At 39.8% G+C, this 72,089-nt stretch overlaps 1 protein-coding gene, 3 long non-coding RNA genes, 1 other non-coding gene and 1 pseudogene across 5 annotated transcripts; 4 read left to right on the top strand and 2 right to left on the bottom strand.

Annotated features, from left to right (window-relative positions):
- The first annotated feature begins 6,078 nt into the window (after window positions 1–6,078).
- On the top strand, window positions 6,079–7,282 carry LOC121637468. The gene is made up of 3 exons (XR_006009846.1): window positions 6,079–6,229; window positions 6,306–6,378; window positions 6,838–7,282. It is a non-coding gene; the product is annotated as an uncharacterized LOC121637468 (long non-coding RNA).
- Window positions 7,283–30,601: 23,319 nt separating this feature from the next.
- On the top strand, window positions 30,602–34,517 carry LOC121636375. The gene is made up of 5 exons (XM_041979844.1): window positions 30,602–30,688; window positions 31,680–31,770; window positions 33,506–33,700; window positions 33,794–34,003; window positions 34,381–34,517. The coding sequence occupies exons 1-5, from the start codon at window positions 30,668–30,670 to the stop codon at window positions 34,515–34,517; spliced, it is 654 nt and encodes a 217-aa protein (XP_041835778.1). The 5' UTR covers window positions 30,602–30,667.
- A 453-nt stretch (window positions 34,518–34,970) lies between these two features.
- On the top strand, window positions 34,971–36,822 carry LOC121637473. Its single transcript, XR_006009851.1, has 3 exons — window positions 34,971–35,006; window positions 35,106–35,274; window positions 36,766–36,822. It is a non-coding gene; the product is annotated as an uncharacterized LOC121637473 (long non-coding RNA).
- A 3,834-nt stretch (window positions 36,823–40,656) lies between these two features.
- On the bottom strand, window positions 40,657–40,775 carry LOC121637580. The gene has a single exon (XR_006009891.1). It is a non-coding gene; the product is annotated as a 5S ribosomal RNA (ribosomal RNA).
- Window positions 40,776–54,558: 13,783 nt separating this feature from the next.
- On the top strand, window positions 54,559–62,093 carry LOC121637470. The gene is made up of 3 exons (XR_006009848.1): window positions 54,559–54,633; window positions 61,295–61,421; window positions 61,916–62,093. It is a non-coding gene; the product is annotated as an uncharacterized LOC121637470 (long non-coding RNA).
- Window positions 62,094–66,447: 4,354 nt separating this feature from the next.
- On the bottom strand, window positions 66,448–66,556 carry LOC121637588 (annotated as a pseudogene).
- Window positions 66,557–72,089: the final 5,533 nt, after the last annotated feature.

Raw genomic sequence — 72,089 nt, 5'->3', positions numbered from 1 at the left:
ATTGTAATGCATATTAAAGATTTATGCTCAGTTTAAAAAAGTAAAGAAAATCAGACAAAACAAGTAAAGTAACCTTAACCACCAGTCATAACTTCACTTAACAGCAGGTTAGCTTACCTTTGCAGTAACAGTTGTGTTGCGCAGTCCTGCGATGGAAATGTGAACAGATCCTGCACCCAGCCATTCCCGTGAGCTTCCAGAGATTTGTAGTTTCTCAACTGTTCATACGTGTAAGCACTGATACCATGAACGAGGTAGCTTATGTCCAGCAATGAAGTTGGTGCTAGTAATGTAGCATCGGAGCTCCATTCCTTAGCTGTGGGGTCATAAGGATCCACGCTATTTATTGTTGACAATTTTGCCAAATACCGATCCTGGGCCTCCTTGAAAAGTTTGTCTCTGTACGGTATCCTCTCCTCATTCTTCTTTTTATCCATATTGGTGACCGTGTAAATGGTTTTAAAACACACTACTAACTAAAATACTGCTCTTTGGGTGTGTCCCAATCCCCACACTTCTATACTTCAAAAATTTCAGTAAAAACTCCATTAACTCAAAAAATCTAATGTGAAACGATGGACACTACACTCACTAATCTTGCTGACGTAGCGGCAGGGGAGGGACTTTTAACCAGTTTGTCAGAGCTGAATAATGGCAGCCACCGACTCAGCGGTACCGATGCAGGTGGAGGCTGTTTTCTACTGTTGTAAGTATGAAGTTATTTGATCATAATTCTAATATAAACTGCAGCATGCTTCTTATCTCTTCTATCCCTGATGACAGTTATGGATCTATCATTTGTTGGAGGCTGCAGTAGAGTTAGCAACGTGAATGTTAGCAGTTTTATAGCCGATTTCGTGGATGTAGATCGGCTATAAGTGTTAAAATGATTAATGCTATAGGTTTCGTATGTTTATTCATGACTGTTGAACCTCCAAATTAAGCACTGCGGGGTCTCTGACGTAAAATAAATGGTCCTTGATCTGAAAACTGATTAGGAAACGCCGCTGGTTTAGAGAACCGGCCCGTTTCCATGGTAACGCTGACTAAGCCGTAGTTGATTGAACATCACTTTAGATAAGCGTCTGCAAAGTACCTATAAAGTACATAATAATGTTTGCTTTTATATCAACTGCCATTGTGTGTTCACCGTAGGTCACTGTGGCATCAAACCACCGAGCCAGCAGTGGCACTGAGGCATTTACCACCTGCGGGCTAGGACGCTGCTGTGGAGAAGAGGAGGCGGCAAGAGAGAAATTTTAATAAAAAGTTTAAATAAAATGTTTTCTGCATCCCTGCTTTAGCGTCTTCATTACTGCATTTCATATTTTAAATGATGGTTTCTAGTATAATCGGTTTCCTGTTGCAGACGTGAAGGTATCAGTGTAAACACCAATGAAAACACATGTATAATGTAACGTACTTTAATTCAGTGAAGATATGTAGATGTCACTACAGAAGGCAGAGCTTAGTGCGCACTGCACACTACCTTCCAGTGCACTCATGTAAGTGTGCGGTTTGAGACACACTCTTTGTATTGCTTGTTTATATCCAAGATGCAATCAATATGACGCAGGGGGGCGTGTCAGTTAGTTAGGTCACATAAGTGATAGCGCGGCTTTGTTCGATGACTCGCTTGACCCCTCTGGTGCCCTCCCCAAATCTAACTCTAACATGGAGTTCCAGATGGCAAATATGTGGAAATGGATTACCAGGGACCCATTTTCCAGCAGGCAGAGAAGACCTGCAAGGTGTATAGACCTGCATTTCTGTCGGGAAGACCTCAAATGCCTGAAAATGAGATTAAGTAAACACAGGCAATCGCACACCTCAGAGTGCATGTGGAGCATGTAATTCGAAGATTGAAAGAACACAAGTTATTTGATTCAGTCATCCCTTTGAATATGTTTGGTAATATCAATCAGCTGTACATCGAAGCATGTCTCCTCATGAATTATGAAAATCGCTCCCTGGTTAAAGCTTGGGCAAAGCAGAACCATTAAATCTGATACAAGGAATACAAGTAATTATTGTAGTATAATTACAGTCATTGATGTGATATTTTTGTTGTTGTTGATGCAGTAAAATAAAGGTGATCTCACAGCCTTCATTTGGGACACAAAAACAAAATTTTAATTGTTTTGTGTTTTTTCACAAGCAGTAAAAGCGTGATAGAATTTTCATGCCAAAAGCATGGGCAGATGAATGTAAAAATAGAAATAATCAGCCTTTTGTTTCATTGCTCGTAGAACTCCATCAGTTCTCTGAATGAACAGGTCATTGTCAGTGTAGACTACAAAGTCACACCATTCAAATCCACTTAATAAAAGTTGCCCCTGCACCCCCCAGTAGTAGGCATGTGATTTTTTTAACTGGAGCATGTCATCGGAGACCCTGAGAGAGGTACGTGCAGTCAACATAGCTTCTGACATTAGGGCACTTCACCTCCACCAGTCCTCTATTGCCTTAGGTTCCAGCTCAAGACCGGACCCCCAAGCTTTCTGCAGATGACTGTCCTCTCACATGGCAAACTTCTCTGAAGCACATCACACATGGATAAACAATATATGATTATGTACACTCTCACTTAAAGTTTGGAATCGGATTTCTTGTTGTCAATAGAAATAAAAACTATTAGCCTCATGCTTCCTCCACTGTGCTTGACAGCATTGATTTGGCCTCTGAGATAGAATAGAAGATTTGTCAAGCATTGTGGAGGCAGTGTGACAGTCTGGCTAACAATCCAATTAGAACTAGAATAAAATTACAGCCAAAATGCCCAAGGTCTGTAAGGCTGTAGTTGCTGCAAAATATGTTGTCTATAAGAGCAAAGTTTAAGTACAAAGTCACAATATTATTTCTTACTCCGGTAACACTTTACAATACTGGACGCAAAATTTGCTTCGTTACTAGGCAACGCCTTACAGGTGAATCAGGAAGTAATGGGTAGTTAACCAGTACTTACTGGACCCACAAAGACCAGGCTTATTAGGGAATTACTGGTTAATTATTTGCTTCGTTACTAGCGAACGCCTTACTGGCGAATCAGGAAGTAATGGGTAGTTAACCAGTACTTACTGGTACCCACAAAGACCAGGCTTATTAAGGAACAAAAGAGAAATTCTTCATGTGAATACTGGATTACTCTGACTCGTTGAGTGAACAGCTAGTCAAAAACCTGTTTCCTGGTGGTTTTGGAAGCCTTTGTAAGGATGAAAAGCAGTTTTATTTATTTATTCTTGTACTGCTGTGTCATCTTACCTTTACTTGTTTATCACTTACTAAGTAATAAGTCATTACTTAGTCATTGACTGGTCATTATCTGTTATATTGTTTACTTCATATAAAAGTCAAACATCATACCAAGTACTTACCAGGGAACGCATCATTAACTAAGCAGTACCTGACCAGTACCTACTACTTTTGTGGACATTATTGTAAAGTCAAACATCATACCAAGTACTTACTGAGGAACGAAGCATTAACTAAGCAGTACCTGATCAGTAGCTACTAATTTTGTGGACATTATTGTAAAGTCAAACATCATACCAAGTACTTACTGAGGAACGAAGCATTAACTAAGCAGTACCTGATCAGTAGCTACTAATTTTGTGGACATTATTGTAAAGTCAAACATCATACCAAGTACTTACTGAGGAACGAAGCATTAACTAAGCAGTACCTGACCAGTAACTACTAATTTTGTGGACATTATTGTAAAGTCAAACCTCATACCAAGTACTTACCGAGGAACGAAGCATTAACTAAGCAGTACCTGATCAGTAACTACTAATTTTGTGGACATTATTGTAAAGTCAAACATCATACCAAGTACTTACTAAGGAACAAAGCATTAACTAAGCAGTACCTGACCAGTACCTACTACTTTTGTGGACATTATTGTAAAGTCAAACCTCATACCAAGTACTTCCTGAGGAACGAAGCATTAACTAATCAGTACCTGATCAGTACCTACTACTTTTGTGGACATTATTGTAAAGTCAAACCTCATACCAAGTACTTCCTGAGGAACGAAGCATTAACTAATCATTACTTGAACAGTACCTACTAGTTTTGTGGCATTTTTTCTATACTGAAAATAACAGTTTGATCTCTTTAGGCTTTATGCATATAGCTATCTAACATGTGCAAACCATTCAAAATTGATAACAACTGCAGAAGAGACAGTATTTATTACACAAAATGTACCTTAAAGTTAGACACACACACACATGCAAGCATTTCCCCCAATAAATGGAAACTATCGTTTCCATATATTTTAAACTTTGTACTGTTTGCATATCTCGTGAAGCATATGTCCAAGTGCACCATTCTTGTGAGATTTGGCCACCCAATGTGTCCACTCTATTGAGGCAAGCTGTTTCTTCAAGGTGTTCTCTGTTCGATTGCCAGGCAGTCTCCAGACCTGGGATTTGTAGGTAGACCACTCACAGTCAATGTTCTTTGTATGGGCACCTGTTTCTGCGTTCTGTGGTTTACTGAATAGTGAACATATCCACTATTAGCCAGTGCCGTCATATAAACCCTCCATTGATCTGAGATGATAGTGGTCCCTTGGCAATCATAACACCTTATGACTGGGATCAAGTGCCACCAGGACTGTTTTCTGACTAGCCTCAGAATGGGCCGCCTTCTCATGCCTTTAATGCCTAGCATTCCAAAGACCCATGTTCACCTCCTCCAGATTTGTCCAAATCTTCCCCGACCATACTGTTCAAAATAAGAAAACATGGTAGTAAAAGTAAGTTTAATATTGTCCACAAATTCACAAAGTTCTTTGTATTTACTTGTAAAAACACACAGAAATATCACATAATTGGATATACTATTAGATCATTTAATTGGCTGTGTAAATATCAAGTTAAAAAGTACAAAAACAATGTATAAAAAAATCACTTATAAACATCTTTACAAGATATTATCATTCCACTTTTAGATCACAAAACCAAAGTGTGGTCACATTTTTTCTTTTAAATGAAGAAAAAGTTGTCAAATTACACTGATTTGCAACGACATTAAAACATGACATCCGAAATAACATTATCTGGTTACAATAGTGTTGAGGAATCTGACCTCTGATGCTGATTTTTTGCCTAATTGACCACTGCAGGGCTTCGGTCTGAAAGCACTTAAGCTATCGGTAAAGTGTGTGTGTAAGTCTTGTAAATTAAATACAGTGTCCTAAAGAAACACTTCACGGTAAATAAAATACTGCTGCTATAACACTTAAACATATAGCATGCACATGTTAGCTTAAAGTAATCTGAAGTTAACAGTCATACGGTACCTTCCCTAATAAGCCTGGTCTTTGTGGTCACCAGTAAGTACTGGTTAACTACCCATTACTTACTGATTAGCCCCCAAGGTGTTCCCTAGTAACGAAGCAAATTTTGCGTCCAGTATTGTAACAAGATCATCATCTGTTTATAACTATATTAACTATTCAAGCCAATCTCCATTAAAAACAAGAACACTGAAAGTGATCCCAATCTTTTGAGTGGTAGTGTACATGACATAACATCAGGCCAGTGTATAAAGCATAACATCATGAAAACTGCACATACCTAAATCTGGAGGATATCACACGCGGCTTGCTTAAGAGATGCCATTCCTGCAGTGAACTCTGCTGCCTTGTGCTCTCCTCAATTCGGTGGGCCATGTCATGGGATGTTTCAAGAGACATCATGTAGAGTTGCTGATGGTGGCTCAGCACAAAGCAGCACTTGGTGGGGCCCAAAAAATGGCCGATGGTCGTGGTGGTGCATTGGAATGCAAACATGTTTTAGGTGGGCTCCATATTGGGAGGAGATAGGAGAGGACACTTCCTTCTTGAACTTTGCCAAAGCACAGTCCACCAGTGGTATAGTCCCTGTGATTCCCATGGTGGTTATAAGTGGAGCAGTTTCCCTTGGCCTCCCCTCACACATATCTGGAAGCTCGCATGTCAGGTTGGAGGCTGCTTTGTATAAATTACTCTTGTAATCACAACATTGGTTGACATGTACATGTAACCCAGGGTTATTTTGAGGCTAAAGTTACTTATTTTCTTTGAACGTAGCAGTGTTTCGCCAAAAATTGTTTTGTCCTATGGTCCGTGAATGCACCGCAGCGCCACACACGGCACTTCACTGAAGCAGAGCGAGAGAAGTTTTTTACACATGCTCCCGGAGCCGAGCAGGCTAAGCGGCTCTGATTAACGCGATTTTGAGTAAGATAATGACTTTGTTTTAGCATAAAATGTAACTTTGAATGTTAGTTATTAAGCTATGGTTTATCTTTCTAAGGGAGATGTGAAATGAGTTGGTAGACAACTGCGGGCTTCGAGTGAACTTTTTGTTTTTTTCTTCGAATATCCTGGTGAGTCAGCAGTTTCATTTATGCATTTAGCATTTATGGTTGTACAATAAGAGGATTACACTAAAATAGATGTAATGTAAGTTGCCAAATGTTCATAAAACCAGTCAGGATATGGTGTTGTGGAAAATGTGGTTGCTATATGTTGCTAATGAGCTAGTTGCCACATTAGCTTTACCATGAGCTTCTAAGCTAGCGTACCTACACGTGGGTGTCGCTGTGACTTGGTATGAGATCGTATGTGCATGTAGCTTTCCACGTTTCACCTAATTATATTTTGGTTATTTTTTTGTGATTTATTTGCATTGTTTATTGCCAATAACTGTGTAAAGATGACAGTTAAGCTGAAATTGTTTTGAAAAACGTTTATTAGTGGTATTGAGATACATAAGTAATGCATTTTGGTAGAATGTGCATTTTTATTTTTCATATTTAGTAATTGCTCGGCACACTTGTGTGCAGGCTGGTTTTTTTGTTGGACTCTCTTCTAAGGACAGAGCTGTGCTGTGCCTGGATCTGGTAGCAGCCTGAGATGTCTTCACTGGACGTGTTAAACTTCCATGGCCACCTCGTCCCAGGAGGGTGGTAGAACCTAGGAGGATTTCCCTTGGTTTCGTGAGGATCTACCCCTTTTTTTTTTTGTATTTTTTTTTATCTGAGATCTCAGAATATTTTTCTTTGGGGTCAGGCCTGACAAATATAAAATAAACTTGATGCATCAAACTAAAACCTAGCTGAACAGTTAACTAGCCTTGAACACTAAATGTGAAATACCGAACACAATGTGCATTTAACTGGAAAGGACAGTAGTAAAAGTGCACGTGTCAACTTAAAGGTACAGTACTGGAACTTAACAATGACGGTTGACTGAAGTTATAACTGAACTAATTGAACTATTTGAACCATTGTATTTTGTTTTCCATGTGAGTTGTTCATGTCCGTGCTTTTGGACAATTTAAAGGGCACGTCACCTAATGACATTTGTTAAAGGTATAACCTATTAGGGTTTACACTTGTTGTTGTTGGGAGGATTGTTAAAATTGACCCTGCTACCTTAGGTGAACTAACAAGCCCTGTAGATCTGACAGTGAAATGGTCTGCTAGAACCATCAGAGATATTACCCAAGAGGAGTTGGGCAAACAGGTGGCTCGTCGGTACCTGAGAGAACTCCAGTTTATGGGGGGTAGTGGGAAAGCAGGCTTCCTAAGTTTTCTAAGTGACTTGCAGGAAGATCCTTCACCCCATACTGGGACACAGTTACCTGTAGACCACAACATTAACACGACCACTCATGACACTTCCGATACTGATCTAGGTGAACCTGTAGAGCCCACAAGTGCTTTTAGCCCACACTCTGATGCCTCTACAGGCCCAATACCTGTAAATGAGAGTATTTACAACCCTCCCCATGTGAGTTGTTCATGTCCGTGCTTTTGGACAATTTAAAGGGCACGTCACCTAATGACATTTGTTAAAGGTATAACCTATTAGGGTTTACACTTGTTCAAAATACACCTTATTCTTGTTGCCTAAGCCTTTGTTGGTGTCTCTTATTGTGGTTGGAGGTCTTATTTACTCTATCCAGAGTTGTCACTGCCAATCTCCTTACGAATCTTAAGATATTGAACCCTAAAAGTTAGATACAGATATCTTTGGAACTCCTTGATAACAGACTGGTATAGGTTTAGACATTCCTGCTCAGTTCAGGCAATTAGAGGGTTACATACAGTTAAATATTTTATGAGATTTTGTTAGATACAGTTCAGTGTTTTGTATCATAACCATCTAACCTGCCACACTTTACAGTAGACTTTCTAGTTTTATTAATTTTATTTTTATTTTATTTTAATTCTTAATAAGCTGCTCACGTTGTTTGTTAGAGCATTGGAGAGCACTCCTTCCGGGGACTCCCTCGTGGGCAATGACAGCAAGACCTGGAGGGGCGTGATTGGGAGGAACGGCCCCCCTAATTTAAATCCGAGTGGTGCTTTGTTGTTGGACTTCTGTGCTCGTCATGGACTGTCCATAACGGACACCTTGTTCAGACATAAGAGTGTCCAAATCTGCACTTGGCACCAGGACACTCTAGGCTGCAGTTCGATGATCGACTTTGTAGTCGTGTCGTCGGACTTGCGGCTGCATGTCCTGGACACTCGGGTGAAGAGAGGGGCGGAGCTGTCAACTGATCACCATCTGGTGGTGAGTTGACTCAGATGGTGGGGGAGGATGCCGGTCAGGCCTGGCAGACCCAAGCGTGTTGTGAGGGTCTGCTGGGAACGTCTGGCAGAGTCCACTGTCAGAAAGAGCTTCAATTCCCATCTCTGGCAGAGCTTCAACCATGTCCCGGGTGAGGCGGGGGGCATTGAGTCCGAATGGGCTGTGTTCCATGCTTCTATTGTTGAGGCGGCCAGCCGCAGCTGTGGCCATAAGGTCGTCGGTGCCTGTCGTGGCAGTAACCCCCGAACTTGCTGGTGGACACCGGCAGTAAGGGATGCCGTCAAGCTGAAGAAGGAGTCCTATCGGGCCTTTTTGGCCTGTGGGACTCCAGAGGCAGCTGATGGGTATCAGCTAAGCGGAGCGCAGCTTCAGCGGTCGCTAAGGCAAAAACTCGGGCATGGGAGGAGTTTGGAGAGGCCATCGAGAATGACTTCCTGACGGCTTCGAGGAGATTCTAGTCCACCATCCAGCGGCTCAGGAGGGGAAAGCAGTGCTCCGTCAACACTGTGTACAGTTGGGATGGGGGGCTGCTGATCTCGACTCAGAACATTGTGAGGCGGTGGAGGGAATACTTTCTCAATCCCACCAACACGTCTTCCGATGAGGAAGCAGAGTCTGGGGTAGCTGGTGCTGGCTCTCCTATCTCTGGGGCTGAGGTTGCTGAGGTGGTTAAAAAGCTCCTCGGTGGCAAGGCCCCGGGGGTGGATGAGGTCCGCCCTGAGTTCCTTAGAGCTCTGGATGCTGTAGGGCTGTCTTGGTTGAGACGCCTCTGCAGCATCGCGTGTACATCAGGGACAGTTCCCCTGGACTGGCAGACTGGGGTGGTGGTCCCCCTCTTCAAAAAGGGGGACCGGAGGGTGTGCTCCAACTACAGGGGGATCACACTCCTCAGCCTCCCCGTAAGGTCTATTCAGGGGTGCTTGAGAGGAGGGTCCGTCGGATAGTCGAACCTCGGATTGAGGAGGAGCAATGTGGTTTTCGTCCCGGTCGAGGAACAGTGGGCCAGCTCTACACCCTCTTCGGTGTCTTTGAGGGGGCATGGGAGTTTGCCCAACCAATCTACATGTGTTTTGTGGACTTGGAGAAGGCATTCGCCCGTGTTCCCCGGTCCTGTGGGGGGTACTCCGGGAGTATGGAGTGCTGGACTCGCTTGTACGAGCTGTCCAGGCCCTGTACGATCGGTATCAGACCTTGGTCCGCATCGCCGGCAGTAAATCAGAATCGTTTCCAGTGCGTGTTGGACTCCGCCAAGGCTGCCCTCTGTCACCGATTCTGTTCATAACTTTTATGGACAGAATTTCTAGGCGCAGCCGAGGTGTTGAGGGGATCCGGTTCGGTGGCCTCAGGATTTGGTCTCTGCTCTTTGCAGATGATGTAGTTCTGTTGGCTTCATCGGGCCGTGATCTTCAGCTCTCACTGGAGCGATTCGCAGTCAAGTGTGAAGCGTCTGGGATGAGAATCAGCACCTCCAAGACCGTGGTCCTCAGCCGGAAAAGGGTGGAGTGCTCTCTCCGGGTCTGCAATAGGGTCCTGCCCCAAGTGGATGAGTTCACGTATCTCGGGGTCTTGTTCACGAGTGAGGGAAGGATGGAGCGGGAGATCAACAGGCAGATCGGTGCGGCGTCTGCAGTGATGCGGACTCTGCATCAGTCTGTCGTGGTGAAGAGGTAGCTGAGCCAAAAGGCAAAGCTCTCGATTTACCGGTCGATCTACGTTTCAACCCTCACCTATGGTCATGAGCTGTGGGTAGTGACCGAAAGAACGAGATCACGAATACAAGCGGCCGAAATGAGTTTTCTCCGCCGGGTGGCAGGGCTCTCCCTTAGAGATAGGGTGAGAAGCTCGGTGATCCGGGAGGGGCTCAGAGTAAAGCCGCTGCTCCTCCACATCGAGAGGAGCCAGATAAGGTGGCTCGGCATTTGGTTAGGATGCCTCCTGGACGCCTCCCTGGTGAGGTGTTCCGGGCACTTCCCACCGGAAAGAGGCCCAGGGGAAGACCTAGGACACGCTGGATGGACTACATCTGGCCTGGGAACACCTCGGGATCCCTCCGGATGAGCTGGTGAATATGGCCGGGGTGAGGGACGTCTGGATGGATGGATGGATGGATTGATGCCAAAATTATGTTAAAAGATGTAGATTGTTTACCTGAATACTGTGCAGCTTTGTGTCGGGGGTACAGCTGTCAGTCCCTTCTGGCTGTAATCGGCAGGCTGCAATGTGATTGCACAGGGCAAGCCCAGCTACATATGAACACTGATACATCAGCAGCCCAACAGGTTTGGTGTCTTTGAGAACCACCTGTAAAAGAAGTTGATACAAACAGCATTGTGTCATGTGATTTTATATCCATGCAGTGCGTGAGTAATTTATAAACACAACAACTAAAGTTGTCAGTCTTGCTAGTGATGTTTTAGCCAAATATCCTTACAGGTACAAAGTATTGAATTAATTTATCTCCTGACAATGAAAGCAGAGTGCTATGTAGTTCTCATTACATTTAAAATGTCATTCAGAACCTCTGAACGACATCAGAGACATTAACAGGGAAAAATACAGCAGCCTCGTGGTGCAAGTAGTCAGCTGCTGTTTGAGGTCATAATTATTCAGAAAACTATTCCCATTGCTCCCATTTCCCTACACTCAAAGTATGCGGCTTCTTGCTCTTCTTCGTGGATCTGAAGCAGCTTGCCCTCACTGTCACTTCTCCTGCCTCACTGTTTTCGGAAACTGAGAAAGAGAAGTAGTGGCTTATTAGCAAATACAGCTAGTGCTAACCTAAGAAAAACAACATAGTAGCGATGTATTTATCTCAAAGAACAGTACAATTACATTTCTTTGTTAAATGTGAGCTTAATGTTAATCATTCTTAATACATGGTATCCTAATCAAACTAACATATTAACTTATATGTCTCACTGTCTTTTGATGATGCTACCTCTGAGCTACCACTGTCAACTAAACACTTACCTTCATAATTGTGAATAAAGTTGGTTACATACAACTTAACTAGCTTAACTAGCTTGCTCGAAGACGTTGCGGTGTGTTTTTTAAATATCCAATGGACATCGTCCACGGTGATGCGCGGCAGGTCTTGACAACGGGTGTAAAATGCCATTTTGTCCAGACTGTGCTTTGACAGTTTCGAAGCGGAAGTGATGGGTCTGGCTTATTGTAACCAGGAAGTGACTGTGCATAAACCCCATTAGTTTGATTAATCATTGCTAACTAAAGAATCACTTTTGCATTTATTGACACTTATTTACATTAACATTAAATTTTCTTAAAGCCTTTTGCTGATTTTCTCACTGAGATGCCCCTATCAAAGGCTAATTCAGGAGTCATCTTCATCCTGTCTCTTTTCTGAGATGTCTCCAGCCAGTAAAAGTCAGTGTGATGTTGACTCTTGTGCTGCTAGCATGTGAAGCTTAATGCTGCTGTAAAGTGATTCACCGAGATGGAGAGGTATAGGGTGTGTCCCAAACCGCGCACTTCTATACTTCGAACACTACATTTAAGTGCTTAGTGCGCTGACACAGAAATTTCAGTAAAAACTCAGTGCACTGAAAGTACCCGGATGCTGCCCTAAACTCGGCCAAAAATCTAGTGCGAAACGATGGACACTACACGCACTAAACGGACGCCATCTTGCTGACGTAGCGGAAGGGGAGGGACTTTCAACCAGTTTTTCAGAGCTTGCAGCCACCGACTCAGCGGTACCAATGCAGGCGGAGGCTGTTTTCTACTGTTGTAAGTATGAAGTTATTTGATCATAATTCTAATATAAACTGCAGCATGTTTCTTATCTCTTCTATCTCTGATGACAGTTATGGATCTGATCATTTGTTGGAGGCTGCAGTAGAGTTAGCAACGTAAATGTTAGCAGTTTTATAGCCGATTTCGCGGATCTAGATGGGCTATAAGTGTTAAAAATGATTAATGCTTTAGGTTCCGTATGTTTATTCATGATTGCTGAACCTCCAGATGAAGCACTGCGGGGTCTCTGGCGTAAACGAAATGGTCCTTGATCTGAAAACTGATTAGGAAACACCTCTGGTTAGAGAACCGGCCCGTTTCCATGGTACCGCTGACGAAGCCATCGCTGATTGCAGACGCTTATCTAAAGTGATGTACAAAGTACCCATAAAGTACATAATACTGCTTGCTTTTATATAAACTGCCATTCTGTGTTCACCGTAGGTCACTGTGGCATCAAACTACCGAGCCAGCAGTGGCACTGAGGCTTTTACCACCTGCGGGCTAGCACGCTGCTGTGGAGACGAGGAGGCGGCAAGAGAGAAATGTTTTAATAAAAAGTTTAAATAAAATGTTTTCTGCATCCCTGCTTTAGCGTCTTCATTACTGCATTTCATATTTTAAATGATTATTTCTAGTATAATCGGTTTCCTGTTGCAGACGTGAACGTATCAGTGTAAACACCAATGAAAACAAATGTATAATGTAAAGTACTTTAATTCAGTTAAGATATCTTTGCTTATTTAAAAGCCGTTTTAGCATAAAAGTATGACATGCAAACACGTATGTTGACGTGATTTTGGATTTTGGAAGAAAAAAAAAGTATATTAACAGAGCGGCGCTGCTAAGCTGGTACGTCACTACCGGTAAGTGCAAAACGTCAGTGCTCAATTTGGATCAGGACTTACCCACGATAGTGTGCACTACAGAAGGTAGTGCTTAGTGCGCACTACGCACTACCTTCCAGTGCACTCATGTAAGTGCGCGGTTTGAGACCAGTGTTGGTAATAACGGCGTTTAAAATAACGGCGTTACGTAACGCCGTTATTTTTTCACTAACGGAGTAATCTAACTAATTATTTTCCCCATATTTGTAACGCCGTTATAGTTATTGTACAGTAAAGGCAGTGCGTTACAATAAACTGACTAAACTGCAAAATCAGAACACGCTTCGGCTCCACAACAAGGCTGTTGGTTGGGACTGGGAGAGCTCCGGTTGGATGAACTGGAGCGAGATAAGCAAAATGATTGGCTGATGTCATTGTCAGTTAAAGCAGGCATGTTTCACGGCAGCTAATCAGAGCCAGTGCTTTAACAAACAAACCCGGACGGGCTTAATTTTCTTAAACAAACCTCGAGGAAAAGCAGCAGAGATGGCGAGTGTGGAGCAGTCAGGTGAAAAAATATCATTTTCAAGATGGAAATATAAGCACTATTTTAAATTAATTGACGTAAAAGGCAAAAACGTCCATGTGAGGTGTGCATTGTGTTCCGGAGGGAAAACTTTGTCGACATCCGTTGTAAGCAACTCTAACTTAATGAAGCACCTCACAACAGTGCACCCATCTACTAAATTAGTGGCCAAAAGACCCGATATCTGCTCCCCAGATGAGAGCTCAACATCGGCATCCACTAGCGGAGAATTGCACGGAGAAAAGTCGCCCAAATAGCAGAAGCTAGACTTTTCTGCCACACAGGAACAGCAAAAGATGACACTGGCTGAAGTCAACCGACTGTTCTTACTCATTTCAAGTAAATTTTGAAAACTACTCAGAAAAAAAAAACTCTTCGAGATAAAGCAACATACAGTAACCCCAATAGTTACTTTCCCTGGTAACTAGTTACTTTTATTATGAAGTAATTTTTTAACTAACTCAGTTACTTTTTTGAAAAAGTAGTGAGTGACTATAACTAATTACTTTTATAAAGTAACGTTCCCAACACTGTTTGAGACACACTCATAGTGTTTCAGTCTCACGAATGTGGATAATAAATGCCACTGTGCAATGAAAATGAGTCAGAATCCCAGAGTTTTAAACTAAAGGTTATGCACTGCTACTTTAAACCATGACACACAAGTATTTAAACAAGGACACAGATTCAACCACTGTGAGATCTGACTTCATATTTGTTTTAGATGTTGTCTTTTCTGGTAGCTGTTAGCTTAGCTCAACTATAAGAATTTCTCCCTAAGTTTCCAGACTGAAAGCTCTCCGACTGTAGGTAAGATGCTGACGTTTAAGCCCACAAAAAAAAGGGGTTAAATCTTACCAAATCTTGCATTACTTTTATGCAATCTGCAGAAAAATCACATGGCTCGATAACAGACACAATGAAAACAACTCAAAACTGTTTATAAATGAGGGCACTGCATCTGACTTGTGTATCTGCATGTTTTACACCAACATGAAACTTTTTCCAGTTAAGCTTGATAGAAATTTGCCTTAATCACAACAGCTGGACTCTAATTTCAGCAGAGGTGGAGACGACGGAGTCAGAGTCTGTTTGTTTTCCCTGAAGAAAAATACTTTTTTATGCAATCAGGGCTGATTCTTACAAACACAGAGAGGCTCTCTGTGAGTGCAGCAGCCATTAGCAATCAGAGGCACGTCTGCAGCAGCCTCACTTGAAACACTCACCAGCCTTTCAGCATGGGAATGATGATGTTCTGAAGACACGGGAAACACAACAGAGAGGAAGAAAACAATTTAAGACCACAGCGGTCCTTTCATGTCTCCAGGTCAGGGAGAGTGTCTGTGAGTTGCTCCTAACCGGAGGTTTGGAGATGCAGATCAGAGGAAGAAAGCTTTTAAAGCTTGTTCAATTGCTCTAAATGACGTGCATCCAATTTGTAGTCTATAATTTTTGCCCTTCACTTCTGCAGGTTGAAGTAATTCAGTCTGTAATCTTCCCTTTCAGTGAAAGCATCACCACCAAAAGCACATACCATCCTCATGTGTCATCCTTGAACATAAAAACCAGTCAATATACAGACATACATCTCAATCTACTGGGCATTCATTTCCCATGAGAGACCAGCCACACTAACTCAAGTTTACCTGCATCTCCAGCTCCTAAAGTGGGTACACTGTAAAAAAAAAAAAAAAACTGTAAAAAAAAACGGTAAAAGTACTGGCAGCAAAGTTTCCAAACGAAAACCGTAAAATTACAGTAAATAACCGTATCACAGAACTACATACAAAAACTGTAAAAATAGAGGAGTAGATTTTACAGTAAAAAATACTTAAAATACAGTATAACCGTAGTTGATAAATGCCCAGTATACTTAAAAATAACGTATATGTCAAGTAAAAAAACATTAAAAATCAGATTACTTTTAGGTTAATCCCTGTAATTTTACAGTATTCAAAAGACTGTAATAAAACGGTAAAAGTACTGGCAGCTAAGTTTCCAAACGAAAACCGTAAAATTACAGTAAATAACCGTATCACAGAACTACATACAATAACTGTAAAAATACAGGAGTAGATTTTACAGTCAAGATTAATTAAAATACAGTATATTAAAGTTAATAAATGCCAATTACACTGTAAAATAACATATATATTATGTCCAAACACATTAAAATCAGATACCTTCCTGGTTAATCTCTGTAATTTCACAGTACAAATTATATATTTTAGGAAATAGCCATGTTTATCTACAGTAATTTCATGTTAAAATACTATTTTCCCATATACAATAACAAGGTTATAATGTATAAAAACAAACAGTTCATTAAACTAAAGATAAATGTCTGCAAATTTATAGTATTAATCTGTCATTTTAGAGAATAGTAGATTTAAAAAAACAACCATTGAACAGTGGAAAAACAAGATAAATATATTACAATACATCAAAAATGGCTACATTTAAGGCCAAGCCCTGTAAATTAAGCATATTTAGTAGTAATTTCCTGAAACTGTCATTTCCATCTACTGACTTGCTGTGTAATTGTGGTCTCCCCAAGTAAAAAAAAAAACAAAAAAACAATGGCACAATGTATAAAGAAAATATGTACATTTTATTCAAATAGGAATTTCTGCACATTTACAGTATTAGTTATTTTAAAAAATTGGACAATGGAACACACCACAATGCATTAACATATATATTAAAAGATGCATCTGCAAATTTAGGGTACTAAACATTCATTTTAGAAAAACGGAACAAATTTCATTAAAAATTGTCATTTGACAGAACAACAAGGATAGTAAGTCATTACACATCAAGACGGTTAAGACTGACTTGTTTTATAGGAAAAGAAAAAATAAATAGGAATATTTCCATATCTTTAACCATGGGCCCATATAACGTGTATTCAGTCATGATCCCTAATCATAGAAACCACATAGCTCCCTGCTCCACCCATCCAGTAACTCTGGAAAGTTCCCTCCTGTTCTACTGCATGGACATAAGCAACAATCTATTATAAACATCAAAACCTGACACCTGGAGACCAAAGAAAAATTGCAAACCTGGGACTTTTCATTTTTGAATACCATGAATACTTGCATGATAAGGTATAAAAATGCATATTTCTTGCGGGGGATAGATGGACCATAGATACTAACAGAAAAGCATGGCAGATTTTGCTCTTTTCACAGGCCATGCTTACAATCATTAAACACTACAAAAATGTTATCCTACTGATATTCATAACTTTTATGTCCAAACTGCAAGACCAAAATATTGTTCAGCTTCTTCTTCAGTAGTTGCTCCTGTACTCTACAAGTAAGTTACATTGACTATACCTCTACAATTGCAGGGCAAAACTGGAAACAGAAACTCAGAGAATTCTGTTAAAAGTATCCAACTACAAACTATTTTCATCCATAAGTAACATCAGCATGAGAACTACCTATTACGTAAGCGTGGAGCTGTCACCCAAATAAAAAAAAATCCAACCTTATCACATTATAACGTGATACGTTTCACATTTTTACAATAAACTTATCACGTTATAACGTGATAAGTTTATTATAAGAACATAGCCTGTACTGTATGCAGATGTTGTTACGACCTTTATTGGAGCAAAATACATTTTATGGAAAATATGCTCATCAAGCAGAAACATTTCAGTTCTTTTTGACAATGACTAATTGTTCTATTCTGGTTTATTGTTGTACAGAAATGTGGGGCAGTTATGAGAAACACGTAGGTCACCTGCCTGAGCACAGTGAGACGGGGCGTGCCTGTGTGTCTGAATTGCCACAGAGCAGGCATCCCCAACCTGGGACCTCTTGAGCCAGTGTCCTGCAGGTTTTCAGTATGTCCATACTGCAGCACACCTGACTCAAATAATGGGTCGTTAAGAGGCTGGTGCAGACCTGGTTTATTATTGTACACAAGACCGTTATAAGCAACAAGGTGCGTCACCTGCCTGCACGCAGTGAGACGGTGCGTGCATGTGTCTGAGTGGCAATAGAGTGTGCGAGCTGCTTTCAGTTAATAATATGTTGTCTTCTGACAATAAAAATGAAAATTATAAAGGCTTTATGCACCTCTGGGACTGGGAGAAATAAGTTGCCGACACAAAGAGGTGGTCCTGTCTACTTAAAGGGTGCAACGTCAACAAGTGTCCTCCAAGCTTCATCAAATCTCTCCAATGAAGTAAAACTTAATCCGATGTAGTAAATTAGGAATTTCTCTGGAAATAATAAGTCATACTGAAAACCTGCAGGACACTGGCTGAAGAGGTCCCAAGTTGGGGATGCCTGCTCTGTGGCAATTCAGACACACAGGCACGCACCGTCTCACTGTGCAGGCAGGTGACCTACGTGTTTCTCATAACTGTCCCACATTTCTGTACAACAATAAACCAGAGTAGAAAAATTAATCATTGTCAAAAAGAACTGAAACGTTTCTGCTTGATGAGCATATTTTCCATAAAATGTATTTTGCTCCAATAAAGGTCGTAACAACATCTGTATACAGTACAGGCTATGTTCTTATAATAAACTTATCACGTTTTAACGTGATAAGTTTCACGTTTTTACAATAAAGTATCACGTTATAATGTGATAAGGTCGGATTTTTTTTTATTTGGGTGGCAGCTCCACGCGTCCGTAACCTTAGTTAGTTTTTCTTAGTGTTCAACCAGAACACAGCCACCAGGAGGTGATTAAGATGTTTTGGCTTCATTTGAGGAGCTGTCATGGTGTCCATCATACTGTGTTACTGTTTGCTAAACCACATCTAAGCAGAGCTAAATGTCTCTGATGGATTAAGCTGTGTGGTTGGGTCAGGTAAGAAAGTATAAAATTGTTATCAGATAGGATTTAACTGCTTGAAAAATGGACAAACGGCACATTTTTGTCGTTTTGAACCAAAAAATGAAAAAACGAGAGAACAGCACGTTTTTTAAGTTTTCATTTGGGTTGGAGGAAACCAAAAACGAGTAAACAAATTTCAAAATAAAGGCTGAAATTGTTTATGTACGTTTCATTTTGTGGTTTTACTGTAATTGTTTAATAAATGAATACAGACTGTCACATGACCAGGAAGTAAAAGTGTCAGAATAAGATCTCTAGATGGATGGATGGATGGATAGATAGATAGATAGCACTTATCTAAACAAGGTTACCAAGTGCTTACAGAGTACAGACAAAACCAGATAGGCAAATAACATGTGTTCCATTGTACAACATGAAACATTGTTACAACAAGATATAAAAAAACCTGAATGAATAAATACAAATTAAAGTAAGAACAAATACAAGTTATTTTATGTGAGAGAGGAGACATTTAAATGTATGCTTGTGATGATTTTGGATTTTATTTCTTGAGCTGTAGTTACTCATTTCCGCCACCAGATGGAGTATCCCCTGAAGTGAGCACTTGTGGTAATTTTAGTTCCCCATTATTCACTGTAAAGGTTGTCATATGTACGTGGTTGAAGTTTATCAAGAACATCCATGTTAATACTTTTACATATATATACATATAATCCAAAATCATCACAAGCATACATTTAAATGTGTCCTTTCTCACATAAAATAACTGGTAAGTATCTGTTTGTCTATCTTGAGCTTTATCCGTCAGAGCCCGAGTTCTGGAACTTGTTGCCAGAAGACGTCAGGCAGACAAATTCGCTACCAGTTTTTATATCCATGCGTAAAACTTAACTCTATGGGCAGGCCTTTGCAGTTATGTCATGCTGCTGTGATTGACCTAATTTGTTCTTACTTTAATTTGTATTTATTCATTCTGGTTTTTTATACCTTGTTGTACCAATGTTTCATGCTGAGCAATGGAACACTTGTTATTTGCCTATGTTTTCAAATTGGTCTTCGCCCTAGATAACCCAGCGTTTTTAGAATTTTTCACTCGTAACCAGTTTTCGAAAGGCTGCGTTCTTGCCCCACCCCCTGTTCACATGTAAATGACAGTCCAGATCGCCAACAAAAACCTTCATTTTGCTGAAAAACGTTTTGTAAAGTGCCTCTTGAGCTTTTACTTCCTGGTCATGTGACAGTACTTGTTCATTTATTAGCTACTAGACCCCGCTCCACAATTATGAAGCACAGGAGCAACTTATGAAGACAATCAACAATATTTGAACTTAAATTGTGGCCATTAAACTTTGTAATTATTTCTTGCAAATTAAACAAACATAAAAGAACATTGTAGGATACATTCATTGTGGGCAATACATACTGTGCGAGAGGAACTGTTGTCTGATCATTTCAAACTGCCTATTTACTTGCTTGATGCTGGGGCCTCCTGAAATACTTCTGATTGTCCATCTATGGAGAAAAAAGGTATTTGTTTAGATAATCTATGTAAACCTTTTGGCATTTACAGACAAACATTCATGAGAAACTGAAGATTTCATTTGTACTTTGAGTTGCTTTCGTCTTATCAGACATTAGGACTGGGCGATAATTTGATAATATACAGTATATTGATCGATAGGCGTGTGTACGATAGACAAAAGAGGGACTCAATAGAAAATTCAATAGAAAAAAAAAAACAGTCACTTCATTTTTCATTACAGCCTATCATGTAGCTCAATACTACAGGCGTAATGTCCTCCAAACCAATCACAAACGCAGACCCAGGCACACTGTCACCAAGTCCCGCACCTCTCAAACCACAACAAAGAGCATGTGTATTGTAGGAAAAGCGCAGCAAAGAGAGGCGGAAGAAATCGCCTCAGAGAAAGCTGAGTTTACCCTACATTGACTGGCAGCCCACCATGGCTATATTGTAAGTGTCACACCTTCAAAATGCAGAACATAAAATGATTTAACGTGAACGTCAACATTTCTTAACGGACGCACAACCACTGTACTCAGCTGTCAGCTGCCGTGTACGTGAATACAGGGCGTGGAGCAACAGGGCAGAGGCTGAGCAGCAAGAGAGCATTGGTGTGGAGTCTGGAGAGAGGAAAGGCAACGGCTGATAAATTAGCTTAGAGTTTGCAAGTTGAATATATAATCCAATAAATATATTGATCAAGGTTCTGATTACACTGGCGCTTTCAGGGGAGCCTTTCTTTGAGGTCTGTAGCGCTACTATACGAGTCACATGTATACACATATATATTAGTGGATGGTAGCATGATTGAAAAAATGATTACTGCCAAAAACATTCTGCTACTATCAGCTGATACAATCAGAAAAATAACACCTGAACAACTACTCATACCATAAAAATAAAAATCCGAATTCGTCATTATTTCACTGACGGAAGCAGATTTCAAGAATGTACATGCTTGGATGTACATGACTTCATGAATGTACACGCCTGGATGTACATGACTTCATGAATGTACACGCCTGGATGTACATGACTTCATGAATGTACATGACTGGATGTACATGACTTCATGAATGTACACGCCTGGATGTACATGACTTCATGAATGTACATGACTGGATGTACATGACTTCATGAATGTACATGACTGGAGAGTTAGATCCCAATTTATCCTCTTTATTTATAAAGTTTCTGATAATTTTCAAGCCTTAGATTTAAGGTTTTTATCATCCGTAACTGGAGAGGGACTAAGATTCTTATTCTATTTTGTGTGTGTGTATACACTTACTTTGGCTACACAAGGTAAAGCATCGAGGAATGTCTGTATCCTTAGCCAGGTGACTCATTCTACAGCATGTACCGTCAGTGCTAAAGAGGAGAGAACAGGTCATTAATTCCATCAGATGGTTCATCAGGATCTTTTTATTTAAAAGCTTATTTCATATTAATCATCACTCACTTCAGGTTGGCACAATTACAACAGGATATGTCTTCCTTGTGATCCACAAGCCACTTAGCACTGCAGGCAAAGCCAACAATGTGCCACTTTTCTTCTAAACTAAGAGAGACACGGAAGAGCAAACATAAAGAGTGATAAATATTTTCTTTAGATATTACCCTCCGCACATTACTCCACATTTCTTTCCAAAATAGATCAAGGATATATAGAGAGTTTTACAGAGAAATCTATATGGTCTTACTTTGTCCAGGCCAGTCTCCTTCTTTTACAGGAATGACATCAATACAAGCAGCTCTCACACATATATGGGGAAACAGGAGAAACACAGTCAGCCTAGCTCTGTCCATGGCTAATAAAAGCTCAGCTCACAAATAACCATTTACCAAAACTTCTTACACACAAAATGTAATTTATCTATAGTCAGTCATCCTATTCTCTGGTAGGGATGTCCCAATCCAATCATGTGATTAGAAATCAGGACCGATCACGTGCTAAGTATTCTCAGAATTTTTGGTCCAATCTATAATATTTCAAAGCAAATGGGGAAAATGTATTGGTAAACACAATGACTGGAGACCACTGTCAAAGTTTTTGTGCCTCTGATTCATGACTACATGTCACTCCACTTGTCTATCATCTGGCCAATTATTGGTTTGTTCAACCTGCAGGTTGGTAGGAAGCAAACTGGAAATAGGCCCGATTTTTTAAATTTGAATCTGCCTAGTCTGATTGCACTAAGTGAATGAAGTAAATAATACAGTAAATAAAGTGTTTATTTATCTATTTCAATGTATTGTATTTATTTATTTGAATAAATAAATAAACAGGGCAGCATACAGCAGTTTGACCGCATTCAAATCACAAATAAGTTTATGAACATGTATCAGCAAAAGCAAAACAGATAATTGACTAACCACATGTGAGAAAACGCTTTGACCGAAAACGCGCGTAAACAAGTTAAGCTGTAAAACAAAGGTACCCTGCTGCCATCAGTCATAAAACCACACAAGATAATATCTACTAACAATAGCTAATGTGACGGAAGCAATGATCAGAAAGATGCTAACGTTAGCTTCAAGGCTGTTCACTCAGGTATAGCATATGGAAAATATCATTTACATGCATTATCCGAGATACTTACCTCACACGGCGTTTGCATGTCTTCTTCTTCTTCTTCTTTGGGTTTTAAGGCGGTTGGCAGCTAACTTACTGGTGCATTACCGCCACCAACTGGACTGGGGTGTGGAACATGAGTCTTACCTGTCTAACGTTTAAAAAAAAAAAAAAAAAAAAAAAAAAAAAAACTACATTCTGTACATCAGTCCTGTAGTCCTCAGGAAACTAAATACATAATTGAAACAGACTTCACCTGAGCTTCTCTGAAGAATGTCCTGCAAGTTAAATGTTATCTTTTGTCCCTGCAACAGTGAGACCAATATGCGCCTATCATCCTGGTATTTAGGGCAATATATAAACACATGCTCTATACTCTCTGGTCTACCACATAGTTCACAGTTGCCATCTGCATGTTTCTTCATCATAAACAGACTGTTGTTTAGCCTTGTGTGCCCATACCTCATTCTTGACAGAACATCCTCCTCCTTCTTACTTCTGTTTGTATTCCTGCCCTTTCCCACTTTGTTCTGGATGTTGTAGAACCGTCTACCAGTCTGCCCATTATCCCATAATGTTTGCCATCTTCCCTTTATTGTGCATTTAACCATGCTTTTGATTTCCGCTTTACTGTATTTGATTTCTATATCTATGTTGGTATGTCCAGCTGCTTGCTTGGCACATTTATCTGCCAACTCATTTCCTATAACCCCTACATGCGCTGGGACCCACACCAGCATTAGATTAATACCTGCCTGAAGAAGGTTGTTAACAACTTGGATGATTTCACATACAATGTCCTGCCTTGACTCTGACCGGAAGTTCTGGATACTGACCAACGCTGAGCTGGAGTCTGAAGCAATAACTGCCTTGCTTGGCCTATTAGCTTCCATCCACAGCAGAGCTAACCACACAGCTACCAGTTCTCCTGTATATACTGCTAGGTCATCATTAATTCTTTTACCTGTTTTTATGTTTAGCTTTGGGATTACATATGCAACCCCCACTCTCTTGTCAGTCCTTTTAGATGCATCCGTATACAAAGTTAGCCCCTCATTGTATTTTTCCATTAAATAATTCTGTACCACATATTTGTCTAAGTTATTCTCTTGTTTCGCCTCTAGTAACCCCAAATCAATGGGCACTTCTTTAAAAGACCATGGAGGGACAGCTGAGAAAGGCACAGTAGGGCTCACTTTCAGTTCACTAATCCCCATGTCATGAACCTTACTAATGATCACCCAACCAAAGCTTCTGCCACGGGCTTTCCCACGTTCCTGGCATTCTTTCAAAACTGACTGACCCATATGCCTTTCATCATGTCCTCTTAGGTTTGCCCAATACACTGCAGCTAATTGATCCCTTCTGAGGTGGAGAGGTGTATCTCCCATCTCCACCTGTATAGCAACAACTGGAGTGGTTTTGACAGCACCACAGCATAGTCTGAGTGCTTGATTTTGGATGATATCCAACTTATTCAGCAGAGTCTTAGCTGCAGACCCATATATCATGCACCCATAATCAAGCACAGATCTGATCAGCCCTGTGTAAATTGTCCATAACGCAGATCTACTAGCTCCCCATTCCACTCCACATAGACACCTCATTACATTTATGACTTTCTTGCATTTGTCAATTATTTTTTGTATGTGCACTGTCCACGTTAGCCTCTGGTCCAACCATATGCCCAAGTACTTAAAGGAGCCAACCCTCTCCAATTCATTGGCTGAAAGTTTGATCTTCATCTCATTAGGGATTTTCGTTTTTGAGAAGAACATTGTCTTTGTTTTATCCACTGATATCCTAAAGCCCCATCTTATGGACCACTGCTCCACTGCATCAACTGCTCGCTGAACCTTGTTAATCACATATTCAATGTTTCGCCCTCTCTTCCAGAGCGCACCATCATCAGCAAACAGTGCCACTTCTACCTGGCCCTCCACTTCCTTAAAGATGGCATTTATTATTATGGAGAACAATAGAGGGCTGACAATACTCCCTTGTGGGATGCCATTTTCCACCTGGTATCGCTCACTCATCACCCCATTTATTCTAACCATCATTATTCTATCTGATAGGAATTCCTTGACCCATGCATACACTCTTCCTTTAATCCCCATCTGGCTTAATTTAATCAAAAGGCCCTCCTTCCACATCATGTCATAGGCTTTTTCAATATCAAAAAAGACAGCCACTACAGTCTCCCTGTTTACTTGTGCCCTTCTTATAGTATCCTCTAAGTATACTATAGGGTCCATCGTGCCCCTGCCTCTTCTAAAACCACACTGATAATATTTTAACAAACCTTTTGACTCAATAGTGTATGTAAGCCTGTCATTTATCATTCTTTCCATAGTTTTACCCATCTGGGATGTAAGTGCTATTGGTCTATAATTACTAGGGCTCTTTGGATCTTTTCCAGGCTTTTTGATAGGGATAATGATAGACTCTTTCCACCCTTTTGGCATTATACCCTCTGTCCAGACCTTATTATATAAGCACAACAACACTTCCTTTCCTATATCAGTCAGATTCTCCAACATGCCATAGCAAATCTCATCCCCCCCTGGTGAAGATTTACCTAGCTTTCTTAGTGCACCGTTGAGTTCAGTGATTGTAAACAGGTCATTCAGTTCTCCTCCTACCTCTTCTGTACTTTCAAAAGCATGCTTATGGTCTTCAATCGTTTCTGCTCTAGCTTTAACTTCAGTCTGGTTGAGGTTTTCAGTGCTATGCACCCTACCTAGTGTCTCAGCTATCAGTCCTGCTTTACCCACACTGCTGGTAACTGCATTTTGTCCATCCATCATCACCGGGTAGCCATATTCTCTCCCACTCCCTTTCATTTTCTTTATCATACCCCAAACTCTCTCTATTGGTGTAGTGCTGCCTATGGAGTCACAGAACTTTCTCCAGCAGCTCTTCTTTGCCTCTCTTATTGTCTTCCTTAGTAATGCTTGGGCTTTCTTATATTTAATCAGATTTTGGAAGTTGTGTGTTCTTTTCAGGACTCTAAAAGCTTTGTTCCTGACTTTTATCGCATTTTTACACTCACTTGACCACCATGGAACTAATTTGCCCAAGGTCCTTGGCTTAGATTTAGGTATGGCTAAGCTTGCAGCAGCGATTATAGCACCACCAATATTTCTACATAGATTTTCAATATCTTTAGTGGTATCTACCCCTGACAGCATTCCATCACTAAGCTTTCTGAACTTGTCCCAATCTGCTTTCTGTAACAGCCATCTCCCATGTCCAACTTCATGCTCAGTCACAGCTTGTATCCCCACTTGAATTCTAATAGGGTAGTGATCACTACCAATAGTATCGCCCCCTAAAACTTCCCATTCACAGTCGCCTGCTAAATGTATAGTAGACAAAGTGAGGTCTATTGCCGATTCTGTACCCCTAGCAGCATCAAGCCTAGTACTAGAGCCATCATTCAAGCAGACCAAACCTTCCTCATCCATGAACTCTAGGATCAGATCCCCATTAGCATCATTTCTCTCCCCCCACAATGTACTATGAGCGTTAAAATCACCACACCATACCACTCTCCCCTTTGTGTCCCGACACATCTCCGCCAGCTGGCTTAATTCAAGTTGTCTACATGGGTTGTAGAAGTTTATTATTTCAATATTGCCTTTATTAGCCCAAACCTCTATTCGGGTGTATTCTAGATCAGTCCCTCTTTTAATTTCTCTATGTTGAATGCCTTTTTGTATAAACGTTATAATTCCCCCACCTTTCCCAGTGTCCCTGTCCCTCCTGATAGAGGTATATCCTTTAATAACAAAGTCTAATTTGGGAATCAGCCAGGTCTCTTGTATACAGATGACATGTGGTTTAACATTGAGACTATCTATGTATCTCTTAAACTCCTGTCCATTTGCTACCAAGCTTCTCGCATTCCATTGCAAAATTATGAAAACCATTATGCCGGCCCACCACATGCTTGAGATGGTTGAACCTCTTCACTTAGGGTGTCTCTGACTGACTCCCACATTAAACCTTTAACGTCCAGGAATTTCTCAGCAGATCTAACTATGATTTTAATTCTATCCGTTCGACTTGGAGTTTGTGCCGAGCAATTGATGACCTCTGCCATAAACAAGATAAAATTATTTTTAGACATGATCAATGTGTCCTCTTTAATTTGGTCACACTTTGTACACGTAACTGCTTCTTGTCTATTTTCACTACTAGCCAGGGCCGGTGCCACCACTGCCCTTTTAACCTTCTTAGTTGCTTCTGCATATGATAGCCCTTGAGTCACTTTCAGCCGCTGCACTTCCTGCATTCTCTTACTCACTTCACAACCTCTGTATGCTGAACTGTGTTCACCACCACAGTTAATACATTTTAGCTTTGCATCCTTGTCACATTGCCCATATTTATGTTCTCCGCTGCATTTACTGCACCTTTGTTTTCCTTTACACACCGCAGCTACATGGCCAAACTTTTGACAGTTAAAACACCGAAGTGGAGGTGGAATATACATCTTGACCTCATAACTCATGTAGCCTATGAATACTCTGTCAGGTAGCTTAATTTCGTCAAACGTTAAGACAATTGATAAGCTGTCAGTAATAGCACCATCCCACTTCGTTTTCAGTCGTTTCGCTTCCTTTACCTTCGCATTACTTATGCTTTCCTTAATGACATCTACTGATTCCCTCAGAGGGATTCCCGAGATTACTCCCCTTACAAGCTTCTTGTCAAAGACCATTGAACATTTAACTTTATTATTATTTATTTTAGTGACACCGGTTGCTTTTCTTTGTTGTTCTTCATCTTTACATGTAATCATCAGACTCCCATTCCTCAGCTTTTTAGCATTCCTTACCTCCCCAAACTCCTTATGCAGTGCTTTAGTCAGTCGAACTGGGCCCCAGTCATCAAAAGTAGCTCCCTCCTGGACCAATTTCACAAACACTTTGTACTCGGGATCGCTCCTTATCACTACATCACATTCTCCGTCCTCATCTGTGTAAGATGTTCTACCTCTAGATTTTAGTTTACGTTTTTTCCTTGCTGTACTCCATGGTCCATATCTCCCGCTCATTTCCTCCTCCATCCCCTCGCATTCACTTCCAGGACCATCGCTTTCTCTTGCATACTCCTGACCATTCCCAGTCCAGGTGCCACCAACCGCCCTAGCAACACTTCCTCCACTCGTCTCAGCCATCCTCTCCGGCTACCGGCGCTCCGACGGGGTTTCCCTCTCATCACAAGCTCTCTGGCTCGCGTTTGCATGTCCGCTGGGGCTGTAACCAAAGAAAGGTCGGCTGCAGTCTACATCCTTGGAGATCATGGGTCCGCAAGGACAAGTCTTCACCATAGTCACATTTCACGACGAGTCATAACATGCCAACAGCGAACCTGATTGGACAACACTAATCCTAACCTTCTGTCACTCCTCAAACATCTGGCTAATTATTGGTTTATTCGGGCGCGGAGGTTGTTCGTTATGGGCGGGACAAAGCAAAATGAAAAAGGCGCAAACTTTTAAATTTGAATCTGCCTGATAGTATTCATTCACTAAAGTCTTCATTCATTCTTCATGTGAATATATATATCTATCTATCTAGATAGATAGATAGATAGATAGATAGATACAGTCAGTGTCAGTGGCTCAGATAAAGTATTCAGACACCTTAACTTTGTTCACAGTTTGTCACATTTTGTTTCACAAACCAGAGTGATCATCTTGTATGTAGGTGAAAGAGATGTGTAGACTTGATGAACATATCACCTGACAGGATGTTTTAAAATAAGAGTATTTTGAACCATCCAATAGCTCCATGTAGATCAATGTGTGGAGGAATTGCTGTGAATATATGCATTTGTATTAACGTGATATTATTTTGTAAGCTGCCAAGGTGGGTTTGGGGTGAGGTGGTGACTGGTGTGAAAAGAAAATAATGTAAAGTAGAATGTGCATCTCCTGAAGGAGATGATGGATGCTGCTGTGTTCTTGCTGTGTTCTTGCTCTCTGTAGAAGATGTTGCTAGCTGTTAAATGGTGGCTGTTAAAAAGAAAGCCAAATTGTCACATTAAATGAAGCCTAATAGACTTTAAATAAGCTGGGCCCAACTACAGAAGAGGATACAAAGTGGTCAAATATTTTAGTCCGCATGGCTAAATCATCTTTCATAGTTAGGGATAATATTTTGATAGACTAAATCAGTGTTTCCCAAACTTTTTTCTTAGAACACACTTTTTAAAAACGACAATCATCACTACCCGATTCACTTTAATTCAGCTTTATTTATAAAGCGCATTTCAGGCAACATGATAAAAACAATCATGTCATCTTCAGTACATACACACTTACTAACACACCTACTCACTGCACCCACTCACACAACCACATATGGACACATGCACACACACACAGAATGTTGTTGAGAAAAGATGGCTTGATTCTAAAGATGGCTACTAATGTGGCATGTCTGTGTCAGGCAAGGTGTTCCATTTTCATGGGACATATGGTGCAAGGAATTAGTAAGTTGCCACTGCTTGCTGACCAAAGTGTTCCTGCTGGGGTGTAAGTGATGAGCATATTTATCATGTACTGAGGTGCAAGGCCATGTAGTGCTTTGTAAACCATGAATACTATTTTTAAATCGATTTGTGTACTGGTAACAGGTAACCAGTGCAAAGATTTAAGAACAATACTATATATACATAATGAATTGAATGTATTGTTATACATTCATGGATTTATTTTTCTGAGTCTGATTTTGACAGAAAACCCCTCAATTTGGAAATATTTTTTTGATGATAGAAAGATGATCTTTTAATGTGGATGATATGACTTCTGAAATTTAGATTGCTGTCCAACACTTATTCCTTGCTTCAGTTGTGCTGTCTTGAGAGAGAGAGAAAAAGAGAGAGAGAGAGAGAGAGAGAGAGAGATATGAGATATGAGATATGAGGAGATATTAGATATGAGGAGATATGAGATATGATATATGAGATATGAGATACGAGATATGATGAGATAAGATGAGATATGAGATATTATGAGATATGATGAAATATGAGATATGGTGAGATATGATGATATATTATGAGATATGATGAGATATGAGATATGGTGAGATATGATGAGATATTATGAGATATGATGAGATATGATGAGATATGAGATATGGTGAGATATGATGAGATATTATGAGATATGATGAGATATGGGATATGGTGAGATATGATGATATATTATGAGATATGATGAGATATGGGATATGGTGAGATATGATGATATATTATGAGATATGATGAGATATGATGGGATATGATTAGAGATGAGATATGATGAGATATTAGATATGATTAGATATGAGATATTATGAGATGAGCTGCAATTTTCTGTCTCTGAACCTGTGCATCAAAGATGAGTATTTCTGTTATGTATTTGTTTAGTTGTAAAATCATGCAATCATGAAGGTAGGTTCTGAACCAATTTAGAACTGACAAGCCAACCCACCTTTCAAACCTTTCCAGTAAGATGTGGTCAACAATGGGCCTGATGCATAACTGTGAGAAGAATGAATTTGTCTGACCATTGTTTTTACTGCTATTTCTGGATCACCTTAACTTGAATAAATAAACCAGCCATTTCAAAGAAATATTGATGAATCATAACTATAATGCAGATGTTGAAAACAAACATTAAATACTTTATAAATGGATTTAGGCAGATTTAACAGACAATCTCATTATTTTTTCCCCTCTCATCAGTAAAACAATATACACATTCTAAATACTTGATAAAACGTTTGAAATAATACTTGTTTAAAGCTGAAATTTTGATCTGGTGACACTTCGTGAATCTGGTTTAGTTTTGAAAGGACTGAGCGCAACTGCCCCTCCCCCACCCATGCAGCGCAGTCTTCAGGTAAAGTCGCGAGGCAAACTCTTCATGAACTTCAGCTGCTTCAGCAAGAACGGACGGACGTGTCGAGTCGACTTTGTGCATGCTCAGCGTGGCGAAAACGGTGGGTAACGTAAAACCTTGCAGCTTATTATCATGTGGAATTGTATGTTTGGTGACTGAGTAAATATTGAAACACTGGTTTTACCACGCACACTTTGTGCTGGTCAGTAACTTTAAGGTTAGCATCAATTCAAACTAGCTAAAAACAGCGCGGCTACTCGTGGTGTCTGCATGTAAATTATATTTGACGCATACACAGTTGTTGGTGTAATGTAAAATGTCAAAGGTCTTTTCATGCCGCTTCTGTAGCCTTTCCTTAAAATCAGTCAAAGGTTATGTAGATCACCAAATACTACATAGACATGAAGCTAATGGCCAGTTCCCATGTTGTGTTGCTGACTGCAAACGTGTGTTTTTCAAGTACAGTGCTTTTAAAACGCATTGTTATAGACACCATAAGAATCCTTCTGTGCCAGAATTGGAAATTATGCAAGGACCATATACATGTGAGAACACAAGTTGTCAGAAACAGTGCATAGATCTTAAAGACCTTCTTGCACATCTCAGATCCCACCTTTCCAAAAGTGAGTTGGTAATTTGTCCATTTGCTAAATGTGGCAAAATATTCAAAGTAAGGTCTTCATTAACTTCACATATATCCAGGACCCACAAACATGCAGCAGCAGGTGAAGTATCTGCTGCATGTTCTGTAGAAGTGGGTAGTGCAGCATCTGATGTGATGGAGAGTGGCACAGCTGGAACTGTTACTGAATCTGTGGATATGCCAGATGATATTGATTTGACGGACTTGTACACAAAAAATCTCTGTATGTTTTACATGAAACTGCATGCAAAATACCTCATTCCTTCATCCACTATACAGATGATTGTTGAAGAGATAAATGCCTTGCATGATATTTGCAGTCAGCACACAAAAAAGCAATTCAAAGAGGTACTTAAAGCCAGAACAAATCTCTCTGACTCTGACGTTGATGAAGCTCTGAGTAGTTTGACGGATTTGCATTCTTCATGCAGTACACCTCTCTCCACAGAATATTCCAGGAAGCAGTTTTTCCTCAAAAACTTCAGCTACGTGCACCCACAATCTATTCATCTCGGGACAGATGACAACAGAACTGACAGGTATGTACAGTACATCCCTCTCAAAGAAACCCTGAAAGCTATGCTAAAAGACCCCGTTGTATGGCAAGAATGTGTGAAGTGTCAAAATGTCCCTCCTCCTGGGGTGTTGACTGATGTGTGTGATGGATCGGTGTTCAAGACAAATGCTCTGTGTATGCAACCAGGTATAAATTTAAAGCTAATTTTATACCAGGATGCTTTTGAGGTAGTCAACCCTCTTGGTTCAGCAAAGAAAAAGCACAAGATAGTAGGGGTGTACTTTACACTTGCAAACTTTGAGCCATTCTATCGGTCAAGTGTTGATCAGCTGCAGCTCTTACTTTTGTGCACAGAGCAAGATTTCAAATACTTTGGACATGAAAGAGTGTTTTCAAAAATGCTTTCAGACTTGAGAGAGCTGGAGGATAATGGGCTTGTCACTTCTTCAGGTCATACTGTACAAGCAACAGTCTTGTGCATTGTTGGTGACAATTTGGGATCCCACTGCATTGGAGGTTTTACTGAAAATTTCAGTTCCTCCTCTCACTGTTGTAGGTACTGCTTGATACCCAGAGAGGAAATGGACAAGTTGAATGTCAAGTTTCCAGAAAGAACTGTTGAGAGTTACAAAGAGGCAGTGCAGCTACTACAAGACAATGAGACATCAACTGTAAATGGAGTAAAGTTTGACTCTCTTTTCAATGGTCTTAAGTATTTTCATGTGTGTCAGCCAGGCCTTCCGCCATGCATAGGCCATGACATATTTGACGGAGTAGTTGCCTATGACCTATCCATTTACATTCAGTACTTTGTGAAGGTAAAGAAATGGATGACTTACCAGCAGCTCAACCGGCATATCAAACAGTTCAAGTACCTGGGTTCTGATGCTAGCTCCGCTCCTTCGGAAGTCAGTGAACGTGGTATTAAGATTGGTGGGCAGGCAGCTGAGAATTGGTGTTTGCTGAGACTTCTTCCCATCATTATTGGGGACAAAATCAAAGACACCCAGGACCAGGTCTGGCAGCTAGTTATAATGCTAAAAGAAGTGGTTGAGTTGGTCTGTGCACCCAAGATATCTGCTGGCCAAGTCAGTTTCCTTCAGGTCCACATACATGAATATCTTGAAACAAGGAAGCATCTCTTTCCCTCAGAAAAACTTAAACCAAAGCACCACTATCTCCTCCACTACCCATCACTGATCATGAAGCTTGGCCCACTCATTCGCCTGTGGACAATGAGGTTTGAGAGCAAGCATTCATATTTTAAACGATGTGTGAGGAGGACACAAAACTTTAAGCATGTTTGTAAATCTCTTGCGAACAACCACCAGTTACTGTAGTCCTACATGAACTCCAGCTCCTTCTTTCCTCCTGCAATTCAAGTGAAAGATTCTACCCCTTACCATGCTGAGTTGTACAGCAGTAAGGTACGCCATGCTGTTGAAGAGAGCTTGGTCACACCTGAATTTGTATCCACAGAAGTGCTCTTTCGGGGAACTTTCTATAGAAAGGGCTCCTTTCTATGCCTTAAAAATTCTGAATCTGTGGAATTTGGTCAACTTGAGCTCATACTGATGACAGAAAACAAAGATGTGTATTTTCTTGTGACACCACACACATCATTTTACATGCCAGAGTATGGGCTTCATAAAGTTGGGGAACCAGCAAGTGATATGCTTTGCATCAGTGCTGAAGCATAGTGTTTTGGATCTGTAGATCTGTTTTCATTTTAATCATCATTTATTCCCCCCTTTTAGACATGGATGACATAGCCACTCTAGTTAAAGAAGCTCTACCAATGTGTAGCACGCCAGCTACACTGCAACCCATTATCGATGTCCTCCAAGACCTTGGGGTGGAAACTGTTGATGATATGAAGCTTGTCCAGTTAAATGACCTTGCAGGTGTGCTCAGACCCATTCAAGCAAGGAAGCTTATTGCACATGTTAAAAGTAAGTGAGGTTCAATCTGTAATATGAGCATATTGCCACCAGTGCCACTGTGTGTCTACTATTAATTATTATGTATGTTTTTGTGCTTTTTAGACATCTTCTCAGCTAGGAGTGATTCAGCTTCAAGCTGCTCAAACATGGAGGAGGGTTTTACAAGCACACCCTGCCCAAGCCCAATACCCTCTTCTTCTCAAAGTTCATTTGGGAGCCCAGGCGCACCACAAACACCCCAAACAGAAACACTCAGGATCACTTCAAGCCCCGGCATACCCTCTACTTCTCAAAGCACCTTTAGAAGCCCTGGTACACCTCAAACTCAAGAAACACCATTTCAAACCTCGCCTGGAGGATGCTTCTCCCCTTCATCTGGTAGTGAATGCTCTAGTCCCACTAGACAACTGGTCAGTGACTGGCACTACAATTTTCAAGTCCCTTGGAACATGCTGCCAGCTGTTGTAAGGAAGAAATTAGCCAATCAGGAACGGCCCACAGCTACGGAAAGGAGGGAAGTGATTCGCATTATTACAGCTGAAATTATTGCCACTTGCAAGTCACCAGCGAAGAAGCACTTGAGTGAAATCGCACAGAAGATGGTCCTAGAATATCCAAGCTCTTTGAAAGACATCATAGAAGGTGAAGTTGTTGAAAGCGGATATGATTCTCTAACAAAACAACTTCAGTGCAAGTTGATAACTACAAGAGAAGTGAGATGCTGGGTAAGAAGAGGATTGTCCCAGATGACATCAGCACTGTACCAGGAAGAAGAAGCAACGGAAAGACTCCTATGGCTGTATTACGTGGGAATCTGGACCTGTGAATGTGGAAGCACAGATGAAGAAGAAAAAAGACATGCGAAAAATGTTTATAGAAAATGAGAGGAATGAAAGACAAGTAGAACAATTGATCTCAGACACCTTCATATCTCAGAGAAATGACATTATTTCTGGTAAGGACACCCGGGTCCTTACTGAAGAATGGCCTCTCCTCTTCTCACTTGTTGGCATGAAGGCACACTTCAAACTCTTGACTGGTGTCCACATCAATGAGAGATTTGAGGAGGCCATGGCCACAAAATTGGCCAGAGTCCTTGAATATTTTCAGTCTCGTCCACTGGAAAAATCAAGTGTAGCTGCAAAACAGAGAGCAGAGATCCAAGCTGGAGGCGGACCCTGTGGGGCGGTATTGATGCTACTTTCACACTTCAAAGAGGATCTTGCAAGAATGTTCCACATGGTCGACAGAACATGCATCGCTGTGGAGGTTGAGACCGAACACCTGCCACCCACCCCATGCATTGTTGTACGTGGTAAGTGAGAGGCAATAGAATGTGTGTGCTCTGCATGAAAATAGAAACGTTTAAATGGATGGATTTACTTATGACTCTTTTTTTTTTTTTTTTTCACAGGAGAGAGTCCATTGTCTGCAACAACTTTCATGGTGGCAGCGGACCAGGAGGTGATTATGGATAACTTGAAGAGCTTCACTGACGCACTGGTTTGCATGTTCATGTGTTTTTACATCTTCAATATGCGCTACCCAGTGGAACTCGGGGCCACAATGGAGTTTCTTCAGAGGTAAATGTTCTTGAATATTCATACACACATACACATGTATTCGTAATATAACTCCTCTGTAGGTTAAAGGGATAGTTAGGATCTTTTGAACAGGGGTTATATGAGCTACATAATGCATAGTCAGTTGGTAGCTGTTAGTATGACCACAGTGTGCAGTAACATGCACCTATGCTTGCATTAACACTCAGCAATGTAATTCTGTGGATGGGCTCAGTAGTAACATGTTTTAGCTGCCTAAAAAGGACCCCTAAGAAATCAATATTTTAGTTTATCAGCTTACTGGGCTGATGTCATGACCAGAAGATCCTGGGAATCTTGGTGCATGGATCTAAGAGGCTCCCTGATACGCAAATACTGAGCCTAAAAAAATGATTGATTGAGAAAAACGTATTAAAAACCATGTTAAATAATATAAAAGAGTCAAAAGGGACCAGACTGATTATAATCAGAGCAGCTGGTCAAATAAATGAGATTTAGATCATTTTTGGCAAACAATCACTTTTTCACTGATCTTTTTTGTCTGTATAGTGTAAGATTGTGTCGGTCTCGATACATCAGAGACTGATTGAAGCACTATAACTGTTGTTCTTATAAGATATTAAAGGGAGCTGACTTTTCTTTTGTTTAATTTTATGCTTCATCAGACACCACCATGCTGCAGCTGAAATAAGGCACACATCCCATAAGAAAATATAATCAATAGATAGATTTATTGTAAAACATTAATGTAATGATAGTCATATGCCCTAATGATGAGCTGTGATTTTATAAGAATAAAGGGAGATCATCTGTTTAAAGTAGAGGTCTACCAATAGTGGACCAAAATAACACTCACTGCCAGCCTTTTCCAGAGCAGAGCGCTCCATATCACCAGTGTTTGAACACTTTCACATATTTTTGAAGAGCCACAGATCATTATGTGCTACTTCTATGTAAACACCGAAACTACCAAATGAGAGCTTAGACTCTCTTCTTTCATCAGAAAAAACTGTTTCTAGTTTTTTCCGTTCTTCAGTAATCTGCAGTAGAACTTGGGGTAGTTCAAGCAAAAATGCTTTTTTTTTTTTTTTTACGAAAAAGCTGAGAAAACTAGCTTTTTGTGCAACAATGCACTTCAAGTGTAAAAGTGAGTTTGTTGGCAATATTTGTTACTTTAGTGACACCTCGAACATCTTACTTCTATCTCGAACATGTTTACTTCTATGAAACAACAAAAACAACACTGAGGATAGAGTTTTGGTGGCAAAATAATGTCTTCACCAGCTACATAAGCAACAGCAAGGTTGTTTCACATCATCATGTTTAACAAAAATGTCTGTCTTTCTATTGATCTGTCCCTCTTTTTTTCCCCTCCCGGCAACCAATACCTGTTAGCCCCCAAACATCCTGTGTATCTTTTATTTGAGATTGATTAGATTGTTGTGAATTTTTAGTTAATATTGTGTTGCTTTCTAACAGTGTTTGTATTTTTTACCACTCCTATTTGTCCAGGTGCATCTTTAAGATCAATCCTGACAAGGGCTCCAAAGTAGAGCGCCAGGAAAAGAAGAAGAATGTTGCAGTGAACCCCAAAGTGCTGAGCCTTATCAACCGCATTGCAGAGTTTGAATGGAGTACTTAATGGGCAAGTTGCTTATGGTCACTTTGCATGTATTAAAGGTGTTGTGTGTAGACAGTGTGTTCTATGAGGGGCCGTATAGGCCATAATATATTCTCACACTCATACATGCATACATTCTTACTCTCACATACATATAATCTTTTCTCACATACATATATTCTCACTCCCACATATATATTCTTACTCTGACACACATATATTCTCACATACATATATTCTAACTCTCATACATACATTCTCACTCTCACATACATTTATTCTTAAGCTTGTTACATACTCCATAAGAAGCGAGAAATTTGTTCTTGTTCTCAAGGCCGCAAGAGCGAGAAAAAAGTTCTTTCTTGGCAGGGCATGTCATACTCCGCGAGAAGCTGCATGCGAGACGGGGCGGGGATTACTGCGGGGGGGCTTGTCTATGTGCAACGAGCCAGTTGACCTGGTTATTTTTTATTTTACGTGAAAATTGGTCAGTGACACTGCAAGACGGTGCACGTGGCAGAATCTGCATCTTTATGTACCTTGTGTTTGAAACATTTTTGTACTTTCTCACCACCTCGATCAGCTGTTAATTAAAGCTGTTCATTCATCCTTTATTTCCTCTGCTCCCGCTGTGAAGCCCTCCTGATTTTGTCACTACTGTCCACAATAAAGCCACAACCTCTGGATGCAGAATAGGAAACGTGAACGCATCAGTCTTTTCCCCCACTACGAACTAGTGTGTGCAGAATGAGACATGCATGGGAGGGGTTTTTAGTTCCAGTTCTCATCCAAGAATATATCTATTTGAGAGTAAGAATGTATGTATGTATGTATGTATGAGTGTGTGAATATATTGTGGCCTATACAGCCCCTCATAGTGTTCAGTGCCGTGTCTGCATTGCTGAAAGTCTCTGTTTTTATTACAGCGTCATGTTGGGGTGAGAGCAGTCACACAGCCAGTGTGAGCAGAACATCATGTAGAGATTCGGAGTTTCGCCTTCTTTTTCCACAAGTCCACTGTTCTCAGTGGAAATCTACATAGTTCAAATTTTTCAGTGTTTTTAAATATGTAGAATAGGTCAATAGGTAAGGATGGGAATCAAGAAATTGTTTCAAAAGTGTGAGCAGAATTTCATCTAGAGATTCAGAGTTTTAATATCTTTTTCCACGAGTGCACTGTTCTCAGCAGAAATGGTCAGTTCTGCTGTTTCAGCATTTTTAATATGCACAATATGTCAGACAAGAAAAAATAACACCTGCTGTATGATGTTAAAGTTATTTCAGATTTAATAATAAAAATGCTATAAAAGTGCAGCTTGTCTCATTTTTCCTGTTCTGTTGTTGCAGATGATATCTTCTGAAGAAACACGGTGGCACAGTAGTGCAGCTCACCTCACAGCTAGAAGGTCCTGGGTTCAATTCCTGCCGGGGACGCTATGGGTGCTGGGGTGTGTTTGCTCCTCCACATCATCAGCATCCACAGCCTGGGTGGGGTTGGCTAAAGGGCCTTCTCTGTGGAGTTTGTATGTTCTCCCTGTGTTCCTTTGTGTAAGTGAACTCCTCTCAAAGAGGGAGAGCAATGCCCAGTACTGTAACTTAGAAGGAGCACAGGGTGATGAAAAATGGGGAAATACTTGAAATTGCACCTTATCAGAGTTCTTAGCGGGGGGCTTTTAATTTGAAAGTAGCAACCGTTAGTTTGCACCATGATCATCTCCTGTCCTGATGTTTCCTGGTTTTAAAACTCCTCGGCTGTGGGTCACACAACAGTGCAGGTCATCCATTCAGCAGTGGAGGCGGAAATAAGTGTTCCCTCTGAGGCGGCAAATCGGCGGACCAAAACAGGGCTCCAATTTGCCACCTTCTGTCTAAAACCACGGACTGAGCCGCGAAAAGGACGGGCAGATTGGAGGCTTGGTGCTCAGTGTAAAAACGGCAAGTGCTCTCAGAATTAATGAATGAAGAATTTTTTATTAGTGTCCTGTCAAGTCCCTATAGGCTCACATGACAACATAGAATAAAAAAATCCAAGACCAAGAGGGTTTTTCAAATACTTTCCAGCGACAAGTCCAGATTTATGAAGAAAAAAGGAAACTTGTATGTTAAATCTTAAGGTTTTCACCAGTAATGGCGGCTTCAAAAGTAATCTCATACTTTTTGGAAAATACATATTTTTTTTACAGTCGTTTTCAGTCAATTACTATTATGTATGTTTACCCTTCAAAAAAACACGATTAATTCCCTAAAACTTTAAGGCAACACTTTGAATGACTGCTTATTTCTGTAATGAAAATTTGAATATGAACATGTTAAATTGACTATGATAATATATTAATAATGTAAAAATATATTATGGTCTCTTTTATGGGTAAATCTTAAAACTACTGCTAATATCTTCTAATACATGTAATGTCTTATTGAAAACGGTAATGAACCTGTAAAAAAAAATGCAACATTACATTGGAATGTACTAACAATACCAGGTAACAATTTAAATTCTCCCAATATCTCCAAATCTACAGGCATTTTATGTTATTAAAAATACATGTATGTAAAAATACATGTAAGAATTAATTGTTTATGTAAAATGACATTACGTAAAGTGCACTTTTTGTAAATTGATACGTTTTGAATGGTCTTTATACAGTAATGTGTAGTAAATTACTTTTTTGTCTGTAAAAATACTACTTATTGCCTCTAAAAATACATAAAATTACCTTAATGATGCATACGTAATGACCTGTAATTTTGTCGAAAACCCCGAAGATTTCTGGAATTTTACATATTTCTTCATTTTTATTATTATTAGGAAAGATCTGTGAAATTACATCACATTTTATGTAAAATTACATTTGAATATGAAAAATATGTTGAATTACCTTTTAAAAACATAATAAAAATGTAATATCATATTATGGTTAATTACTTGTAATTCTAAAGGTACGTCTTTAAATTACTGCAACATCTGTTAATTTACAGTTTTTACATTGTCTTATGGAAAATGGTAATAAACCTGTAAAAAAAATACAGAATCTTTATGTAAAAGTACAGGTAAAGATGTACAAATACAATAAATCGTCATTAAAAAACATAATATTAATGTAATCTTACATTATGGTTGATTAACTGTAATTTTAAATATAAAATCTAAAATTACTGAAAATATCTGTAAATCTGCTAGCATTCTATTGTTTTATTGAAATACAGGAAAAATCTGTTAAAATTTACAGAACATTTCCTGTAAAATTACATTTTTTTTTACAGTGTGATTTCACACTTGCATCTTGGTTTCGCCTTTATGATGTCATACTCATCTGTGTATGATCTTTGTGGCACCTTTTTTGATGTGAAAGTATCTTTGTGATGTCATAGTTTGATCAGCGTATGATCTTTGTGCCATCTCTACGGTACCACATTAGTCTGCGATTTTTTTTTTTTCATTTTTATTTTTTTGTGTGTGCTCATTGATCTTTGTTCCACCTTTATGTCATATTCATCTGTGTGATGTCACCTTTTGATCTGTGTATGTTCTTTGCACCAGCTACTGTGTGATGTCACTGTTTGATCTATTGTGAACTGTAAGCTTTTTAACTGAGCTCAGGAATTTTCCTCCCTATTAGTCCAAGTAGATTTCCTAGTTGGTTGACATGAAAGAAAGGCTGACTGTTTGTACTTTGTTTGTGTATTATGAATGATGAATGAATCAATTTAAAGATAAGTGTAGTGTTTAATTGTTTGTTGGAACAGCTGCGCTCTCCTCAGTTTGTAGAGATGGGTGCAAATGCTTACAGCACCTGGTATTCCCAGGCGGTCTCCCACCCAAGTACTGACCAGGCCTGACCATGCTTAGCTTCCGAGATCAGACGAGATCGGGCGTGTTCAGGGAGGTATGGCCATAAGCGAGAGAGCCAGGCCTAGACAGGCGTTTTTATACTCTATGTGCACTCACCATCTTTTTCTACTGTTTGGAAACAGCAGTAAAGTAGAGGTCCTCCGTCCTGCTCTTCCAGGGCCAGGTTCCTGCAGATTTTTAACATTTTTTAGAAAGGTTTCCCTTGGGCAACACACCTGATTGAGATGCTGTTGTTGTGAGCCAGGTGTGTTGCTTGCCAAGTGGGATTGAGCAGCCCATGTTGATCCGTCAGCTTTCTCTCCACTCGTGAAAGTGCGTCTCTCAGACTGGGTGGCTGCAAACAAAGAAGCAGACGTTTGTTCCTTGCTTGTATATTTGTAGTGAAGCTGGACACGCAGTAAGATACATGCAGATTTATAGCGTGTGAGCATGTTTTTATACTACTCCCACTGACTCCAGGTTCCTGATCTGAATTTCACATTCATCGTAGAAATATCTCAGTGTCTTGACATTAGAGGATTTCTTTACATGAGTGAGATTCAGGACCTATGACACGTAGGATATTTACAATAAGATCCTTCTTTCCAATTCGGTATGCTAGCTGCAGCATCATAATTAACAAGAATTAGAGCATATTTAACTTGTCTGTTAATAAAAAATAAATTCTTTACTAATGAATCATGTTGAAATTAATTACTCCATCCCTTTAAAACATTTAACTTCTCCATAAATTAGGAAATATTTATTTATCAAAACTAGTTTAAAACATTTCTTCTTCAAATAAGTCACAACACTATAGCCAAGGATCACAGATCAAATTTTATTTCAATACCTAATTGGTGAGCAATAGTCAAATATGTTTGGTTGTGACCCCTATACAACTAAACAAGACAGAATTATTGATCACTGATTTTTTTTAATCCTCAGGTACATTACTATGATCCAGTCTTCAACTGGATTCCTAGAAACTAAACTGCAGTTTTTGGACATGCCCAGTTTGGTAAGTTTGCTTGTTTTCCTGCTAGTGCATTATTTCATGACCTATTTTCCAATATCCTTAAACCTAATTGCAAAGATTTACATCTGTTAAAATAGACTGACATTTAATCTGCTGTGCCCATTTAAAGTTACATGTTTTTTCATTGTCAGATGAAAAAAAGAATTGTCCATGTGCTGTTGATAAACCTGCTCCTGCCAGCCAATGCTGTCTGAGATCTGCAGTAACACAGAATTGGATTTTCTGGATTTTGTGGCAGTAAGTAGTCAGTTAAGTTTGAATTGCATTTACTCGGAAAAGAATATGTTTCAGCCCCACTTCAGAATCACTTTACGAAAATGCCTATTTTTTGCTCTCCTGTCTTTAAGCTGGAACGAGGATGACATCACTTTGCTGTAATCCTGCAGCGTCATTCATGACCCAGCAACCCCAGCTGATATACATTTGTGATCTGAGGAGGTGATCCTTGTTGCAGTCTGTCCTGCCAGTCCTCCAGCACTCCCCTGATTCTCCACACCTGTCCCTGATCCCAGCTCTCCAATCCACCCAACCTGTCACACCTGTTCCTCATTGTCTCACTAGTCCTTATGTACTCCAGCACCACAGTCCCTCCCTGTCGGACCATGACCACGTACCCTGGACTCACTCCCCTGCTAGATTCCTCACCGCTGCATTGGAAACTGTATGTTTGTCATCAGTAATAGCTGTTCCAGAATAAACCTGTGAAACCTTCCTTTGTGTTCCTGGAGTCCATACGTAACAATCATGGTCATCACAAGTGCTTTAAACCAGTGGTTTCCAACCTGGGGTCCGCAAAGTGCAAGGGGGTCCCTGAAGCTTTGAACATTAGAGCCATTGTGATTAATGTCCACAAACTGTCTCTATTTTAAGGAAAAAAGTAGGGTTATATGTTATTCATTTAACTTTGGCTTTATCAAAGGACAGGACTCAACCAGAATACATGATTTATGGTGAGAATCTCACTTTCAAAAGCCTAAAACCAAGCATGTTCTCAGCACAGGGTGGAGCAGGGGGTCCACAGCATTTTAGTAAATGCATGAAGGGGGTCCCTGAGGAAAAAAGGTTGGAAACCACTGCTTTAGACAATGGCCTGATGTCTGCTGTGGACAAGCTTTTCAAACTGACCTGGGTTTGTAACTTGCTGCAAGTTAAATGTTCACCTGTCCAAAATGTGGACAGTGAATATTGATGGAGGTGAAAAACCTAATTTGGCATTTCCTTGAAACACACAGCTTATAGATGGACAGAATGAAAATCAGTTGTATCCAGAATGGCTGCCCAAGGAAAGATCCTAACCTAAACTCATTTTTAAAACACATCCATGGAGCTCTTTCCACATCGCCAACAAATACCATTTGATTCAGTCCATCTACTCGTCATGTATCCAGCAATGTAGCAGAAACTGAGAGTTTAACTAGCAGATGTATCACTGTCTTGTTATTGTGGGCTCAGTGAATTGTACGTATTTAAGCCTGAGGTGCAGCACGTCATTTCACATCTGGGATGTTTTCTGCATTGTAGATCTGTTTTGACCTTTCAGTGCAACTGTTGAGTGTTTGAGAAATGAGCCAGGCTGAGCTTCTTCAAACAGCTGAGAGAAACAGACAAATGGCAGACCGGCGCAGGACCCCGGCCCCGACATACACTCCAGGTCAGAAAGTCTGGTTGTCGTCTAAGAACATTCCCTTGCGGACTGAATCTCGAAAATTGTCTCCCAGGTATCTCAGACCCTTTGAGAGTTTGGAGCTCATAAATCCCACCGTGGTCAAACTTCAGTTGCCGGCTTCTATGAAGGTCCATCCATTGTTTGTTTCCTTCAGTCCTTTGGACCCTCCTTCCAGCCCCCGGGGTTGTGGGTGGTGGTCATTCTGCCTTCTCTGTTTGCAGTTTGTTGGCGGTCCGTGGTCGGGGCCTGCAATACCCGGTGGACTGGACGGGTTATGGTCCTGAAGAACAGTTCTGGGTTTCCCGGTCCTTCATCCAGGATGATGGCCTCATCTCATTGGGTCGCCGGGGGGGCTCCCCTCGAAAGGGGGTAGTGCTGTCACGAATCCCCGAGCTCTGTTGTGTGTTCCTCCTCCCCTTTCCCTTGTGTGGATTGTGCTGTCTTCCCGTGGTGTGTGTACAGGAGGCATGTCCTGTGGTTAAGCAGCACAGCTGAGTGCAATCAGACTTACTGCACCTCACCTGCTTATAAGCTCCAGGCTGATCTTCATTCAACGCTGGGTCGTTGCTACATTATGTGGTACACTGGCTTCAAGTAAATTCATGTTCTTGTTAGCTCTTCATGTCCCTAACCTTCCTGCTCTCCTTAAAGATTCCCTGCCTGAGATCCAAAGCTGCCTCCACCAGAACCTGTCTGCCCGCTCACCACACCGCCTGGATCCGTGAACTTTAACCATCTTCAGCTTCGTTCAAGCCACACAAATAAACTTTTTAAACTTACCTAGCTGGACAACTCTCTTCCTTGGGTCCAACTCTCTTTCTGACATTACCACCTTTATATCAGGGATGCAACAGCTCTATTAAACTGGCACCTGGTACAACTCAGAGATTTGCGATTAACCGTGGAATTAGACAAGACTGTCCTTGTAGCCCATTTTTATTCTGGTCACACAAATCTTGGATGTTCATATTAAAAGTGGCCGTTTAGAGGTATCTCGGCATTGGAGAAAGAATTTAAATTGTCACATCTGGCTAACGCGCTGCAATTTTGTATATCTAATATACACAAGGTTGGTAATGTAGTTGATCGTATCCAGGGATTTTCCTCAGTGTCAGGATTAAAAATCAATTTAAACAAATCTGTTCTATTTCCTCTCAAAGAATCCAATCTGACAGAAGTTAACGATAAACATATTAAAAATAAAGTTACATACTTAGGCGTGATCATAGAAAAAGATAGAAAATCACGTAGCTTAGCCAATTTTAACCCTGTTATTAATCAAATAATTAAAAAAATTCAAATGTGGCTGATGAGAGACCTTTCCTTAAATGGTAGAGTATTATTGTCAAAGGCTGAAAGAATCTCCAGATCTGTATATACGTCTTTATCATTAGAAATGCCCAAAGATATATCCAAAGATTTGGACAAAATCCTATTTGATTTTATATGGAAACATAAAAGCCATTGCCTAAAAAGGATATCTTATGTAATGCCAAAAAATATGGTGGATTGGATGTGTTAAGTTTTGAGATGATGAATAAGTCCTTTAAGGTGAAATGATTAACCAGTTTATTAAAGGCGAAAGATACTATTTGGAACACTTTTCCCAAACATGTTTTTAATATAGTGGGTGGACTTCAGTTTTCATTCAAATATCACAAATGACAAAATTGAAAAGTTACCTTTAAAACTCTGGTTTTCATCAACAAGCTTTCCTGGCATAAAAACTTGCATACAAGCATAATTTCTCTCCAATGTCATGTTATATAGGGAACAATAGGAACATTCTTTACAGAAATGAGTGACTATACTTTAAGAACTGAGTAGAAAATGATATACTTGTAAAACAGCTCTTGAATGCTAATTAAAGTCTTTGACATAGTGTAAATGTCCATCCATGTTTAACCTTCCTGTAACCCCTAAGGAATATGCTGTGGTGTTTGATGCTTTGCCGACCAGTATGTTGCAACTTTTCAAAGGGACAACAGCTGATTTTCAACCATTGATCTACTTCACAGAAGCATACTGATTGGGGATGTTGATGTCACCAAAAACAATTGTTCTAATAAATTGATAAGATCATCTCTAAAGAAAATTACTCTGCTTGCTGGGAGATCTTATTGGTCATCATTGTTTAGAAACTTGAACTAGAACCAGATTTGGTTAAATGCATGGAAAATTTGCTTAAACAATAAAGTTAAGGAAGTTACCTTTAAAACTTTACACAATGTGTACCCAGCTAAAGATTTAGCCTTGATATCCATTACTCATGTACCTTTTTGAAGTTGTTAATAAAAAGTTTGGGAGAAAAAAAAGCTGAATTTCCAGGCAGTTACAGGCAGTAACCATGGCCACGCCAGTTCTTAATCCGTCTCTTTTTTTCTTTCTTTTGTGATATTGCTGCTGTATTTGAAATTTCTTATATTTGAGATATGCTGTATTGATCTGTGTGTATTACTGATAACAATAATAAAACAAGTTTGATTAAAAAATGTATGTTATTGATGGACCTGTTTGCTACTTTATAAGATGCCTGTATAGAATAATGTCCTTTCAAAAGTAAACACACGTACACACCTAAAAGATTACGTGGAAGTACAAGAGGACAGAATACATGTCAAATGCAAAGAGTTTTTTGGACCAAATTCAGCCTGAACTGAATTTCCACAAGGTGGCTCCGTTACACTAACAACATAGGAGCGAGAACAAGAATATTGATTAAAGCAGTAGTAATAATAGCAATAATAGCAAGGGGCCAAGTACAAAGGGATATAAATCTTCCAACAGATGTCAAACAGCATGACATAAGTCAATGGTTTTTTCCTATTTTTTTAATGTTTTATTGTCGTGAGGTATTGTTTGAGTTCTTTTGTAAAATTTAAGAGTAAGGGTTTTTGATTTGAGAATTTACATTTATGGATGTGGTATTTAGCAAGAATCAGAATTAAATTAATTATATAATATTGGTCAGATTTGGTTTGGTCAGAGTTATAGGAAAAGGAACCAAACAACACATCTTCATATGTAAGAGTGAAATGAAGGTCAATTATGGGAACTAAATGTACAAATGTTCTGCCAGAAGATGCAGGAGAAGGCACAGGACCAGAAAAGGAAGAATGTAAATCTTCTTCAGAGTGATCACAAAAAGAGCAAATAACATTAATATCCTTCTTATATCTTTGTAGGAATAGCTTGCTGGGATAAAAGCGATGAATGATTTTCAAGGACACTTCCTTAACCCTGTTTACAACAAAGTATTTAGAAGGAAGACACCAGATTTTTTTCCCGATTCAGATTAGGAATAAAGTTATTCCAGTAAGATACCACATTTGGGACAGAGACCTTGTCTTTCTGGAATAAGGGACATATCTCATGATTATTATTTTTTTTTCTTTTGTGGAAAACCATGGCCACTCTGAGTCCTTATTCCGTCTCTTTTCCGTTCTTAGATATTGTTCAACCCGAGATATTTAACTACAGACTCAACTCTAATTGAAGCAACAGAGGAGTCAGGGCTTGTATGAATCAGGAGTAATTCCCATCTTTTTTATGCTTTAGAGAAGATTGAGATAGTACTGAGGGTTTTCTCAACCACTTATTTATCTTTTAGAAGGATGGAGGTGTCATTGGCAAATTGACTTATTTTAAAGTCTTTGTTAAAAATTGTTATTCCTTGTATGTTGCTGGAATTTTTTGCTAACAGTTGTGTTGCCCAAGTGAAAAGCTTTGGGGAACAGGGCAACTTTGACAAATTCCACCTTGCACTTTAAATCAAGGAGTCATTCCTGGGTTCAGAGAGACTAAGCTACTGATATCAGTACAGAGCATTTCAACGATGTTACAAAATTTACTTTCAAAGTCCAAGAATTGTAACATTTTTAACAAAAAGGATGTTTAATCATCTCAAAGAATTCTAGAAACAACACATAACTGTCTGTTGTGAGATACACCCTATGAGCAGGTCAAGGATCAGTCTAATATTGTTATGTATGTTTCTACCCTTCACAAAGGCTGATTGGCACTCATCCACTATTTTTAATTAATCCCATATGCAAACTATTGGAGTAAATCTGTGCTAACAACTTGTAGTCATTGCATAATAAGGCGATGAGTCTCCAATTATCCAGAAACATTTTATCCTTTTGGGTTTTGGAATTAAGGTGATAACACCCCTTTTCAGCGTTCCAAGAAGGCATTATAGTGCAGTACTCTGATATCATTCCAAAAATAGATATAAAATTCCCATCCATTCCTGGTGACTTTCCTTTTGCCATCCTCCCTATTGCTAAATCTAGCTCTTCAATTCTAAGGTTACCCTCCATATGTTGCCTAAAATCCTCATCATTTTTTTTTCTGCATTCTCTAATTTAATCTAAAAATACTTGACAATCATCTGCTGAAAATTTGTATAGCTTATTATAAAAAATGTCTTATTTCCTCATTGACTTCGTCTTGGTTGTCAATGCTAATATTATTAATGAGTAACTTATTAATTTTCTTTTTTGTTTGTTTTTCTAGGCTAAAGAAATAGTACTTTTCTCACCTTCATCAAGCCAGCGAGCTCTTGAGCGTATAAAAGCTCCCTTAGCTTTTTGTAGATATAGGCTGTCCAATTGGTTTTGTAGATTATTTAGTTCAGCTTGTTCTTCTAGGGATAAATCTGTTTTTTTACATAATCTATTCATATCATTATTAATGTCCTGTTGTTTTGGTTTATTTTCTTTAGCGACACACGTACTCATTTGAATGGAAGTTTCTTTCATTTTAAATTTAAACCATTCCCATTTATTCAAGGGTGACATCACTAACTGATTAATTTCATTTAATAAGTTATTGGTTTTAGTACAAAATTCCTCATTGCTCAGAAGGCTACTATTAAACTTCCGTAAAGTATTAGGGATAGGCTTAACCCCACCTAGTTGAAAGGAAATTGATATGGCACAGTGATCAGTTAGGGGTGATGCTTATATTTCATATTTATGGACCTCATTTATCAGGTTGGTAGAGATGAACCAAAAGTCTCATCTTGAACACATTGACCATTATTAGCTGTATTATACCATGTGTATTGTTTGGTAGAGGGTTTTCTCATTCTCCAACAATCAATTAAGTTTCCCTGAGTAATAAATCCGCTTATGATTTTCTCATAATAATGACTTTGCCCTCTAGGTGGAAGACAATCCATCCAAAGATCGGGGACCAAATTAAAATCCCCTCCTGCTATAATCGTCAGTAGTATAGGTCATTTTCCATCCTTCCAGCATCTTACTTAAGGAAGAATACAATTGCTTGTTCTGTCCCCTTTTGTCAAACCATAAACACAAATCAAAATATTCTTAACATCATTAAACTCAATCACCATCATTAGCCAATGGCCATTGCTGTCACTTATGTGGTTGATTACATTTCCAGCAATGTTAAACAGGATCATTACTCCAGCTGAATGGGAAGTCCCATGACTGAAGTAAACACAGTCTCCCCTTTGTTGTTTCCAGAATTTAGTGTCCACCTCCACTGAATGAGCCTCTTGCAAAAAAATAATATTGCTCTTCTGTTCCTTACAAAAAAGAAATGTTGCCCCACATTTTACATTGTTCTTTAATCCCCTGGTATTTAAAGAAAAAAAAGGTAACATTCGCTAGATAAGAGTGCACAGAGAAACTGATGCACAGGAATGAGCAGCTTAAGTCCCTATCAAAGTTCAACATTAGCATTTATTGCAACCACCCCCTGAGGTATTTGAACTTTCATGGAACTGTTCATTTAGATCACTGTACCTGTTATGAACCAGTGTCACAATATAAGCTGTTCAATTAGGGTCCACATGTCTGTTGCCGATCAGAGCATAGCCTTCCTTCAGGAATGCTCTCTTCCCTTTCTTCCTGGCCTCCTGAACCAGTGGCCACAGCTTGGAACGAGCGTCCCGATCTTCTTTGGAGAAGTCCTCTCTGAAGTATATATGCAGCTCACTACACATGCGCGCTTCCTTCAATTTTCTCCAGACCTCGTCTCGGATGGTTCTCATCCCGAACTAGATGATGACAGCCCTTCACTTTTACATGCTCCCCCTCAGCAATATCATCAGCAGACAGACAGCTTGATCTCAAAACAACCCCCACCTCCTCTGCTCCCCTGCCAACATCCACACTGACCACCTGCCTGGAGGAGACAGAGGCATGGATGAAGCTAAATTTCCTCCAGCTGAATAGTTTGAAAACAGAAGCCATTCTTTTTGGCACTGCACACCAGCTCTGCTCCTCCACCATCACTAGCATTACCTTCTCTGGCCGAAACATCCCCCTCTCCACATCTGCCTCTAACTTGGGTGTTAAAATGGAACCTCACCTTACTTATGACACCCACATCAAACATCTCTGTAAGACCTCATTCTTTCACCTCAAGACCATCACCAATCTCTGTCCAACACTCACCCTGGCAGATGCAAAGAAGCTCATCCATGCCTTTGTCTCCTCCAGGCTAGATTACTGTAACGCACTTCTCATCAGAATCCCTGGCAAGAGCATTCAGAGACTGCAATACATCCAGAACAGTGCTGCCAGGATCCTGATGAGGGTGTGCAAGCAAGATGATATCACCCCCATCCTGAAAACTCTTCACTGGCTCCCCATCCTACTCAGAATAGAATACAAGGTCTCCCTCCTCAGCTACCAGTGCATTTATGAACATGTCCCTCTTTACCTACAGGAACTCCTCACCCCTCACCCCTCCTCACGAACCCTCCGTTCTACAACCACAAACATCCTCCAAGTTCCCAGAACCAAGCTTCATAGCATGAGTGATCGAGCCTTTTCAGCTGCTGCCCCAAGACTGTGGAACACCATACCAGACCACCTGAGAAGTCCACAGTCTTTAGAAGTTTTTAAGCAAAACTTGAAAACCTTCCTTAAAAAAAAACCTTCTGCTAAATAGTATTTTTTTTTACTTTTTTTTTATATTCCTGTTTTCTGTACACACTTTGAGATTCCCTGCAATATAAAGTGCTATACAAATAAAATGTATTCATTCATCATTCATTCTCTGTACTGCTTAGTCCATTACTGGTCACCGGTAAGCTGGAGCCTATCCCAGCATTAACAGGTGAGAGGCAGGGTGCACCCTGGACAGGTCACCAGTCTATCGCAGGGCCAACACATAGGTACAAACAACCATTCACACTCACACTTGCTCCTAGGGAGAATTTAGAGTCATCAATGAACCTAACATGCATGTCTTTGATTTATTATTATTTTTATTGTCAAATTTATTATTTGTCAAATCTTTTTAAAAGGTCAGTTTGTTCATCCACTTTCTTAGTAAGAGCCTGAACAGCATGGAGAATGGCAGTGCCAATATTTCCGTTATCCTTATCTTTGTCATTCCCCTTCACGTTCTTGGGATTTGGGCTTTTTGATGGTGTATGATTCAGGTTAATTTTACTTTGAAGAACTCTCGTCCACCTCAATGTCTTCAATGTCGCTCCCAGTCATGTTATTTTTTTTTTCCATCCATGATTGGGTGCACCTAAGTTTATCTAATGACAGTTAAAGCTTCATTACACTGTGGAAACTCGGTAACTCTGTCATTTTACTGTTTTGGTTAAATCAATGAGTGTTAATCGTTTTCAGTCAAATTGTCCGAGTTCATTTTTTTAGTTCAGATACCAATTTTAAAGCTAACTTGCTAATGTAGCATGCCAATGCATTTCTGGGCTATCTTAACCAGGGTCTGAAGTGGTTGTTTGTATTTCTGTTATCGAATGTCTAATCAGTGCAATTGCTTTGTCTTTTTTTTTTTTTTTTTTTTTGTCTCTCAAAAAGACCAGAAGAAACTCATCCATGCCCTCTTCTCCAGTAGACTGGATTACTGTAATGGTCTTTTACCAGAACTTCCCCACAAGAGCATTAAACAGCTGCAGCTTATCCAGGAAACTACTGCTAGAGTTTTAATCAGGACTAAGAGATCTGAACCCATCACAGCAGTTTTACCATCTTTACACCGGCTTCCAGTCGGTCATAGAATAGATTTTAAAACCCTACTGATAGTCTACAAATCACAGAATGGTTTAGGGCCCAGAATGGAAATGTTCAAAGAATATAAACCTAGCAGGGCTCTTGGATCCTGTGAAAGAAATGTCTTTATTAATCCATTTAGTGATCCATATGAAACATTATCATTGTCTTCTATTTATATTTATACTGTTCAACTCATCCCCTGACTGAGAACAAAGTGTTATTGGTTAATAACATTAAGTTGCACAAAGACACAACACCTACAAGATTAGAGGCTGTTTTGGAGGGAGTGGGGAATGTGGACCATCTTACCTGTCCCGTACCAGGCGGTGTAAGGGGTTCTAGTCATAACAATAGTAAAAAAAAAAAAAAAAAAAAAAATACTTTCTTCCTTAGTTTCTGTCCTTCAGAACCTCACTGGACTCTGTGAGGGCCTGTGTGGTGCTTTTCGTTAAACTTTACTCGTCCAGTCTCTTAATCTTTTCTTTTTTTCCTCTTTCTTTTCTTCAACAATTTCATGTCATGGAACAGGATTTCTCGAGCAACTGGACCGGAGAGGATCCAACGACTAATGCTGTGTCTGATCAACCTGAGAATTCAGCCTCCATGTATAAAGGAGGCTCCCTCGTTGGTTCCCTGCAGTGTCGCCAACAAAATCCACAAAGTCAGAACCTAGAGAATAAGTCTGGTGAGTTGGAGCTGCTTCTATTTTTAGATTGTGGGGGAGAGTATGAAGGGCTTGGGAGTTACTGCTCTGGAAGCAGAGAAATCGCTGTTGGGCAGCATTACTGCTTGGAGTGGTACCCGCTTAGAGCGGAGAAATAGCTGTTGGACAGCAGGTAACGTTCTTTAGGTAGCTGTTAAGGTCCTTCTGGGAGGAGGACGAGAGGCCAAGTTAATTGATTATCTGGATTCTGTAAAGACGCTTACAGAATAGAACGGTATCCCACACATTCTAGCAAATTGGATAACACACACTCCAAGCGTCTGCCTCTTCCTGAGGGAGAATTGTGTCCATTTATGTCATAAATGAGGGAAAGAAAAAAGTGCCAATTTTCAAAAGGGATGCTGTTGATCCAACAGAGCCAAAGTCACTAAGTTTTAAATAGTTCGATTGTTATGAGGGTCAGTTGTTTAATTAAAGTCTTGGTGTTGTAAATAAGCCTGCTCTACCCAAGAGGTGTGTACGGAGAAAAGAGTTTAAGAACATTTTCTTGGAGATTACATATCTCATCATTCATGCAAAATAATCTGACCAGACTGAGGAAATGTTTTGCTCTACTTTACATTGCTCAGTACTCACACAAGGACACACATTGTTTGTTTGGCAAGAGAGAAAAAACAAATCAGGCTTCTGTAAATTTACACTGCTTACAATGAAGAATGTTTTCGCTTAAACACACTCAGCTGAAGATTTTCTAGCACTATCAAACCTTTGAGAGAAAAGGCTTGCAACTTTTCACAGAAACACACGTACACACACACTGTGGGGATAACTATTAACCCTATTTTCCTTTTTTTTTTTCTCCTCCCTCTGTCCCTGTCTCTGTCTGAGACACCCTGTCCTGAAACTCCTGGCAGGCTGTACACCTGATTCAACACAGCTCCTCCATCAGGAGTCAACATAGACCCACTAATAAATAAAAGGATGAAAACATATTGATCTTTATGTGCATCTGTATAAATACCAAACAGCAGTTTCCTGATTGGGTGTGTGTGGTGAGATGCACAGGCTGCAAATCTCCTGATTTCCTGAGAACTTTTATCTGCTTGATTTGCACTAAACCACTCGTGTGTCTCTGGGTCCGTCCTTTTCGTCTTAATTCTGCTCACAATTGGTTTGAGTTGGGTTTTTGAAAGTCTTGGTATCTAATTTATACAGAAAAATGCATGTTGTTCTGCTTTTAAGGATACAAACTGAATACCTGATCTCTACTTCAACCACGTGAACTAAGGATCCTGTGAAATCTGTCTGAATAATGGACGAATAAATAAATAAATTGCTTAGAACAGGGGTGCCCAAGTTCGGTCCTCGAGATCTACCATCCTGCAACTTTTAGATGCAACCCTTCTCCAACACACTTGAATCAGATGTCATCTGCATGTCATTTAGCTCTGCAGAGGCCTGGTAACGAGCCAGTCATTTGATTCCGGTGTGTTGGAGAAGGGTTGCATCTAAAAGTTGCAGAATGGTAGATCTTGAGGACCGGACTTAGGCACCCCTGGCTTAGAAGAAGATAGATCCCTAACACTAAAGTAGCTCCATATTTAACAGGAGCTGTGTTTCCATTACCCAACCCGACCTGATGACACAGACGAGTGTAACTTTTCCTTCCAGCAGGATCTTCTCTAGGACACTTTGCAAATCTTCCATGAGGGACTGATTGCTGTGTTTCATAATGCTGCCAAGTCTGATGCTGTTAACCGTAATATACCTTTTCTTTTCCTGATGAGCAGGACTGTCTACAGGAAAAGACAATGACACTAATGTTTTTCCAAATAATTATTACAAATAAAGAAAGAAAGAACCAGTTTAAAAAACACACACACACACACACACACACACACACACACACACACACACACACACACACACACACACACACACACACACACACACACACACACACACACACACACACACACACAAAGAATTCATATGCATCTATATGGCCCTGTAAAGACTTGGTTACACTTTCAGGTGGTTCAATACCTAAAAGATATCTCCAAAGATAGAAATAATGTCCTCCTGTTGTGCGCATGCGCAGAAAGAAGAACAACGGCTCTGATTACTAGGCAGAATTACATATTTCTAATCCGAAGGTCGCGGCTTCGATCCTCATTGTGGTCACAACGTCAAACTGTCCTTTAACTCATTGTCTGATTATCATATATTCAATTACTTCTAATAAAGTTTGGGGGCTTTCAAATAATAATAAAAAAATTTAGTGAGATAGTTTTAACTGAGGACAGGATATTTCAGTTAATAAACCAAAAACAAAACAAACAAAAAAGAACACTGTTCTATTAGATAGACATGAGTCGTGTAACTGTTCTGGCTAGAAGTAGATGAGAAGATAGCCAGTAGCAGACAAACTGCTAACAGGAACCCCAAACAGGACATTTTTGTGCCGCTTTCCTTGCTGGAGACAGCCTTTGGGCTGTGAAATGACAGAAATCTGATGCTGAGCTTGCAGAATTTTTTCTAGACTGGTAAGGAAAACGCTTGTATTGTTAACATCGTGAATGCAGCTTATGTTTGTAGCTGTAATATTTGTTCTATCTATAGGGCTATGCTGGATTCTGTGTGTTGCTGCTGACTCAGCCCTCTCTGCTTTGTGTTAGTAATATGCCAGAAGAACAGCAGCGAGCTTTGTTTTGCACGCATGCCCTAGTGAAAAAAAAATGTACTTAATTGTATTTCAAGTATATTCATATTTCTAATAGTATGTTGAAAATGTTCTTATACAAATCATATTTTTTTGTAAACATATCAAAAGTATACTAACTTTGTACTTTCACTGTAACACTTTTAACATACTTTAAAGTAATAACACTATGTTATACTTCATTGAAATATATTATACAAAAATACACATTAAGTGAAATGAAAATGTAATGTGTGTAAGTGTACTATTTGAAATTTGTTTTTACACATATTTTTAATATATTTTAAAGTGTATCATCAAGTACACATTTTAATATCAGTGTTTAATAAGTGAGTGCATTTAAAGTTACATTTTTATGTAACTATATACTTCAAGACATTCTTTTGAAGTGTTCAATCGTATTACTACAAAAATGCACTTAAATATATTTATGCAATTTTGTGCAGTGTGTGAAGTAAACAGATAACAATTATTACAGTTGTTTTGTAACGTTTAATAAGTTTGGCCAAAAAATATGATACATCTTACATACAAAACCACATTGAATAATGTTAACTTCAAAAGTACAAGTGCACAAAAAATTAGATTGTTCTACTAAAAAGCAGGTGGTTTACAGTTAGTGCAGTGCTGCTCACTCACACTGTATTAACACATTACAGTTGTCACAAGTGTTCAGAAAGAACATTTCATTAGTAATGTTAAATGGATCAAACAGGTCATTTGGCAAGATGTTTGTAAATAAGTAGCTCCCCAAGAATTTTAATCTCTTTCAACATTGTTTGGAAGTGGAATGACATACATTTTGTCTTTGGACTTAACCATTACACATTTACGTTTGAGTGATTGGGGATGCACAGCAAATACATAGTGGCTGTGGGACACCTCATTTATAAATGTGGATAATATATTTAACTGAGCATCTCTACAAAAATTTCCTCCAACCTTGGCAAGCTCTTTTACCAAAATACAAAAGTTGGTAGGTGTAGATGAGGCCCCATTATCAGATGTAAAGGCCAGAAGGGTCATAACTTCACAGAACGTTCCATCATCTAACTGTACAACAGAATTATTTCTCTTTTTAAGAGTTGTGTTGTTATATGAATGATAAACTACACCACTACAAATGAAACGGTCATAAAATAGACCTGAATGAACAGTCACTCCTAAAAAACTTTCAATAGCCATCCTCTGCAACACAGATGTGCTACCTTTCTTTGGACAGCCAAAACCTCTGACATTATGTTGAAACTCCTGTGATTTCTTTGTCAAGCTAGAGGTACTTTGAAGTTTGTCAAATAATGTTTTTATGCCTTCATTTGCATTTGCCATTGTAGTCCCTGCTTTTGTTGAGAGACCCTTCCACCGAAGAAATCGATTCACTATTTGTGTTGGCACGTGTGTTGTTCCACTGAAAAACCTAAGCAAAGTCCCGTTAAATGACTCAAATGGAAACGTGGATGTTGCCCACAGTGGTCCCCAGTTGCGCACGCTTGCTGCCAAGTGCATTAACAAATGCACATTAAAAGAAACATTTGCGCTACCATAAAGTCTCTCAAAGTTGAGCACAAACTTTCGCAGAGCTTGATCTGCCAGATCCACATGTCTCACTTTGATGGCATCCTGAAGAAGTGTGTGTATTGCAAAAACTAATAAAAAAAGATGATTCCAATACTTCTTTTTCAGAATACCATTCAAAACAGGCAATGCAAAATGACCTCCACTCAGATGCTTTCCAGAATTTTCTGTCCCTGACTGATCTTGGTGCCCTTGTGACCTCCACAGGTGGGTTAATAGCCAGCAATTCCTGGTCTATATCACTGACTTTGGTGCCCAAGTACCAGTCTTCATTATGGTGCTTACTGTCTAGCCACAGAGATGTCATTTGTTTAGTGACACCCAGGCAGACACTGTGCTGGTACTCAGGAATGAACCCAGTGATCATCTTGAAGCTCTCAAGTTCCATCAAAGGGGATGGGCCTTTCACACCCATTACTGGATTAACAGGTGTTGCCAACATAGCATGCTGAAAATGATCCTTCTCTGTCCTTAAAGGTGGTTCCGGGGTTTCCCAGGCATAGGGACCACCACCAGAGTGAAGGCAGAAGTCACACCCATATTTGCCATTGAACTGTTTTGTGTTTCTCAGGAGGGGGCGGGCAACTGAATCTGAGGAGCAGAGGACTAAATGAACTTTGCTTGTATGCTCTATATTTTTAGAGTCCATCCATCTAATTCCAGTCTGTTCCAGTTCTTTGAGCTCTGCAACAAAAGCAGTTAAAAATGTGGTCATATTCGGCTTGCTTTTACCAAACCATAAGCATGGTATACATATGTTGGCTTGGCGATCTTTTGGCGAAAGCTCTATGACTTGACACTGAATTGGCCATATCTGAAAATTATTACTGTTGAAGACTGGAATTCCGTCACAATTCCACAGAAGTGATATGTCATCAACCCCTATTTGTCCACTCCACTTGAGCTGTATGTGTTCAGCCCCACACTGAATATCTGAAATAATGCCTGGAGTTGATTCTCTTCGATTTAAATGTATCCCAGGTTTTTCCAAAATGTTCACAATTTGGGTTGACAGACTTAGTACAAGAAAGTAAGATCCAACTCTTAAATTTCTCTCCATGTCAAATTCAGCATTACAAGTGGAACAATTTTTTGGAGCTGTCTCTCTGGGTCCCAGATAGCTTTCACAGTTACTACAATAGAAATGGGGCACGTACTGGCCAAACTGTCCATACGCTTTCTGAAAAAGATATGAGGTTGCAGGAACAGAGCCAGGGAAATGTTCATTAAACATTGCAAGAAGATCCTGAAGAGCTACTCCTGTCAAATTGTGCCTCAGTACCTATGACATGAGTAAGAGCAGACTCTGTCCTTTTGTGATGGGAGCACCAGGGTATACAGGATCGTCAACATGATGTCTCTGTAATATAAGACACAATTGCTTACATTCATACCTAAATCACAATAGGACACATAAGCCAAAATTATAATGACATCATTATCCTAATAAGAGAGATATCTCATGTCATTGAAAAGAACAACTGATAATCTGTAATTAAAAGGTAGTACCTCCAATTGGTTTAAATCTTGATTTCTGGCTTGGCTCCTCTCTTCTGTTCTGTGTTCTTGGTCACTTCCATCATTTTCTTCTCTGTCCTCTTGGTCACTTCCATCATCTTCCTCTTGTCCACTCCCCCCATCATCTTCCTCTCTGTCCTCTTGGTCACTTCCATCATCTTCTTCTCTGTCCTCTTGGTCACTTCCATCATCTTCTTCTCTGTCCTCTTGGTCACTTCCATCATCTTCCTCTTGTCCACTCCCCCCATCATCTTCCTCTCTGTCCACTTGGTCACTCCCCCCATCATCTTCCACTCTGTCCTCTTGGTGACTTCCATCATCTTCCTCTCTGTCCACCTGTTTCTCTCTATCCACTTCTTGGTACGTATCTATATTTCTATGATCTGCAAGACAAATCTGAGACAAAAGAAAGACCAATTAAGTGCAGCTTCTGTGGTATAAAAGTTATGATTGAACATTGGGAAGCTGAAGGCCACTGTAAAAAGCTCGGCAACGTAAATGTTCGCTGTCATGTTTGTGCCAAATATCATTTTTTTTCGACTTCATACTCTTGAAGGTGTATTGTCGCGACTGGCCTGCAAAATATAAGCCTTTAACTGTCAATTAAGAGAAGTTTGTCTTCTTGTTAGCCAGCCGGCTAATTCGCTTGATCAGTTCGATCGAAATTAACTGGAAGTAATTTACACACACACACACACACACACAAAAAGCAGAGGAAACGGAAGCCTTGTCCGACAAAACCTCTCCATGGAAATTATTTGTCAATACCTACTTTTCAAAATAAAAATAAAAAATGATATTTTGTCCCTACATGTTCAATTCTTACTTCCGGGTAAGTGCCGCAAGGCCTCATGGGGAATTGAAATTACTACAAAAGTGGGCTTTTTCTGAGCGGGTTAGGTTGAAAATATTTTTCTGATTAATCCTGCTGTTTTTTTCACGTTTTCTCCGGGTTAGACTGGCGTAAGATGGTCTGATATTTTGAAATGAAAATTTTTTGATTCGGCACCGTTTCGCAGTCGCTAGGGGCGTAGAGGGCTATAAATAGCGCTCGTGTTCTGATGAACACTTCAGGAATGGCTGGGAGCAGCATCTGTTCGCACTTCCACCGCAGGAAGCTAATGACTGGGGGGTTACTTTACTTGTTTTGTCACATTTTCTTTCCTTCTTTAAAGTGTCAGCATAAATGATAAATGAAGCAAAATCTAGCAAACGTATTAACAGTGTTGCTGTCTGTCTGTCTGGCTGCCAGTGTGTCTTGAGGTCATGCACTCCCAGCACGACGTATGAAGTTACTTTGTTAGCTAGCAAAATGATTAGCAAGCTAACAAAGTAACACTCGATAAGATTTTTTTTTTATTTCTTTTTTCCTACATAGTTTTTTAATCCCCCAAAACTTCAATTACAGCTTAAAACACTTCTTTCTGCCTGCCTGCCTAAAAGTGTTTCCATCAGCATGTTTGTGAGCACTAAGATGAAAGATAGTAAGTGGCTGTGCTAGCGTGAGGTTGCTAGCGAGGACAGCAGGCAGGCAGGCAGACAGAAGCGTTTTAAGCTGTAATTGAAATGAGTTTTGGGGGATTAAAAAACTATGTAGGAAAAAAGAAATCCAAAAAAAAAAAAAAAAACCCAGCGGGCCTTGATCCACTTTGATCCACTAGTGGTGCCCAACTGGAGGCAAGTGGGGTGAAGTGTCTTGCCCAGGGACACAACGGCAGCTGACTGGGGGAGCAGAGCAGGGAGATGACTGGTTCGCCTGCTAATCTAATGCTAACTCCCTGCTCAACCCTCTAAGCCACTGGCGCCCCCAACCGTTCATAGGAGTATTAATATATTTATCGTGGATGTTTTGTTTGGAAAAATAATAATATTGAAAGTAAAGAAAATGAGTCACTTATGCTTGTGAAATGTTAAGCAGTATTTTGCGTTACACAATGAAATTGTGCCACTCAGCTATTGCTGCTAGCTACTATCGAGTGTTACTTTGTTAGCTTGCTAATCATTTAAGTAGTAATTTACACACACACACACAAAAAGCAGAGGAAACGGAAGCCTTGCCTGGCCAAACTTTACCTCACCATGGAAATTATTTGTCAATACCTACTTTTCAAAATAAAAATAAAAAATGATATTTTGTCCCTAATGTTCAATTCCTACTTCCGGGTAAGTGCCGCAAGGCCTCATGGGGAATTTAAAGTACTACAAAAGTGGGCTTTTTCTGAGCGGGTTAAGTGTTGAAAATATTTTTCTGATTAATCCTGCTGTTTTTACACATTTTCTCCGGGTTAGACTCGCGTAAGATGGTGTAATATGTCGAAATTAATTTTTTTTTGATTCTGCACCGTTTCGCAGTCGCTAGGGGCGTAGAGGCCTATAAAAACCGCGTTTTCGATTTCGTTGGAACTCAACTTGCTACATGCACAGGCTTTCTAATCCTTGTGTTTTATTACCGTCACGGTGTAAAACGGTGAGTTATGTTCTTCCAAACCAATTTACACTTCCTTATTTTCAAGTGCCATGTTTGCAAACATTAAAGGACTTTTATTGAATTTGAATTTGAATTTCATTGAATTTCCCTTTGGGATTAATAAAGTATTTTTCATTTCATTCATTTCATTTTTACACGATATGAATCCGAGTTTTATTGCTGTTTTAAAACATACTGGCCTCCTTCTGTTCTGAGCTCCGAGTCTTACACGTCGTAAAGTCAGTTTAAGTCTAACACCGTGAAATGAATAAAGACACAGTCTGTCACGGCTTTGTCTTGAAACACCCGAATGTCATCCTTTTTTCTGCTTCTGTAACGGGACTGAAACTATTTCCATGATATTCTCTCGGTATAAAAGTTAGAGATACTTGTTTTGTTTTAGTCAATAAATCCTGTCAATTTGTATAATTTGTCATGTTCTTTGTCAAATATTTACTTGATGTAGTTTTAAGAATTTAAGAAGTGTAGAAATGAATATCTCTGCATTTTTACATGTAAGGATGAAAATGTGTGAAAGTGTTCAAAAAGTTTGACACACTTGATGTGCAGGACATTTTAACACAGTTGTTGGGCTGAATGAAATCAGGACTTTTTACCTGATTAAATTTAATGTTTATTCTTCTTGAACAACAACAAAAAAAGGAATAATTAGACGGCAAGTATGAAATGAAAATGAAATGAAAAATACTTCATTAATGGTGGAATTTTTCTTAGTATTCCCTTCACCATACATTTTGTCACATATGTTGTTATTTAATCAAGGCCAAGAAAAGCATATTTTTCCTGAATTCTACTTTCAGACACTGATGAAATAAATCTGCTGATTCTCAATATTAATCAAATAAAATAAAAGGCAAGAGTTAAAATCCAGATCTCTCTCTCCATCTCTTCTGTGGTCTGATAGCAGCCAGGATAGGCTGCATGCTGATTTTACTTCAAGCCAGTAGGTGGCGCCATGTTCGCGGCGCGACACAAGGACAAACTGCGGCAAGCAGAGATGGAGGACTCATCGACTGCTCCACGATCCTTCAGTAAGAAGTCTTCATTATTTTTAGTACAGTGATATTATGTCCGGGTTGAGAAATCATGAGTTTAAGGAAAACTAAAGTTATATATGAGTTTCTGGGTTTAAGGTAATGCTAACTGTACAGCCACTGTTAGCTAGCTTGCTAGCGTTATTCGCTGTTAGCTAGCCATTTCCATAACACCAAAAAGGAGGATTATTTTCAAGACTCAACAAAGCTAGGATAAAAACAAAACAAAAAAATGAAACCCATGAGATAGTATGACTCTGTTGTACTGTCCAAAGATGTGAAGGTCTACTTTTGATATTTTTGGCCTTTCCTGGCTGCCTCCAGTGGTTTGTTGTTTGAGAGAAATTTCCTGTACATGTCTGTGCACTCCAACGCGAAGCTGACAAGTTTGCTGCTCTGCCTTGCCACTTTCCACGTGGAGACGATTTCTGTCATTTGTCCCTGCTGAGGTCATCATTGAAAAGACGTGTTCTGTATGTGCATTGCTGCAGGGAGTGGAGAGGATGTAGATGCTGACTTTCCTCAGGTTCACCAGTGGGACATGTGGTTTTGGAAGACAGCTTCAGAGAGCACTCCTCACTGTGGCAAGCTTCCATTTCTGGGCAGCTGAGAATAGCTTCCACCATGCCATATTCCTCATAGAGTCCATCCATATCAATGTTTTTTAGTTTGCAGGCCTGGACTGCATCACTGTACTCTTCATAAGACACAGCAGCTGTGAGGCAGAGCTTTGATATTTTGCTGTGAAAGCTGTTCTCGGAGAAGTCCGAACTTTGACTAGGGCTGCACGAATCCGAAAAAATGTGAGTCACGATTTTTTTTTGCTCAGAATTGAGATCACCATTCTCTGGCACGATTATTTTCACAAAATATTTTTTTGCACTGAACTTTATAAAAAAAATACTGTAACAAGTTGAGGTCCGGACTGATTCAATGTTTATTAAAAACCTTTTTATAATAACATTGTACCTGGAACTAACAGAGCCTATTAATTCTTGCCTATAAAACAACATTAATCATTAAATAAAAAATCAACAAAGTCTGTTCTGTTCTGTTGCATTTATTTCTTATGGCTCGATATTCACTTTTTTCCAGAGTAATTTCAATTGAAAACATTTTCTACAGGCTTTCCTCATTTGAAAAATCAAATGCCCTGTTATAGCAGGAGAAATGCAAAAACTTAAAATGTACTTAATGTCACTTTTCTACAGGTATATATTACATATATAAATATAATACACACTCTCTCTCTCTCTCTCTCTCTCTCCATAAGTGTGTATATATATATATATATATATATATATATATATATATATATATAATGCATTGTATAAGGTTCAGTACGGTTATTGACATCGTCAGTGTTTCTTGCTTTGTATGTGATTAATGCGACTGTAGAGATTTGTGGTGTTGCCTTGCGGTTCTGCAACCAGGGCAAAACACGCTTTACTATGCAACTCACACTGTTTGTCATCATCTGGCTTAAATCCAAAATACTTCCACACCGCTGCCGAATGCAAATCTCTTTTGGGTACGAGTTCGGTTCGGGTGAGGGGGTGACTCGCCACTAGTGCTTGGGTTTTCGTTGCTAATTATTTAAACCTCCTTCCTGCAGACTTTGCTCCGCTTTAACTCACGCTCACTCTTTCCAAACACTGGCTTGCAGGTGGGCATCCTCCACTGAATCACGTGTTGTAATGGCGCTTTACCACTGGTTGAGGGAGGAGGCAACGGCAGCGCTGCGTTTGGGGACGTTTGAAAATATCCGGGAGGAAATTAGGAGCGTTTGTTTGTGATACAGCTCATGATATAAAATGCTTTAGAATCGCTGTGTGTATAAATGAGATCACATGTATGTGTGAATCGAGATCGCAATATTTTTTTGTAGGATTTATTGTGCAGCCCTACTTTTCACTCTCATATTTTTTTGCTCTTTCATAGAACTGAATGAAATCAGCCTTACATTTCTTTGCCAAATCAGAAGTTATCTGTTTAATTGTGCTGTTCACAGAAAAAATGGTCCTTTAGCCTCCTCTCAAGTTTCCCTTTAAGTTCAGTCATCACTATAAACACAGAGGTTGTGCTGAATGATTTGGCCTCAAGTGCTTGAATGCAGTCTGCGAACACCTTGAGAATGTGACTGAGGAAGAGGAGGTACATCTCAGACACTTCAGTGCTGTCCTCTGCAAAGCACTTCCACAAACTCTTTGTCCATTCTTGGTCACTCAGGCTGTGAAAATAACTGGTCAGGGGCTTCCAACACTTTGGCATTGGGTGGATAGACGGCAGCAGAGACAGCCATCTTGTTATGAGGTGGCGCAGAAGGTTGCACTCATCCACCTCTACAAACTCCCAAAACTCCCTCAGCTGTGCTGTTCTACTGGCTGAGATGCTAAAATGGCTATACACCTTTAACACAACATTTTCAATGTCCGGATCCAGGTTGCCAGCCGCATATCTTGTGGCATTGTGCAAAATGTGTGCTAAACAGTTTGCAGCAAGCATGTCATTTTGAGCTAGATTTAGCTTCTGATAAACACTGTTGTGTTTTCCATAGTTAGTTGCCAGCAGCTGATTTGTTATAGCTTGTAATGTCTCGTTACTGTCGCTGTAACAATCAAGCAGAGCATGCTGCACGCCCTCCTCAAAGTGAAAATATTTGAATACTTTGGGGAAACGTGTCCACACGGCTAATTTAATTATGTTCAGTTCCGTTAACCAATAAAATGTCAGATATTTATTTTACACTGATTTCACCCAGTTATCTGTCACAAAAACATCTTTAGGGGATGCATAATTACATATTATTAATTGAATTATGTTTAATTAGGCACATTAACTTTTTCATTAGAGACCTTATTAGATAAAAGATGAGGTAAAAGATGATCTCAAAAGGAGGACAAATGGATGTCCGTCTCGAGGCTGTGCTGGAAGGCGGACAGGCCTTTTAAAACACAAACTGTCTGTCTTAAAGGCGGGCAGCTTTAAGACAGAGTGTCTTTTCCCGCTAACTTTTCAAAGTCAGCTGGTGATCATTTAGTGAGTTTCTGCTAGAGCGGGTAAATAACTTTAAAATGTGTGGCTGGAGACTTTACATTTTAAATGTAGTTAAAGACGGCAAAAAAAGAAAAAAAAATTGCCCCTAGTATATCCACTTATTCAAAATGACTGGTTGAGTCACACAGAGATTAAAGCATTGAGCATTGTGTTGATTCATGTTCATTCTGTGCAGGCTCCTCACTAATATGGACGAGAGTGGTCAGTTCTTACTGCCACTTCTGATGAGGAAAACCCTGCAAAGTCTGAAGGAGCATGAAACTACAGGTGTCCTGTCAATGCCATCGAGGAAGCTTCTGATGAAAAGTGTGTCGTGTAAGTAATGCAGCAGACTTTGTTTTGTTTCACGTTTGCAATGAGTATTTCACTGTCTAAATGTCTCAGTTCATGGAGGCAACACAAAACAGAACTTATTTCACCGTGGTTTCTTATCCCCCCCCAGTTATCCAGTGCAGAGAACATGGCTGTACAAAAACTATCACCTCCCCATCACTGAGTGTCTCCATGGCAGGACAAGGTGAAGGATTTGTGAGTAAAACTATCACTACAGCATACAATGTTGACCACTTTATGTTGCAGCTCAACTGAACCACATCAAAAACGGATGAGACGACACTCCGGCTTGCAGTCGAACATCAGCTTTAGTGAACAATTTTTATGAACATGTTACAGGGAAACTATTACGCTCAACTTCTCCATTTTTTTTTCTGATGTCACACCTTTTGCGCCAAACTAGCGGGGGCAGCACTCAGTTCAAATGCATGATGGGTAATGAAGTTTTCATGTTAACACAAGAATCAGAACATATTAAATTTGTCTCAAACTCTAAAGTTAATTCTTCACTAATGAATCAGGTTGAAATGAATTCTTCCATCCCTTTTAAAACGTTTAACATCTGGATGAATTACACCATGAATGACCAAATATTTATCAAAACTAATGTAGACCATTTCTTCTTCAAATAAGTCACAACATCCTCCCCGCCCATAAACTACAGTTTATCTAAAATTCCAAAAGGAAATAACAGTTGAACAGGTCTTCTTAATACAGTCCCAGTGTGGGTGCGAACAGCGCATGACAACAGTTTCTTGATTCTTCCCAGCCTCCAGGATTGCCTTGGTGTGTTGTCTTCTCCTATGAGTACCACATCCCCCACTTTCAGCATAGGGGGCTGCGGTTTCTCACAGCGATGGGCTGACTTCAAGTCCAACAGGTATTCTCTTCGCCAGCTGTTGTCCATATCTCCATCTCCTTGTCATTTCCTCCTACTGAAAAACAGTCATTACTGAAAACAATATTAACACAAGTTTTATTTAAAAAATGTAAGTCAAAATTGAGCTTTGCGCTCCTCAGGACTCTCCTCAGGACGTACTTGACTGAGCACACAAGACGCTGCCAGAAGCCACAACCCCAAGCAGCGCTCTCTGCTATGAATCGCCAAGAGATGGCCTTTTCTGAGAAGAACTCCTGCAGCTGAGGGGACTTGATGCTCTGCTACAGGTTCTTTAAATCTTGATCCGCTCTCTTAAATGTTTTGGCACTGTTAGAGTAGATCGCCTTGCACAATCCTCTTCTTGAGACAAATCATTTTAGTGCCAGCAGAAAGTTGTCGGTGGACTGATCAGAGACGAGTTCTAAGTGTACAGCTCTTGTTACTGCACAGGTAAACAAAGCTACATAAGATTTCCTCATGGAGCGCTGTTCCTTCACATATAGTGGCCCAGCAAAATCCACACCTGTGATTTCACAGAAGAAGCTTTGTCAACACACCTGAAGTGTGTGTTCCTGTGTAAATAAATAGAGCAAGAAGCTCCAAACGGAGTGATGAAGATTGTGTTGAAGCAGCACGTGAAGCATTTGTAATGGTAATGTTTGTGGAAGTTTTGGTTTTGTCATTGTGAAATATGAAGCTGTTTGGAGTGATGCTGCAGCAGCGCCCTCTGCAGTTTGTAGAGAGGGGTGCAAAAGATTACAGCACCTGGTATTCCCAGGCGGTCTCCCATCCAAGTACTGACCAGGCCCGACCCTGGTAGGCTTCCGAGATCGGGCACATTCAGGGTGGTATGGCCGTAAGCGACAACAAACACGAGAAATTATCCTTTTCTACGTCATCCAGCAGCAGCATTTACACACTTACCTTTGTCTTTGCTTATTACAGCAAAACTAGGTTTCTGCTGCTATTTCACATGCTCACACGCTAGAAATCTGCATGTATCTTACTGCGTGTCCAGCTTCACTACAAATATACAAGCAAGGAACAAACGTCTGCTTCTTTGTTTGCAGCCACCCAGTCTGAGAGACGCACTTTCACGAGTGGAGAGAAAGCTGACGGATCAACATGGGCTGCTCAATCCCACTTGGCAAGCAACACACCTGGCTCACAACAACAGCATCTCAATCAGGTGTGTTGCCCAAGGGAAACCTTGAATTGTCTCTTGAATGGATTTATGTTATGTTGGTGTGTGTCTTTAGTATGTTGGTTATGTTGATTTTTACCTAGCACACTATCTCAGAAGCAGTATTGCGCACATTTTTTTTTTTTACTTAAGGCTACTGTCTTATGGGCTGTTGTCTTTGATTTGTCATTGGCTGTTAATTTTTTCACCTGATACAGTTTTTAAAAAGTGTATCTTAAGTTTTTATTATACAGTGCTTATTCTGATTATTTTGAATTTTGCACCTGGTAAATACTCTGATTTAGAAAAAACAAACAAAAAACTAAAACTAACACTAAAACTAATAAAAACTAAACTAAAACTAAGCATTTTTAAAAAACGAAAACTAATAAAAACTAGAAAATATGTTCTTAAAAACTAATTAAAACTAACTGAATTTGAAAATAAAAAGTCAAAACGAAATAAAAACTAAAACTAATAAAAAATCCAAAACTATTATAACCTTGTCAGGAGGTTAAATAGTAAAATCATTTAACTAAAGAGAAGTTGTGATGTCAAACTTTGAAACAGAAGTGCTGCAAAGTAGTTTTAATAGTGAGGAATGCAGAAAGAGGAAAAAGGTGGGTATGCTGCAGATCAGAGGCAGCTGGTTCTCATCCATGTTTATATTTGCTTCAGCTATTAACAAGTCTGAATAAGTGTTTGTTCGTTCACAAGAAAATAACTTAATGGTTTATTTTATTCTCTTAAATCTAAATCAGTTGATGTTATTTCTCTTTAAAATAATCCTAAAATGGTGCACTTGACATTATTTATGATTACTGTGTACATTATAGACTTGCAGTTTTGTGTTGAAAAATAACCCATCAGGTTTTCAGCAGTGTCCTTTTGGATTTGTTTTCTGTTGTTGCCACAACTACCAATCTTTCAGATCTCATCAGTGGATTGGCCGATAACAGCGCTGAGTCTTGCAAGCAGTCAGTCTTGCCATCTAGCTGGCTACCTATCGATGGCCTATACTGCTTAAAACATGGCACACATCATGCACCAAAAGGCTTGGAATCAATGGCACATAGTCTACAGTCTACACATACTATCTCAACTCCTGAGCCTGTGGATTGTTGAATGAAACTACAGGGAAAAGATGTTTTGTGAAAATGATGTGTTCTTCCTTCTCAGATACTTGTGTGCTGTCCTCGTGTACAGACACCTTGTCACTATCATCATGCTCAGACAGTGATGCTTCTCTGATGTCAGCAAAAAGACAGCTCATTGATGACATCTTTCTGATGTCCTGAAAAGTCGGCATATTGATGACAGTTCTTCACAGGCCAAAGAGGTGATGTTTTCTTCTATAACATTTCTCCTTATGTTGTAAGTAGTGTATATTTTTAGAATAAATCTTTTGTTTGGAGGTCTTACTGTTTAATTTTCCTGTTACCAAGCTGGTCAAAAGAGTTGTGGAACAAAAGCCTGGGGGGAGAAGATGCTTAAAGCATATGCAGTGAGAGGAGAGATGAAGGAGCGAACACGGCGTGGACTTGTCAACATTGTTGTAGCTGATCTGGTGGAAAAGTCTGGGTAAGGGAAATTCTTCATGGCACTTTTAGTGACGAGTACTTTTACATGTCCAATGGGCTGTGGCTTTGAATCATCTGGCAGCAATTACCTACTATTAGTAGTGCCCTAAAGGTTATCATACTGCAACCTCTTCATCTGGTGCCTACACTCTGACACCCCAAAGCGTGTCACTTTTGATGGCACTAAGATCTGGTCCTGCCGTAGACTATTACAGAGGGCGGGTATCGTGATTGGAGGGAGAAAGGTTCTTCGTAACAGAAGGAAAGGATTGCCCCCAAGATATCAAGCAAGCAATAACACAGATGGATGCCAAACTAAATCTTGGTAATACTACTAATGCAGTGTATGAAGCACATCTTTTTAGGATTCTAGGATTTTCTTTACCTTGGATTTTATACATGGTGTCATTAACCCCCACAGGCGTGCTCCACCTATGGACAAAAGAACAGTGTGCATGAGGATAGTGACATTGTTCCCTTCTCTAAAAGATCCCTACTCACTCCAAAAAAGGCTATGTGAGTATATATTTGAAAGTCAAGATATTGTTTCCCAGCACTTGAGATTACGGTAATCACAGCTTTTGTTGTTTCTTAAGAGTCACGTAGACAGGCTTCTTTTTATCAACATTGCAGGTGTGCAGGCAGCCAGCGAGTAATTAAGAGTTTTCATACTTAAAGTTAATGTCATGTTTATGGCCTGGCTGTGTGTGTTGAGTGTTGCAGGTGTTTCAGGTTGGGGTGAGCATGTTTCCTGAACGATTCAGGGCAGAGTCTGGAGCAACAATTGGATCCACCTGCTGTCATCAGGCTGCTATTTAAGATCCAGCAGGAGCTCCAGTCTTTGCCGGATTATCTCTCATGACTGCGTGGTAATCAGGTCTTCTTCTGTAAGTCTACTCGTGGATCCATACAGCCCTCACCTGGCTATCTGTATTTTCCTCAGGTTTTCAGGTGGCTTCAACAAGCTGCTGGAGAGCCTCTGAAAAGAACGGTGCATCAGGACTTCCAGCCTCGTTCACGCCTTGCCAACCTGCCTGCTCGCCCTGCCTGCCGCCAAACACAACCCCCACAGACAAAGCTGTTTTCCAGACGCACCCCTTAAGAATTTCCATCCAGCCTCCTCTAATCCTCTGTCCTCGTAATCATCACCAATCAATCAAGGAGACGTAATCATCACCCGGACCGAGTCACCAACAGATGAACCCAAGCATAAAATAAAATGTATTCTTTCTCACCACTCTCCTCTTTCTTCTTTTGGGTCCACCTTCTAGCTACAGTCTCTCATCGTGACAGTTAAAGCAAGATTGCCATCAGTTAGCAAAGTTGTTCTTTGTAAATTAATAATAATAAATTTTATTTCTTGGCGCCTTTCTACACCCAAGGTACACAAAAGGAGAAATAAATAAATAAATAAAAATAAATAAGAGTTAAAAAGTTTGTCCACGTCTGTATAAATTAAGAAGGCAGTGTATAAGCAGTCTCATAAGAAAGATATTTTTCATTCATAGGCGTGGTCGTCTTTCCATCAATACCTGGTGGGCCAGTCTCGGTTCAAAATGTCCACTTTTTTTGTCCCAGTCCAGCCCTGTTGTCTATTAATAAAGTTGTAAAGATGGTTGTAAGGCTACAACGGGTGCAGCAGAGAAGAGGTGGCTCTTTAACCGGGATCTAAATAAACTGAGTGTTTCAGCTGATCTGAGGCTTTCTGGGAGTTTGTTCCAGACATGTGGAGCATAGAAGCTGAATACAGCTTCTCCATGTCTGGTTCTGACTCTGGGGACTGATAAGAAACTGGATCCAGATGACCTGAGGGTTCTGGTAGGTTCATACTGGGTCAAGAGGTCACTGATGTATTTTGGTCCTAAACCATTCAGAGCTTTCTAGACCAGCAGCAGAACTTTAAAGTCTATCCTCTGGCCAACAGGCAGCCAGTGTAAAGACCTCAGAACTGGACTGATGTGGTCCACTTTCTTGGTCTTAGTGAGGACTCGAGCAGCAGAGTTCTGAATAAGCTGCAGGTGTCTAATTGATTTTTTAGGTAGACCTGTGAAGACACTGTTACAATCATCAAGCCGACTAAAGATGAATGCATGGACTAGTTCTTCCAGGTCCTGCTGAGACATCAGATCTTTTACCCTTGACATGTTCTTAAGGTGATAGTGAGCTGATTTTGTAATTCCCTTAATGTGTTTCTCAAAGTTAAGGTCTGAGTCCATCACTACACCCAGATTTCTGGCCTGGTTGGTGGTTTTTAGTTGTATAAAATTTATAGATTTGTATAAATTTAGCTCCTCAGATCACAGCTTGCAAAAGAAAGTCAGGTTTGCATGTGTAGTCAGACTGCTAACATGGTCAAAATGAAATATCTGCTTTCATTTATGTTTCTGAGCAAAAATGTCCCAGTTTCCCCTCCCCATCATACAAAAAGAGACATTTGCAGGATTCTATCATTTCTTTATTTACATCACATGAACACTTTTCAACCTTAAAGACAAGGATACAGTTGCCAAAGAGGTTTAAAATTCAGGTAAAGACGTGCAAAAAGCAGAAGGGATTGTTATTCATTACTGAAGAATATTATGGACAACTTTGAACATGGCGTTTTAGTGAGAAATAAAAAAACATAAACAAAAGCAAAACAAACAAATACTTCAACTTATGTTTAGTTCATTTATGTTAAATCCCCAAACAAAATGGACATTTGTAGTGAATATATGATCACTTAGCACAATTACGTTGCTACTGTGTCCATCCATGACTTTTTCAACACGGATCAGAACATGAATATTTATTTTCCAGAGAGGAGGATTCAATAAAAACTGAGTTTAGAACAAATATTACTGACATTCCTTATTCTCCTTCATGTGCAGCCAGTGCAATGGCTGCCTTTCACAGGTATAGAGAGAGGTAACCTGAACCTATTCAAAAGTGGACTCTGAGCACACTTTGTGAACTCTGGCTCTTTGTTACTCTATGCGACTCTAAACACGTCTTCTTAAAGTTTCAATTGTGGATCAAAACTAGAGTCATCCTCAAAGTAAAACATCCTGGTAACTAAACTCAGGTGTAGGGTTAACTGTGCCAAACAGATGTGGAGTTATATTCATTTTAATACAATTTGGTAAACAACAGTGTCACCGTCACCTAAAGCTGACATAAATAAAACAACAATAAACAAATTCTCACTCATTTTTTTCAGTTAGTCGATTTTTTTCACTTCAGACGATTCATGCGTGTGTCTTTTAGTAAAACATCCAGATACAAAGAAACATGAAAAAGGCAAAAACAAAAGCTTTCTTTAAGAACTCTGGTGGCTGATACATACAGAGCAGTTATAGTAAGGCACATTATAAAGGCAGAAGGATCTTGGTCATCAGGCTGGCACAGGGCTGGAAAGTGAAACAGCTTGGCTGAAGTCACGGAGGTTGACGGTGGAAGATCTGAATGCTGCAAGGTGGGCTGGTCTGAGGACGTGCGAGGCTGGTCTTGGCTCTGTGTTTGTCCCAATCTTTCCCATCAATCCCAGTGTAGATGTTCATCAGTGGTGTAGTTGGGGATTTTAAATGGAGCACAGCAATCCCTAAATGCAAGACACAACGATGAGAAATAACTCAGTCTAATTTGCCATTATA

This window comes from Melanotaenia boesemani, chromosome 3, assembly GCF_017639745.1.
Source record: "Melanotaenia boesemani isolate fMelBoe1 chromosome 3, fMelBoe1.pri, whole genome shotgun sequence".
Classification (NCBI taxonomy): Eukaryota; Metazoa; Chordata; class Actinopteri; order Atheriniformes; family Melanotaeniidae; genus Melanotaenia; species Melanotaenia boesemani.
This window is presented reverse-complemented; position numbering and strand designations above follow the sequence as displayed.

Coding starts and splice junctions, on each gene's coding strand:
- LOC121636375 (XM_041979844.1), top strand. CDS start 30,668: ATGCTCAGCGTGGCGAAAACG. Junction 31,771..33,505: donor GATGACAACAGAACTGACAG/GTATGTACAGTA, acceptor CCCCCCTTTTAG/ACATGGATGACATAGCCACT. Junction 34,004..34,380: donor AAGCACCTTTAGAAGCCCTG/GTACACCTCAAA, acceptor AAACAACTTCAG/TGCAAGTTGATAACTACAAG.